The sequence below is a fragment of the Arachis hypogaea genome, chromosome 9, assembly GCF_003086295.3.
Source record: "Arachis hypogaea cultivar Tifrunner chromosome 9, arahy.Tifrunner.gnm2.J5K5, whole genome shotgun sequence".
In the NCBI taxonomy this organism is placed as follows: domain Eukaryota; kingdom Viridiplantae; phylum Streptophyta; class Magnoliopsida; order Fabales; family Fabaceae; genus Arachis; species Arachis hypogaea.
This window is the reverse complement of record NC_092044.1, coordinates 14,256,533-14,328,621: the sequence shown is the minus strand read 5'-3', so window position 1 is coordinate 14,328,621 and position 72,089 is coordinate 14,256,533. Positions and strand designations below refer to the sequence as shown.

At 34.9% G+C, this 72,089-nt stretch overlaps 1 protein-coding gene across 4 annotated transcripts; it reads left to right on the top strand.

Moving 5' to 3' along the window:
• The first annotated feature begins 39,549 nt into the window (after nucleotides 1-39,549).
• On the top strand, nucleotides 39,550-50,099 carry LOC112710480 (protein PHYTOCHROME-DEPENDENT LATE-FLOWERING). Of its 4 annotated transcripts, XR_011865416.1 has the most exons (14): nucleotides 39,550-39,990; nucleotides 40,662-40,740; nucleotides 40,817-40,881; nucleotides 40,995-41,072; nucleotides 41,868-41,948; nucleotides 42,422-42,583; nucleotides 42,669-42,767; nucleotides 42,849-43,144; nucleotides 43,265-44,203; nucleotides 44,500-44,720; nucleotides 44,815-44,963; nucleotides 47,910-47,948; nucleotides 48,032-49,714; nucleotides 49,800-50,099. XR_011865416.1 is itself a non-coding variant. In XM_025762714.2 (13 exons), exons 1-13 carry the CDS (start codon nucleotides 39,865-39,867, stop codon nucleotides 49,484-49,486), a joined length of 3,789 nt encoding a protein of 1,262 aa, XP_025618499.1. In that variant the 5' UTR covers nucleotides 39,550-39,864; the 3' UTR covers nucleotides 49,487-50,099. The 4 variants fall into 4 exon arrangements, 2 of the variants coding, with proteins under 2 accessions (XP_025618499.1, XP_025618498.1); XR_003156851.2 differs by having other exon boundaries at nucleotides 42,849-44,203; XM_025762714.2 differs by having other exon boundaries at nucleotides 48,032-50,099.
• The last annotated feature ends 21,990 nt before the right edge of the window (nucleotides 50,100-72,089 follow it).

The window sequence follows — 72,089 nt, the reverse complement described above, 5'->3', positions numbered from 1 at the left end:
AAATTTTCTTAAAATTTTCGTTGATTTTGATTTCGTACGGAGATAGGGGTTCGTTTTTAAAATTATAAGTTTTTAATTCATGAATGCTCAAAAGCTTAATGAGTAACTGCAAATAATTTATGACTGTCTAGATTGGTTGAATGACAAATTTGTATTGGATTTGTGATTGTGAAAATAATTGATTTTGATGAATATGTGTTTAGTTTTCTGAATGTTTGAGAATTGTCGAAACGGTGGCTGGGAATAAATTATGTGCATACTTTGGTAAAATTATGTATGAATTGAGTACTAGTTTGAATTGAGTTAAGTTAAGGAATGATGGAAGTAATGTAGCCGTGAGGGTGGTGAAGTCTATTTTTAAGCAGAAATTTTGTCTAAATTCTTGTAAAAATATATGAAAAAGTAATTTTATTTTGAAAACCTAATTTACAAGCTTATTTTGAAAAATAACTCTATGTTAGAAAAAGATTTGGTTTACATATTTACTCATAATTGAGAAAATGATTTTTGTATTAAAAATTTGATTTATTGAAAATAATCTTTGAGAATTGAAAATGGCGTTATAATATTGAATTTGATTTGTTTGAATTATTAAGAATGGTTTTTGAGAATTGAAGATGGTTTGGTAAGGATCCTTGAAAGGTGGCAAAATCCGAATTTTAGAGAAAGTGCTGTAGAAATTTTTATAAAATTTTGAGGCTTGTTTAAAGCATTATTTAAAAGAAATTTTGATTTGAGAATCGTATGAATTGATTTTGATTTATTAAAAAAAGGCTCTTGTTTTCAGTACGATTTATTAAGAAAAGTATAATATTTTAAGTTCAATCTATTGAGAAAAGATTTTGTTTTAAGTTAGGAATTGAGTTCGATTTATTAAGAAGATGATTATTATCTTGATTAAAAGTTAAAGAAGTTTGGGTATTTGAAAATTAAAGGTTTTAATGTTAAGACAGAAGGTATACATATGAGGTGATGTGGAGATAAGAGTGATTGATTATTTGGTGATGCAGAGGTATGTGTAAATAAGCGGTGATGCGGAGGTACGTTTAATAATGTAGGTGATGCGGAGGTGTGTGTGTATGTAATTGGTGATGTGGAGGCATAATAACGAGAAAGAGAATGAAAAGTGCTAATGTGAAAGTGCCCACCTGACTGATAGCCTAAGATTGCTAATGCGGGAATGTCCGCCTAACTTATAGCATATTGCTTGATTGAATGGGTCTTTGTGCCAAATTTCGAATACGAAAGTGCCCGCCTAACTAATAGCCTGAAATTGCTAATGCGGGAATGTTCGCCTAACTGATAGCCTATTTCTTACTTTGATGCCAATATATCCTGACTGACATGGGTTCGCCCATGATGATAATTATGCCTAACTGACACGGTAAAGAAATCATGTTTGGGGTTTGTCTCGAGTAACGTCGGGTTGCGGATAGACAACCGACGCATGAGTTCATGGCCTGCTTAGGATAGACATGCATCATATTGTTTGCACATTTATGTTATGGTTAAGTTTTGCTTGTTGTATTTTCTTTGTGATTGTGCCGGTTGTCTTATCCTACTGTGCTTATGTGTTCAATTGAATCTTTGATACTATTAGTTTATGTATTGAAGAGATTAAGAATTGATGTTGTAAATGAGTTTTATTTTAAGTGCTGAAATTTTAAAAGAAAGCAATTAATTGTCTAAAGTAAAATTTAAAAGTATTTTCAAATACTTGATAAAAGAATAGTTTTATTGAATAAAGTCAATTATCCTCATTTCGTTCATTACTTTTATGGCATTCACTTCCCCTACTAAGAACATACGAGGACGACGTTCTCACCCCCTACAGATCTTCTGTTGTAACGACAGGTTCAGAAAGCTCTTGACGAGGAGCCGCGACTAATCCACAGAGTTATATATATAATCATATTTTCAGTTTTTGGTTTAATCTTATATTTTATTTTCGCCTCGCCTTTGATGTTTTAAAGTGTTATACTTTTACAAAGGGTAGGCTTATATTTGAGTCTTGTATGAATAATTATTAAGTATTAATAGTAACTGTGTGAGTATATGTTTATCTAACATAGTTGAGCTTGAAGTATATGTCAAAATAAAAGGAATTTCGTTTTTTCTTAAAAAACTATCGACAAGTTAACGTGTAGAGGCTCAATATTAAATAAATATAGTAGGAAACTAAAGAAACAGAGGTAAGTAGCGCTTGAACTTTTAGTACAATCATGAGGTGCTAAAAGTTAGGGTGTTACATCCCTCTCTCATGCATTCCCTCTTTCACTCACCCTCTCCCTTTCATCCCTGGCTCTCTCCCCCTCACATTCGCAGCCCCGCGATGGCAAAGCGCGCTCGTCTCTCCTCTCTTAGGTTTGTTGCCCTGTTCCGGCATGTCCAAGCTTCTACTTTAGCTTCAACGATCAAACACCAGCATCAGTCCTTCAACAAGCAGATCCTCCATCAGCATCAACGTTAGCCATCAGCATCTTCCTCCAGCATCGACGCTTTTTTTTAGATCCCCTACATCAGCTCCAACATCCTTCAGCAGCTTCAATTTTATTCAGATCTAGCATTCTTCAACTCTAGTGTCCCTTAAAATTTGTTAAATTTTTGTTTGAATTTCTATTGGTCTTTTAAACTATGCTGTCAAAGATTCCAAGCATGTATAAAACATGGTCTGGTATAAACTTGTGATTGTGAATTATGATCTTTCTTTCGTTGCAATATGCTGTGATTTTGTAAAAAAATATTCTGATACTGGAAAATATTTGAAGGTGAATATGTTCTCTCATGCTGTGATTTGGCAATTATGATATTTTATATTTGTAATTTAAAAAAAGAAGGCAGAGCGGCCTACCGATCTGCCAGTGTGCCCTTTGGTTGGATAGGGTAGCAAGTTCAACCCATATAACTTTGGCGAGGTGGGCTAGGCCAGGATGACTCGCTTTGCCATCCTAGTTTTCCCTATTAGAACCAAAAACCAAACCGACATTTTTTTTATTTTTTCGATTTTCGGTTTGTTTGGTTCGATTGGTCGGTTTTTTTCAGTTCTGATCGATTTTGAACACCCCTACCCCTAATATTCACCCTTCTCCATCCATCATCATTATCATCACCACTTCCCAACCTATGTCTACCGCCATTACCACCACAATATTCGCCCGAGCCACCTCCCTCACTCATTGTCTCTCTCGATCTCTCTATCTCTTAATTTCTGTTTTTCCTCTATCACTTGATCTGTCTCTCCAATCTCATCAAAAATGGTAATAGCAACAACAACTCTCCAAGCGATGGCATCACAAGATGGAGCAATGGTAGGAACATGGCAAAACAGGAGCAAAAATGACAAGTAGAAATAGTGGCAGAGGCAAGGCAGAACGATAGATCCTCTTTGTGCTTCTCCACTTCGTGACAATGGAAGACGACAGTGAGTCCCCTTGCTTTGTCATTTCTTTTTCTTGCTCCTTCACGCTATTTGACTTTTGCCTCTCTCTCTCTCTCTCTCCTCTCAATAGCGGTGACAGCAGTGGTTCTCCTCACCGTCATCTCCCTCACACTCTCCATCTTGTCTTCTTGTCGTTCTTCTCTCTCTCCCTCTCTCTTTCTCTCTATTTGTTCTCTCTCTCGCATGTCTTTCAATGGCGGTGGCAACAGTGGTTCTCCTCACCGTCATCGCCTTTATACTCTCTCCCTTGTCTTCTTATAGTTCTTATCCTTATGTTCTGTCTTCCACCTTTACTCTTTTCTTTTCTTCTGTCTCATGTGCGTGGACGAGTAAGGGTGTGTGTGAGGTGATTATATATGATGATTAGAAAAAAGAAAAAGATGGTGGTGCTAGTTGTTATCTAAATAGGGAGTAAAATTGGTAAATAATTTTGAACTAACATCAATAGTTATAGAATGAGAAAAGTGATGTAATGATGATTAGAAGGATGACAATGATGGTGGTGGTGATGGTTGTTATTAATTGTTATATAAATAAGGATAAATTTGGTAAAATAATTTTGACCTAACAGTTGACTGTTAATCTATTATAAAAAAATTGACATTAAAGATAAAATTAAAATTTACTCTAAAAGTTAAAAATAAAATTGAGTTAAATTAAAAGTTAAGAATACTTTTAAAACATTTAAAAAATGTTAAAAAAGACACTTTATTCAAAATAAAACTATATTTACCAAATAATTTTTATATTTTTAAATTATTATTTTTAAGATAATCTTAGTATGATCAAAGTCAAGACATAAAAAGAGATGAAAAAAAGGAACAAGAGAGTTTTGCAATCTTAAAAGGCAAAATACTAACAAGAAGGATCACAAAAAAGTAATAGAAAAAGTTATAACATCAATAAATGACCAAAGAAAAGTCTTTTCAAAACCACTTTTAATAACGTTGAGATGAAAATATATTTTTCTAATAAATAACTAATTATTGAAATAAATATTCTCCATGTAGAAGTTATTTTTGGATACAAGTTCATACAAGTTTCTTTAACTTAATTCACATCACATGTCACTATCTAACCAACTTTTCAATCAACGCGTGGATATATAACTATTTTTTTAAAAAGGATTTCGTTTCCGTTTTTAAATTTTCTCAACGTTTTTGATCTACATTCTTTTTTATCTCTACATTCTCTACGTTTCTCTTCGTTTGTTCTCTGCATTCTCTTTTTTCGTTTTTTGCAATTTTCTTCTACGTTTTTGAAATCAAGTTATGAAATCAGTTTTGAACAGTTATCTCGTTGTTGAAGATAATGAACGATTCAAGTTCAAATTGTCAATTGAACCAGAGTGAAGTGGATTATTGTTTTGAATCCAATCAAGTGGCTGAGGTGTGGTTCGATTCTAGTTTAATCTTTTTGTTAGCAGTTTATAATTCTGTAGGTGAATAATGTTATTTTTGTTGTGAAAATTATTGTTCATCGTTGATGGTTTGAATTGAATGTAATGTAGGAGTTCTGCATTAAAGAAAATATTTTTGTGTATTTGCAGTAAATTTCAGTATAAAACTAAGATATTTATGTGTATTGTTTAAGAATTTTTGGTGTATGTATACTGATAAGTTCTGCAAAATTCAAAAGTCTTCTTCTCCCTCATTCTCATCTACTGCTGCTTCTTTTTCTTCTTTTTCATTATCATCGTCATGTTCTTCTTTTTTTTCTTATTCATTTTTTCATTCTCAAATTTTTTCTTGTTTTACTCTCTTAACAAGAATAAAAAAAATCAAACAAAGAAGAAGAAGAAACACATAATGCTACAAAATTATTTGGAAGAGGATGAACTTACATTCATTCAACTAAAAAAAGAAAGAAAGAAGGAAAAAAAAGAAGGAATAAAATGCAGTATTAAAGGAAATATTTTTGTGTATTTTCAGCTAATTTCGGTGTAAAACTAAGATATTTATGTGTATTGTTTAAGAATTTTCAGTGTTTTTGTACTGATAAGTTTTGCATAATTCAAAACTTTTCCTCTTCCTCCTCCTCATCTTCTGCGGCTTCTTTTTCTTCCCTTTTTTAATCATCATCATCACCATCTTCTTCTTCTTCTTTTCTTCATCTTTTCCTTCTTGTTTTACCTTCTCAAGTTCTGCTTGTTTTACTTTCTTAACAAGAATAAAAATAAAAAAATTAAACAAAGAAGAAGAAGAAACACATAATACTTCAAAATTACTTGGAAGATGATGAACTTATATTCATTAAACTAAAAGAAAGAAAGAAATAAGGAAAGAAGAAGAAGAAGAAGAAAAATGCAGTATTAAAGGAAACATTTTTGTGTATTTGCAGCCAATTTCGGTGTAAAACTAAGATATTTATGTGTATTGTTTAAGAATTTTTGGTGTTTTTGTACTGATAAGTTTTGCATAAGTTAAAACTTTTTCATCATCATCACCATCTTCTTCTTTTTTTTCTTATTCGTCTTTTCCTTCTTGTTTTATCTTCTCAAATTTCTTCTTATTTTACTCTCTTAGACTGTTGTAGTGGCGATTGTGCGCTTCTACTACGTAGAGTTCCATCAAGCCAACCGCGTGATGCAATAGTTAGGGGACAACAACATTTTCTAGAGCCACCAGTAAACATTTACTGTTTGTTACGTTTAAAGATCAAACTAGATGACAAATGGTGGCCAACAGAACTTTAACTTTGGTACAATGCATGGAGAGCCCACTTTGAGCATTCTCGTCAGGCATATGACATGATATGTTCTGCATTGATCAAGGTTCGCTTTCCATCTTTGTACTTGAAGTTAGTCATAAAGTTGGATGCCATATGACGAATACAATAGGCATGATATGTGGTAGTAGAAAGCCTCCTACTCCCCTCTATCTCTATTACCTCGTGGATTGCTCTAACTCTGTCAGAGATTGCAAGAATGCTTTGCTTTGGGGTAGCATGCTGTTGATTCCTTAAAAAGAATGACTAAGATTCGGTTGTCTTGGACTCAACCAACACAAATGCAACTGAAAGGATGTTTGAGTTCTTATTCTATACAATTGCAATTAGTAGAACCCTTCTATATTTTTTATACAGATATGTGCCATCGATATATAAGATGCTTGTAATGCCTGAATGGATCAATGCAAGGAGGAAATGTCTAGAGAATTTTATCAAATTGTATCAGATCAAAGTCTTGGAAATGACCTTTCGATAATATGAAACAGATTAGAGACCAGGCATTGTACCCGGCATTGTACTAGGCATAGTTGATTTTCATCTATAAGTTCTATGTCAACACTAAGGGTCACATAGAGTCAATGGAGACCAAATCAACTAACTACTGTAATATATCAAACAAGAATGGACATCAATGACTCATGGATCACCAAAGTCATCAATTTCAAGCCAAGAGTGGAGAAAAACTAAGTAAAAACTAAGCTAAGCATTTTATTAGACATTTGGCGTGCATGAAAATAAAATAACATTAAATTGCATTAAAAATAAATTCTAACTACCAAATGCAAGAAAATGATAATAACAACTAAAGAAATCAATAATCAACATGAAAATATAAATTGCATTAATTGAAATTAAAATTAACAAAAGTATCTATAAACATAAAAATGACAAAATAAAAGAAATAACAAAAGAGATGAAGATAAAGACAAGAGAGAGCAAGAAACATAAATAAAACTACATTAAAACAAGAATTAAATGCTGAAATTAAAGAGAAAGTAAACTAAAAACCCTAATTCTAGAGAGAAGGGGAAGCTTCTCTCTCTAGAAAACTAACTAAAACATGTAAAAATCTAAACCTAAGTGCTTTCCCTTTCATTCTTCTTCACTTTGGCTTGAAATAGCTTCAGAAATGAGCTGGATTGGGCTTTGAAAACCCAAAAATCGCCCCCAGCGATTTGTCATTAATGACCTCACGTGCATGCAGTCATGCGTACGCACGACATTTGGTGCGTACTCATCCTTGCACGAAGTCATCGTTGTGCGTATGCCCGCATCACTGTGCGTACGCATTTTTGCAACAGCTTCCAAACTCCATTGTCTTCACGATTTCTCCCCTTTTGGATGCTCTTTCTTCACTTCTTCAACCCAAACTTGCCATGAAAACCTGAAATCACTTGACAAATACATCAAGGCACCAAATGGGATCAAAGTGAATAAAATTTTGTAATAAAAAGGCTTAAAGAGCATGTTTTCACTTTCAAGCACAAATTAGGAAGACATCATGAAACTATGCTATTTCAATGGATAAATGCAAGAAAAGTCAATAAAATCTACCTAATTAAAGCAAATAAATACCATGGAATGTGGATTCATCACGGCTTCTTCACAAAAAAACTCATAATTTAAGTTAATATTCATGATAAAAAAACAAATTTAAATACCCCCAATTTGTATTTTACAACATAATTAAAGCACAATTCATAATTTTTTATTTTGTGATTAATAACCAACATTTTTAAATTTTTCGGTTAAATCTTATGTATTTTATGATTGACAAATTTTCTCTACAAAACACAAATTTGTGATGAATTATTACAATCATAATTAATTAAGAAAATCAAGAAAAAATTATAAAAAAATAAAATAAAAGATAAAAAATAGAGTAAAAATTTATTTTAAAACAAAAAATTTGTCAATTGTGCTAAAAATTCTAAAAATTTGTATCTTATTATATAATCAATTTTGTTACTCACTTCAACTTCATTATCCCTTTTGTATCCAAAAAAGTATTTAATGTCACACTTATTTAAAAAAAATAAATTTTTTAAATACATGGTATAATGTATAATATTAAAAATATAAGATAAAAAATATCTAGAATTTTATGCAGGCCTGCTACACATCCATGTAATCATGTAACCAAGTTGGGCCAAACCCAAAACAACTAACGCGCTTCCCAATCTCATTAAATAAACGTGACTTCCACGTGTCCCGTACAAACGAAATGACTACTTCATTCGCACTTCATTATGAAAAAATGTTTCTTCTTCTTCAACAGACACGAAAACGATCCGTCTCTTCGAATCTCTCTCAAAATCACTCAAACTTCAATCACATTCTTTGTGAAAACCACTACTGGAAAAGAATCGGAAAAAGATTTTGCAAGCAACAACCAGAAATAAACAAAAACATCAACAAAGACTACCAAAGGTATGAGAAAACTACTGTTCATCTGAAATCTTATAATGTAGCGTTTCGCTTAGTTGCATTTTAGTTTTACTGGTTTGATTTGGTTCTTTTAGTAGATTGAACTATTGTGAATGATTTTTACAGTATAACTAGGCCTTGGAATGAAATTTGTTGTTATTTTCATTCAATTCAGTGTAACTAGGGCTTTAAGATATACATGTTTGTTCTTATTGGTGTGGATATTTAACTAGAACTTTGTTACTATCTTCAGTACTTCTTTTGCATGGAAGAATGCTATTCTTGTTCATTAGAAGGTGATCATCATTTATTAACTACATGAACGTTTTTCAGTTTGGTGGCTTTTGTGATTTTGGTTCTATGCATGAATGAGTTTCGGTTCGGTAGGTTGTGACATTTTAAATTAACTTGATTAAGATATACATGCTTATGCTTGTTGATGTATTGAATAAGTTTTGTTTAGGACAATTGAAATTAGAGACAACTCTTTCACTTTGATAAGCCATACTACTGTAAAATTGTCTCATTATATTGGATAGATTTCAGCACGAATGGTAGTTGACCTTGATACTTAAAGAAAGATATCAAGTTTTAGTAAGAGTTTTTAAAGAATCCAATCTGCAAATGTCATTTTAAAAGAACACCTAATTGATGAAATGTGAAAAACTTTTCTTTTGGAAGATGTTGATTTGATTAAGATATATGTGCTTCTTCTTATTTGTGTGGATAGTTTAACTAGAGCTTTGAAAATTATTGTTACTATCTTCAGTACTTCTTTTGCATGGAGGAATACTATTCTTGTTGATTGAAAGTTGATCATCATTTATTAACCACATGAATGTTTTTCGGCTCGGTGGCCTTTGTGATTTTGGTTCTATGCATGAATGATTTTTGGTTTGGTGAGTTGTGGCATTTTAATTGACTTGATTAAGATATACATGGTTGTACTTGTTGATGTATTCAATGAAGTATTGACAAAAATTTTTCATTACAGCAAAACACAACAATGAAGGAGAAGGCACATTATAACATAAGCAGATTAAATATATTTATTCGCTTTCATTCGAATAATATCTATTTTGTATTATAAATATATCCTCACATTCTGTTTCAAAACTTTCAGAAAACTTACTATTGCAAATGCCAAACAAAGGCAATATCAACAGTGTATAGGGAAATGAGTCAAGAAAAGAAAGATATTGTGGAAGAAATAGGATTTGGTGCCTTGGCAAATGTCCCAGAAATGAATGTCTCTAATACACTGTTGAAAGAATTGCTTGATCGGTTTTGATGAAGAGAAAGAATGCCTGAAAACTCTCAAGGGAAAAATATACATAACTCTTTGGAAAGTAGCAGCTGCCCTCTGCATAACCAACAGAGGTAATACATTTTCCACTTACTGCTTATTTTCAGTTCATTGGTGTCCAGAAAATTAAACTGACCATTTTTTACTGATTTTTGCTATTAAAATATTGTAGAAAATTATTTTCCTGAAAAGGTTAATTACAACAACCTGAATCCAACAGACAAGGAATGTGCTGGATGTGAGTGTAGAAGGGGAGGAGAACTAGAAAAAATTCAAGAGGACTTTTGTTGTCTTCATACAAAAGTGCTTCTTGCTCCCCACAATGGTAAGTGTGGCCTCCCCAATCCATAAGCCACCAATCTTTCATGTGGACAACATTCGAAAATGGGATTGGGCAAAGCATGAGCTCAACTTCTTGATGAGAGGAGTTGAAAACAAGAAAAAGGAGAAGAAACAGTCTATTGATGGCTGTGTTTTTTATTAATATTGATATATTTCCATGAAACAAAGTTCCCCCGTCCATTTGCACATGATACTCTCCCTGCACCGTGGGTGGCCCATTGGACAAGACAAATGATGCTTGAACAAATTTCATCCGAAGCAACAGAATTAATTGGTAAATACTCTACTAAAATTCTCGCAAAAATTTGCTTTCAAATGCTTTTAAAATACTCTACTAACTAAATAAAATTATGTTCTAGGTTATAATTAATTTATTTGTCCTACTTGCAATTGTTAGTTTGTTCATTTGAATGTTTCTGCATTAAGAAACATTTTTATTGATGATTAACTAGTTGTCATGTACTATTCACCATATGAACATTTTTCGGTTCGGTGGGATTGTTTCATTTGGTTCATTGGATTGTTAATGTATTTTCTTGATGATTAAATAATTGAGTCCTTGTTTCTGTTTTAGGGACTTCTGTATAGAAAGGAAAAAAAGAAAGAAAAAATAAAAACAAGTAACTTGGATAAGAAAGAAAAAGGAAAAAAATAAAAAAATTGTTGAGACGGATTCTTCTTCGGAAGAGGAAAGACTTTCCGAATCAAAATCGGAAAGTCAGTAAGTTTAATTTTCATATTGATTTAATTTAACTTGTATTTGCTTAAATATGTTCTTATGCGCTTGTTCTTATGTATTGCAGAGAAGAAGAAATAAAAAAAATCCAGAACAAAAAAAAAAAGAAAACAACCACTGAAGGTGGTTAAAAAACAAACCAAAAAAACAATGCCTGTGTCGATAGATTCAGAGAGCACAAGCGAATCTGAAAGCGAGTAAGTATTGCATAACTTCATTGTTAGTGTCTTGTCTCTGGTATAAATTTGATGTGTTTATCTGTTTTCCAGAGAAAATAAAATCGAGAAAACACCTCTAATAAAAAGAAAATAACCGAAAAGGGTGGCAAAAACACCAGCCCAACCTGACAAGGAGTAAGTTTCTCGAATCATATTTTCTTTTATTGATACTTACGTTCTAGATTTCTTGATACTTATTTTGTGAACTTTCAGAACTGAACAAGCAAACGACAATGCTGCGGAAAGAAGAAAACGAGCATTGAAAATGATAAGAGAAAAAAGATCAAAGAAAAGAAATGATGGAGCTCAGTCAACAAACATTGTTCTGAATCAGTTTGATTCTTCAAAGGCACACAATGAATTCTCTCAGATGTAAGATTCAGTTTATTATTCCCGAGTTCTTTTTCTTTCTTTGCTTACTTTTGCTACAACCTTTTCTAATTCTTCTAGATTCAATTACTAATATTTATTTAAACTTTCTTAGAGTGCCGACTGTAAATCTGGATAGCGAGCAACTCTTATAGACTCAAGGAAGCTCTACACCTTCTGTAAATGCCGCAAGCAATAGCAGGTAAATTGGTTCACTAGATATTCTAATCTCGATTCAGTGGTTGCTCAAAAATAAATTTAATGTGTTTCTAGACCTCTGCTTTTAATCTTGGTTTCTAATTTTAATTTGTTATCTTTTTTTAGGAAAACAACCCTAGAATGCTGGTGCACGAAGTTTTTGATTCGCACAACTAACCAGCAAGTGCACTGGGTCGTCCAAGTAATACCTTACGTGAGTAAGGGTCGATCCCACGGAGATTATTGGTTTGAAGCAATCAATATTTATTTTATTAATCTTAGTTAGGATGTCAACAAGGTTATTTGGATTTAATTGTAAGAAGTCAAAGTATTTAAAATTATAAGTTGGAATTATTAGATTTGATTGGAAAGATAAACAAGAATAATAGCGTTACTTGTTGTGCAGTAATGGGGAATATGTCGGAGTTTTGGAGATGCTTTGTCCTTTGACTTCAACTCTTCCTTGAAATCCTTCAACACACGCAAGGCTCCTTCCATGGCAAGCTCTATGTAGGGTGTCACCGTTGTCAGTGGCTACTTCCCATCCTCTCAGTGAAAACGTTCCTATGCTCTGTCACAGCACGGCTAATCATCTGTCGGTTCTCAATCAGGTTGGAATAGAATCCATTGATTCTTTTGCGTCTGTCACTAACGCCCAGCCCTCAGGAGTTTGAAGCACGTCACAGTCATTCAATCCCAGAATCCTACTCGGAATACCACAGACAAGGTTTAGACTTTCTGGATTCTCATGAATGCCGCCATCAATCCGGCTTATACCACGAAGATTCTGATTAAGGAATCTAAGAGATATTCATTCAATCTGATATAGAACGGAGGTGGTTGTCAGGCACACGTTCATGGATTGAGGAAGGTGATGAGTGTCACGGATCATCACCTTCTTCACAATTAAGCACGAATAAACATCTTAGATAAGAACAAGCGTGTTTGAATGGAAAACAAAGGAATTGTATTGAATCATCGAGACGCTGCAGAGCTCCTCACCCCCAACAATGGAGTTTAGAGACTCATGCCGTCAAAAGTATGTAATTCAGATCTGAAAATGTCATGAGGTACAAGATAAGTCTCTAAAAGTTGTTTAAATAGTAAACTAGTAACCTAGGTTTACAGAATATGAGTAAACTAAGATAATTGGTGCAGAAATCCACTTCTGGGGCCCACTTGGTGTGTGCTGGGACTGAGACTAAAGCTATCCACGAGTTGAGGCCTTTCTTGGAGTTGAACTCCAAGTTATAACGTGTTTTGGGCGTTCAACTCCGGATCATGACGTTTTTCTGGCGTTTAACTCCAGACAACAGTATGTACTTGGCGTTCAACGCCAAGTTACGTCGTCTATCTTCGCGCAAAGTATGAACTATTATATATTGCTGGAAAGCCCTGGATGTCTACTTTCCAAAGCCATTGAGAGCGCGCCAATTGGACTCCTGTAGCTTCAAAAAATCCATTTCGAGTGCAGGGAGGTCAGAATCCAACAGCATCAGCAGTCCTTTTTCAGCCTAACTCAGATTTTTGCTCAGCTCCCTCAATTTCAGCCAGAAAATACCTGAAATCACAGAAAAACATACAAACTCATAGTAAAGTCCAGAAATATGATTTTTGCCTAAAAACTAATAATATTCTACTAAAAATTAATTAAAACATACTAAAATCTACATGAAATTACCCCTAAAAAGCGTATAACATATCCGCTCATCACAACACCAAACTTAAACTGTTGCTTGTCCTCAAGCAACTAGATAAATAAAATAGGATGAAAAGAAATTAAGAAGTAATAATATCTCAGAGTTTTAAGTGAAGCTCAGATTCTTATTAGATGAGCGGGGCTTGTAGCTTTTTGCCTCTGAACAGTTTTGGCATCTCACTTTATCCTTTGAAATTCAGAATGGTTGGCATCCATAGGAACTCAGAATTCAGATAGTGTTATTGACTCTCCTATTTTAGTATGTTGATTCTTGAACACAGCTACTTATTGAGTCTTGGCCGTGGCCCTAAGCATTTTGTTTTCCAGTATTACCATCGGATACATAAATGCCACAGACACATAACTGGGTGAACCTTTTCAGATTGTGACTCAGCTTTGCTAAAGTCCCCAATTAGAGGTGTCCAGAGTTCTTAAGCACACTCTGTTTGCTTTGGATCACGACTTTAACCACTCAGTCTCAAGCTTTTCACTTGGACCTGCATGCCACAAGCACATGGTTAGGGACAGCTTGATTTAGCCGCTTAGGCCTGGATTTATTTCCTTAGGCCCTCCTATCCATTGATGCTCAAAGCCTTGGATCCTTTTTACCCCTGCCTTTTGGTTTTAAGGGCTACTGGCTTTTTCTGCTTGCTTTTTCTTTTTCTTTCTATTTTATTCCTTTTTTTTTTCACACAAGCTTTTGCTTTTTCACTGCTTTTTCTTGCTTCAAGAATCACTTTCATGATTTTTCAGATCATCAATAACATTTCTCTTGTTCATCATTCTTTCAGGAGCCAACAATTTTAACATTCATAAAATTCAATATCAAAAATATGCACTGTTCAAGCATTCATTCAGAAGACAAAGAGTATTGCCACCACATATAATTAATTAGAATTTTTCTTATTAAGAACTCGAAAAAATATTGCCTCTTTATTCTAAAAATCTACTATTTTATTCATGTTTAATGATGATGAGAAAAATAAATTATAACTTAATTGGAATTAAAATCAAAGTAGAGATACTAATTACTACTACTAATATATAACTTCTAAGGTAAATTTCTAATAAGAACAGTTATCACAGAGTTAAGGCAAAGATTAGAACTCAACGACCTGTGTTTTGACAAGTGGATGTTCCTCTAGTTTGTGGGGTGCCTTCAAGAATTAATTTCTGACGCTTCAGCTCCTTTAAGTTCACATCCTTGCTCTTCTTGTTCCCTTAGGTGCCATGATCTTGATGAGTTTTAGCTCAGTGATCATGGCAACTCACACCAAACCTAGAGGGTTGCTTGTCCTCAAGCAAAAGAAAGGACAAGAGAGGAATAGAGGGAGAGGCAATTTCAAAATCCAAAAGATATGATGAGTTGAAAAAGATTTGAAAAAGATTTGGATTGGAAAAGAGTTGGGTTTATGAATTAAGATATATTTGATATTTTTGAAAAAGGGATTTTAGAAATTAATGTTTTTAGAAATTAGGATTAAAAAATTTTGGAATTGAAGGATGACATTTTGAAACATGTTTATGCAAGAAATCATGAATTGAAACATAAAAATTTAGAAAAATTATAAAGAAAAACGAATTTTACCTCCTCCCCACCATCCTGGCGTTAAACGCCCAAACGATGCATGTTTTGGGCGTTTAACGCCCAAATGCTGCTTCTCCTGGGCGTTCAACGCCCAGCTGATGCTTCTTTCTGGCGTTGAACGCCCAGATGGCTACCCTTACTGGCGTTGAACGCCCAGTGGGTGCTTCTTTTGGGCGTTCAACGCCCAAAATGTTTCTTACTGGCTTTTTCACGCCAGTGAGCTTCCAAATTTCCCTGTAACTCTGTGACTTCAATCAATTGCTATTTCACCTTTTGAAGATACTCCGGCATCTACCTGTAAAACTTGATCAATTAAAAAAAAAGAACAAATAAAATTAAATTTTGTGAATGGCTGGGTTGCCTCCCAGCAAGCGCTTCTTTAATGTCATTAGCTGGACTATTACTGAGCTTTTAATCAAGTCTCAGTTTTGAGCATTCTTGCTCAAAATTGCCTTCAAGATAATGTTTAACTCTCTGTCCATTAACAATGAACTTTTTGTTAGATTCATTATCCTGAAGCTCTACGTATCCATATGGTGATACACTTGTAATTACATATGGACCTCTCCACCGGGATTTTAATTTCCCGGGGAATAATTTGAGCCTAGAATTAAATAGCAGAACTTTCTGCCCTGGCTCAAAGACTCTGGATGACAATTTCTTATCATGCCATCTTTTTGCTTTCTCCTTGTATATTTTTGCATTCTCGAAAGTATTGAGTCTAAATTCCTCTAGCTCATTTAGCTGGAGTAAACGTTTTTCTCCAGCTAACTTGGCATCAAGGTTCAGGAATCTGGTTGCCCAGTAGGCCTTGTGTTCCAGTTCCACGGGCAAGTGACACGCCTTTCCATACACAAGCTGGTATGGAGAGGTCCCTATAGGGGTCTTGAATGCTGTTCTGTATGCCCACAGAGCATCATCCAAGCTTCTTGCCCAATCCCTTCTACGGTTAATTACAGTCCGTTCCAGGATTCTTTTAAGTTCTCTATTTGAGACTTCAGCTTGACCATTAGTTTGTGGGTGATATGGAGTAGCTACCCTGTGGTTGACTCCATAACGTACCAGAGCAGAGTAAAGCTGTTTATTACAGAAATGAGTGCCCCCATCACTGATTAACACTCTAGAGATACCAAATCTGCTGAAGATATGTTTCTGGAGGAATTTTAACACTGTTTTAGTGTCATTAGTGGGTGTTGCAATAGCCTCCACCCATTTGGATACATAATCCACTGCCACCAGAATATAAGTGTTTGAGTATGATGGTGGGAAGGGTCCCATGAAGTCAATGCCCCATACATCAAACAACTCAATCTCCAAGATTCCTTGTTGAGGCATGGCATAACTGTGAGGTAGGTTGCCTGATCTTTGGCAACTATCACAATTAAGCACAAACGCTCGGGAATCTTTATAGAGAGTAGGCCAGTAGAAGCCACTTTGGAGGACTCTTGTGGCTGTTCGTTCACTTCCAAAATGTCCTCCATACTGTGATCCATGGCAATGCCAAAGGATCTTCTGTGCTTCTTCTTTAGGCACACATCTACGGATTACTCCATCTGCACATCTCTTAAAGAGATATGGTTCATCCCAAAGATAGTACTTTGCATCTGTGATTAATTTCTTTGATTGCACCCTACTGTACTCTTTGGGTATGAATCTCACTGCCTTGTAGTTTGCAATGTCTGCAAACCATGGCACTTCCTGGATGGCAAACAGTTGCTCATCCGGAAAGGTTTCAGAGATCTCAATGAGAGGGAGGGACGCCCCTTCCACTGGTTCTATTCGAGACAGGTGATCTGCCACTTGATTCTCTGTCCCTTTTCTGTCTCTTATTTCTATATCAAACTCTTGCAGAAGCAACACCCATCTGATGAGTCTGGGTTTTGAATCCTGCTTTGTGAGTAGATATTTAAGAGCTGCATGATCAGTGTACACAATCACTTTTGATCCTACTAAATAGGATCTGAATTTGTCAATGGCGTAAACCACTGCTAGTAGCTCTTTTTTTGTGGTTGTGTAATTCTTCTGTGCATCATTTAGAACACGGCTGGCATAGTAAATGACGTGCAGAAGCTTGTCATGCCTTTGTCCCAACACTGCACCAATGGCATGGTCACTGGCATCACACATCAATTCAAATGGTAATGTCCAGTCTGGTGCAGAGATGATTGGTGCAGTAACCAATTTAGCTTTCAGAGTCTCAAATGCCTGCAGACACTCTTTATCAAAGATAAATGGCGTGTCAGCAGCTAGCAGGTTGCTCAGAGGTTTGGCGATTTTTGAAAAATCCTTTATGAACCTCCTATAGAATCCTGCATGCCCCAGAAAGCTTCTGATTGCCTTAACATTAGCAGGTGGTGGTAATTTTTCAATTACTTCTACCTTAGCTTGATCCACTGATGAGCGGATAATTTATACGCTTTTTGGCATTGTTTTTATATAGTTTTTAGTAAGTTTAAGCTACTTTTAGGGATGTTTTCATTAGTTTTTATGTTAAATTCACATTTCTGGACTTTACTATGAGTTTGTGTGTTTTTCTGTGATTTCAGGTAAATTCTGACTGAAATTGAGGGATTTGAGCAAAACTCTGAAGAAGGCTGACAAAAGGACTGCTGATGCTGTTGGAATTTGACCTCCCTGCACTCGAAATGGATTTTCTGGAGCTACAGAACTCCAATTGGCGCGCTCTCAACGGCGTTGGAAAGTAGACATCTAGGGCTTTCCAGCAATATATAATAGTCCATACTTTATTCGAGGAATGACGACGTAACTTGGCGTTGAACGCCAAGTACACGCTGCTGTCTGAAGTTAAACGCCAGAAAAACGTCATGATCCGGAGTTGAACGCCCAAAACACGTCATAACCTGGAGTTTGACGCTAAGAAATGCCTTAGCTCGTGAATTCATCAAGCTCAGCCCAAGCATACACCAAGTGGGCCCCGGAAGTGAATTTATGCATCAATTACTTATTCATGTAAACCCTAGTAGCTAGTTTATTATAAATAGAACATTTATCTATTGTATTAGATATCTTTTGACCACTTTAAGTCTTTCATTATTCGGTCACTTGATCATGGAGAGGGCTGGCCATTCGGCCATGCCTGAACCTCTTGCTTATGTATTTTCAACGGTGGAGTTTCTGCACACCATAGATTAAGGGTGTGGGGCTCTGCTGTACCTCAAGTATTAATGAAATTCTATCTTCTTTTATTCAAATCTCTTTTATTCTTATTCCAAGATATTCATTCGTACCCAAGAACATGATGAATGCTATGAGTCAAAATTACCCTCATTATCATTCTCACTTATGAACGCGCGTGATTGACAACCACTCCTGTTCTACATGCAACAGAGCTTGAATGCGTATCTCTTAGATTCCCCAACAGAATCTTCGTGGTATAAGCTAGATAGATGGCGGCATTTATGAGGATCCGGAAAGTCTCACCTTGTCTGTGGTATTCCGAGTAGGATCCTGGGAATTCGGAAGGTCTCACCTTGTCTGTGGTATTCCGAGTAGGATTCCGGTAATGAATGACTGTGACGTGCTTCAAACTTTAACCTGCTGGGCGTTAGTGACAGACGCAAAAGAAGGATTCTATTCCAGTAGGAGCGGGAACCAACCGGTGATTAGCCGTACTGTGACAGAGTGCGTAAGCATAGTTTTCACTACGAGGATGGGATGTAGCCATCAGCCATGGGTGATGCCTCCAGACTGGTTAGCTGTGCGAGTGACAGCCGCACAGGATATTTCCCCGTGAGGAATGAAAGTAGCCACAGTTGATGGTGAACCCCTATACAAAGCTTGCCATGGAAAGGAGTAAGAAGGATTGAGTAGAAGCAGTAGGAGAGCAGGCGTCCTTGAGCCATACAGCATCTGCATATACTTAACTGATACCTCTACTAATGAATCTGCATAAGTGTTCTATCCCTATTATTTCTTCTTTTTATTATTAATTATTCGAAACCCATAAACCATTTTTAATCTGCCTGACTGAGATTTGCAAGGTGACCATAGCTTGCTTCATACCAACAATCTCTGTGGATTCGACCCTTACTCACGTAAGGTTTATTACTTGGACGACCCAGTACACTTGCTGGTTAGTTGAACGAGATTGTGAAGGAAATAAACAATGTCATCAGAGTATACAAAAAGAATAGTGATCACAATTTCGTCCACCAAGTTTTTGGCGCCGTTGCCGGGGATTGTTCGAGTATGGACAACTGACGGTTCATCTTGTTGCTCAGATTAGGTAATTTTTCTTTTCAAAAATTTTTCAAAAATATTTTTCAAAAATTTTCTTTTATTTTTCGTGTTTATAAACTTTGTTTTCGAAAAAAATAAATAAAAATACAAAAAAAATTAGAAAATCATAAAAATCAAAAATATTTTATGTTTCTTATTTGAGTCTTGTGTTAATTTTTAAGTTTGGTGTCAATTGCATGCTTTTAAAATTTTTCTTGCATTTTTTCGAAAATCCCATGCATTCATAGTGTTCTTCATGATCTTCAAGTTGTTCTTGACAAGTCTTCTTATTTGATCTTGATGTTTTCTTGTTTTGTGTCTTTTGTTGTTTTTCATGTGCATTTTTGCATTCATATTTTTCATGCATTAAAAATTTCTAAGTTTGGTGTCTTGCATGTTTTCTTTGCATCAAAAATTTTTCAAAATTATGTTCTTGATGTTCATCATGATCTTCAAAGTGTTCTTGGTGTTCATCTTGACATTCATAGCATTCTTGCATGCATCTTGTGTCTTGATCCAAAATTTTCATGTTTCGGGTCATTTTTGTGTTTTTCATTCAAAATTTGATTTCAAAAATATCTTTTCCTTATTTTCCCCCAAATTTTCGAAATTTTGGGTTGACTTGGTCAAAAATTTTTAAAAATTAGTTATTTCTTACAAGTCAAATCAAAATTTCAAATTTTAAAAATCTTATCTTTTTAAAATCTTTTTCAAAAATCATATCTTTTTCATTTTTTTATAATTTTCGAAAATTTCAAAAATTATTTTTCAAAATATTTTCAAAAATCTTTTTCTTATCTTTATATCTAATTTTCGAAAATATGCTAACAATTAATGTGATTGGTTCAAAAATTTGAAGTTTGTTACTTTCTTGTTAAGAAAGGTTCAATCTTTAAATTCTAGAATCTTATCTTGTAGTTTCTTGTTAGTTAAGTAATTTTAAAAATTAAATCTTTTTCAAATATCTTTTTTTAAAATATATCTTTTTATCTTTTATCTTGTCTTTTTCAAAAAAAAAAATTTTTATCTTTTTCAAAATTTGATTTTAAAATATCTTATCTAACCTCCTATCTTCTTATCTTTTTCAAAATTTGATTTCAAATCTTTTTCAATCAACTAACTAACCTTTTGTTTGTTTCTTATCTTTTTCAAAACCACCTAACTACTTTTCTCTCTTCTATTTTCGAAAATACCTCATCCCTTTTTCAAAATTTCTTTTTAATTAATTAATTATTTTAAATTTTAATTCTAACTCATCTTTAATTTTCGAAAATCACTAACTCTTTTCTTAAAATTATTTTCGAAAATTCCTTTCTCTTTTCTTCTTCTATTTAATTATTTAATTACTAACACTTCTCTTCACCTCTCTTCATCCAAATCCGAAACCATCCTTCTTCTTTCTTCTACCGCTTTCTTCTCCTACTAACATAAAGGAATCTCTATACTGTGACATAGAGGATTCCTCTTTCTTTTCTTGTTTTCTTCTCTTTCTTATGAGCAGGAACAGGGAAAAAGGCACTCTTGTTGAAGTTGATCCAGAACCTGAAAGGACTCTGAAGAGAAAATTAAGAGAAGCTAAATTACAACAATCCAGAAATAACCTTTCAGAAATTTTCGAACAGGAGAAGGACATGGCAGCCGCAAATAATAATGATAATAATGCAAGGAGAATGCTTGGTGACTTCACAAAGCCAACGTCCAAGTTTGATGGAAGAAGCATCTCCATTCCTGCCATTGGAGCCAATAACTTTGAGCTTAAGCCTCAACTAGTTGCATTGATGCAACAAAACTGCAAGTTTTATGGACTTCCATCTGAAGATCCTTATCAGTTTTTAACTGAATTCTTGCAAGTCTGTGATACTGTAAAGACGAATGGAGTTAATCCTGAAGTCTACAGACTCATGCTTTTCCCTTTTGCTGTAAGAGACAGAGCTAGAATATGGTTGGATTCACAACCTAAGGATAGCCTGGACTCCTGGGATAAGCTGGTCACTGCCTTCTTGGATAAATTCTTTCCTCCTCAAAAGCTGAGCAAGCTGAGAGTGGATGTTCAAACCTTCAAACAAAAAGATGGTGAATCCCTCTATGAAGCTTGGGAAAGATACAAGCAGCTGACCAAAAGATGTCCATCTGACATGTTTTCAGAATGGACCCTATTAGATATATTCTATTATGGTCTCTCTGAATTTTCGAAAATGTCATTGGACCATTCTGCAGGTGGATCTATTCACCTGAAGAAAACGCCTGAAGAGGCTCAAGAACTCATTGACATGGTTGCAAACAACCAGTTCATGTATACCTCTGAGAGGAATTCCGTGAATAATGGGGTACCTCAGAAGAAAGGAGTTCTTGAAATTGATGCTCTGAATGCCATATTGGCTCAGAACAAAGTGTTGACTCAACAGGTCAACATGATCTCTCAAAATCTGAATGGATTGCAACATGCATCCAACAGTACTAGAGAGGCAGCTTCTGAAGAAGCTTATGATCCTGAGAACCCTGCCATGGCAGAGGTTAATTATCTGGGTGAACCATATGGAAATACCTATAACCCATCATGGAGAAATCATCCAAATTTCTCCTGGAAGGATCAACAAAAGCCTCAACAAGGCTTTAACAATGGTGGACGCAATAGGCTGAACAATAGTAAGCCATATCCATCATCTTCTCAGCAACAGACAGAGAATTCTGAACAAAACACTTCTAATTTAGCCAATATAGTCTCTGATCTGTCAAAGGCCACTTTCAGTTTCATGAATGAAACAAGATCCTCCATTAGAAATTTGGAGGCACAAGTAGGCCAGCTGAGTAAGAAAGTTATTGAAACTCCTCCCAGTACTCTCCCAAGCAATACAGAAGAGAATCCAAAGGGAGAGTGCAAAGCCATTGACTTAGTCAACATGGCCGAATGCACTAGGGAGGAGAAGGACGAAAATCCTAGTGAGGAAGACCTCCTGGGACGTCCTTCAAGCAAGAAGGAGCTTCCTATTAAGGATCCTGAGGAATCTGAGGCTCATACAGAGACCATAGAGATTCCATTAAATCTCCTTCTGCCATTCATGAGCTCTGACTATTATTCATCCTCTGAAGAGGATGAAGATGTGACTGGTGAGCAAGTTGCTCAATATCTAGGGGCTATCATGAAACTGAATGCCAAGCTATTTGGTAATGAGACTTGGGAAAGTGAACCTCCCTTGTTCATTAGTGATTTGGATACTTGGATTCAGGAAACTCTACCTCAAAAGAGACAAGATCCTGGCAAGTTCTTAATACCTTGCACCATTGGCACCATGAGCTTTGAAAAAGCTCTATGTGATCTTGGGTCAGGAATAAACCTTATGCCACTCTCTGCAATGGAGAAGCTGGGGATCATTGAGGTACAACCTGCCTTGTTCTCAATACAATTGGCAGATAAATCCATAAGACAAGCTTATGGAATAGTAGAGGACGTTCTAGTAAAAGTTGAAGGCTTTTACATCCCTACTGATTTCATAATCCTAGACACTAGGAAGGAAGATGATGAATGCATCATCCTAGGAAGACCTTTCCTAGCCACAACAGGAGCTGTGATAGATGTCAACAGAGGAGAGTTAGTCCTTCAATTGAATGGAGAATACCTTGTGTTTCAAGCACATGGCAATCCCTCTGTGACAAAAGAGAGTAAGCATGAAGAGCTTCTCTCAGTTCAAGGTCAAGAAGAGCCCACACAGTCAAACTCTAAGTTTGGTGTTGTGAGGCCACAACCAAACTCTAAGTTTGGTGTTCAGACTCCATATCCAAACTCTAAGTTTGGTGTGGAGACAACACACTAAATTGACTTGATTATCTTGTGGCTCCATGAGAGCCACTGTCAAGCTATTGACATTAAAGAAGCGCTTGTTGGGAGGCAACCCAATTTTATTTATCTAATTTTATTTTATTTTGTTTCTTTGTTATTTTTGTGTTTAATTAGGTACATGATCATGAGGAGTCACGAAAAAATCAAAAAAATTAAAAACAGAGTCAAAAACAGAAGAAAAAAATTTTTCACCCTGGAGGACGCACGGGCCGGCGTTCAACGCCCAGAAGATGCATCTGGCCGGCGTTCAACGCCAGAACAGAGCATCTTTCTGGCGCTGAACGCCCAAAACAAGCAACATCCTGGCGTTTAACGCGAGGATGCGCACACAGAGGACAATCTGGCGCTGAACGCCAGAAACAAGCTTGAAACTGGCGTTCAACGCCAGAAACAAGCATCACATGGGCGTTTAACGCCCAGAACATGCACCAATGGGCGTTTAAACGCCAGAATGGTGCATGAAGGCAATTTACACGCCTATAGGGTGAAGGAATGGTATTTCTTTTCACCTCAGGATCTGTGGACCCCACAGGATTCCCATCTCAGGATCTGTGGACCCCACAGGATCCCCACCTACCCTTTCTTTTAATCCTAATCACACTTTCCTAATTCAAATCTCATTTTCAATGTCACCACTCCCAATATTCTTCACCAATCACATCAATTCCTCTTCCCAATTACCCCATTCACCATTCACATCAATCCCCTCTTCCCCATAAACCCCACCTACCTCCATTACATTTAAATTCAATTTCCCACCCTTTCCCACCCAAAATGGCCGAAACCCAACCCCTCTTCTCCCTCTCTACTCAAATTCTCTTCTTCTTCTTCTACTCTTCTTTTCTTTTTTTTTGCTCGGGACGAGCAAATTTTAAGTTTGGTATGGTAAAAAGCCTAAGCTTTTTATTTTTCATTCACCATCAATGGCACCCAAGACCGGAGTTTCCTCAAGAAAAGGAAAAGGGAAGGCAAAAGCTTCCACTTCCGAATCATGGGAGAAGGAGAGATTCATCTCCAAGAGCCACCAAGACCACTTCTATGATGTTGTGGCAAGAAAGAAGGTGATCCCCGAGGTCCCTTTCAAACTCAAAAAGAATGAGTATCCGGAAATCCGACATGAGATCCAAAGAAGAGGGTGGGAAGCCATAACCAACCCCATGCAACAAGTTGGAATATTGATGGTTCAAGAGTTCTATGCTAATGCATGGATCACTAGGAACCATGATCAAAGTATGAACCCGAATCCAAAGAACTATCTCACAATGGTTCGGGGGAAATACTTAGATTTCAGTCCGGAAAATGTGAGGTTGGCGTTTCATCTACCCATGATGCAAGGTGATGAACGCCCATACACAAGAAGGGTCAACTTCAATCAAAGGTTGGACCAAGTCCTAATGGACATTTGTGTGGAAGGCGCCCAATGGAAAGTAGACTCCAAAGGCAAACCAGTCCAACTAAGAAGACTGGACCTCAAGCCTGTAGCTAGAGGATGGTTGGAGTTCATCCAAAGATCCATCATCCCTACAAGCAACCGATCTGAAGTTACTGTGGATCGGGCCATCATGATTCATAGCATCATGATTGGAGAGGAAGTAGAGGTTCATGAAGTCATCTCTAATGAACTCTACAAAATAGCTGACAAGCCTTCATACATGGCACGGCTAGCCTTCCCCCACCTCATATGCCATTTATGCTACTCAGCTGGAGTTATCATAGATGGAGATGTCTCCATTGAAGAAGACAAGCCCATCACCAAGAAGAGGATGGAGCAAACAAGGGAAGTTCCTCACGGCCCCCAAGGAGAACATGAGGAAGTTCATCAACAAATGCCTCATGGAATGCACTTTCCTCCCAACAACTATTGGGAGCAACTTAGTACCTCTTTGGAAGACTTGAGCCATAATGTTGAACAACTAAGGGTGGAACATCATGAACACGCCCTCACTCTCCAAGAAATAAGAGAAGATCAAAGAGCTATGAGGGAGGAGCAGCAAAGGCAAGGAAGGGACATAGAAGAGTTGAAGAACATCATTGGTCCTTCAAGAAGAAGATGCCACTAGAGGTGGATTCATTCCTTGTTCTTTATTTTCTTTCTGTTTTCGGTTTTTAAGTGTTATGTTTATCTATGTTTTTGTGTCTCTACTTCATGATCATTAGTATGTAAACCATGCCTTAAAGCTATGAATAAAATCCATTAGTCTTTCACCTCTCTTAAAAGAAAAATGTTTTAATTCAAAAGAACAAGAAGTACATAATTTTCGAAATTATTAGTGAATTTAATTTAATTATATTGATGTGGTGGCAATAATTTTTGTTTTCTGAATGAATGAATGAACAGTGCATATTTTTGATCTTGTTGTTTATGAGTGTTAAAATTATTGATTCTTGAAAGAATCATGAACAAAGAGAAATGTTATTGATGATCTGAAAAACATCATGAAATTGATTCTTGAAGCAAGAAAAAGCAGTAAAAAAAAAAAAAGTGGCGAAAATTTTAGCAAAGATACAAGGCTTTGAGCATTAATGGATAGGAGGGCCCAAGGAAATAAAATCCAGGCCTAAGCGGCTAAATCAAGCTGTCCCTAACCATGTGCTTGTGTCATGAAGGTCCAAGTGAAGAGCTTGAGACTGAATGGTTAAAGTCGTGATCCAAAGCTAAAGAGTGTGCTTAAGAGCTCTGGACACCACTAACTGGGGACTTTAGCAAAGCTGAGTCACAATCTGAAAAGGTTCACCCAGTTATGTGTCTGTGGCATTTGTGTATCCGGTGGTAATACTGGAAGACAAGGTGCTTAGGGCCACAGCCAAGACTCATAAAGTAGCTGTGTTCAAGAATCAACATGCCTAACTAGGAAAGTCAATAACACTATCTGAAATTCTAAGTTCCTAGAGAAGCCAATCACTCTAAACTTCAAAGGAAAAAGTGAGATGCCAAAACTGTTCAGAAGCAAGAAGCTACAAGCCCCGCTCATCTAATTAAATCAATATTCATTGATATTTTGGACTTTATAGTATATTCTCTTCTTTTTATCCTACTTGATTTTCAGTTGCTTGGGGACAAGCAACAATTTAAGTTTGGTGTTGTGATGAGCGGATAATTTATACGCTTTTTGGCATTGTTTTTATATAGTTTTTAGTAAGTTTAAGCTACTTTTAGGGATGTTTTCATTAGTTTTTATGTTAAATTCACATTTCTGACTTTACTATGAGTTTGTGTGTTTTTCTGTGATTTCAGGTAAATTCTGACTGAAATTGAGGGATTTGAGCAAAACTCTGAAGAAGGCTGACAAAAGGACTGCTGATGCTGTTGGAATCTAACCTCCCTGCACTCGAAATGGATTTTCTGGAGCTACAGAACTTCAATTGGCGCAATCTCAACGGCGTTGGAAAGTAGACATCCAGGGCTTTCCAGCAATATATAATAGTCCATACTTTATTCGAAGAATGACGACGTAACTTGGCGTTGAACGCCAAGTACACGCTGCTGTCTGAAGTTAAACGCCAGAAAAACGTCATGATCCGGAGTTGAACGCCCAAAACACGTCATAACCTGGAGTTTGACGCCAAGAAATGCCTTAGCTCGTGAATTCATCAAGCTCAGCCCAAGCATACACCAAGTGGGCCCCGGAAGTGAATTTATGCATCAATTACTTATTCATGTAAACCCTAGTAGCTAGTTTATTATAAATAGAACATTTATCTATTGTATTAGATATCTTTTGACCACTTTAAGTCTTTCATTATTCGGTCACTTGATCATGGAGAGGGCTGGCCATTCGGCCATGCCTGAACCTCTTGCTTATGTATTTTCAACGGTGGAGTTTCTGCACACCATAGATTAAGGGTGTGGGGCTCTGCTGTACCTCAAGTATTAATGAAATTCTATCTTCTTTTATTCAAATCTCTTTTATTCTTATTCCAAGATATTCATTCGTACCCAAGAACATGATGAATGCTATGAGTCAAAATTACCCTCATTATCATTCTCACTTATGAACGCGCATGATTGACAACCACTCCTGTTCTACATGCAACAGAGCTTGAATGCGTATCTCTTAGATTCCCCAACAGAATCTTCGTGGTATAAGCTAGATAGATGGCGGCATTTATGAGGATCCGCAAAGTCTCACCTTGTCTGTGGTATTCCGAGTAGGATCCTGGGAATCCGGAAGGTCTCACCTTGTCTGTGGTATTCCGAGTAGGATTCCGGTAATGAATGACTGTGACGTGCTTTAAACTTTAACCTGCTGGGCGTTAGTGACAGACGCAAAAGAGGGATTCTATTCCAGTAGGAGCGGGAACCAACCGGTGATTAGCCGTACTGTGACAGAGTGCGTAAGCATAGTTTTCACTGCGAGGATGGGATGTAGCCATCAGCCATGGGTGACGCCTCCAGACTGGTTTGCTGTGCGAGTGACAGCCGCACAGGATATTTCCCCGTGAGGAATGAAAGTAGCCACAGTTGATGGTGAACCCCTATACAAAGCTTGCCATGGAAAGGAGTAAGAAGGATTGAGTAGAAGCAGTAGGAGAGCAGGCGTCCTTGAGCCATACAGCATCTGCATATACTTAACTGATACCTCTACTAATGAATCTGCATAAGTGTTCTATCCCTATTATTTCTTCTTTTTATTATTAATTATTCGAAAACCCATAAACCATTTTTAATCTGCCTGACTGAGATTTGCAAGGTGACCATAGCTTGCTTCATACCAACAATCTCTGTGGATTCGACCCTTACTCACGTAAGGTTTATTACTTGGACGACCCAGTACACTTGCTGGTTAGTTGAACGAGATTGTGAAGGAAATAAACAATGTCATCAGAGTATACAAAAAGAATAGTGATCACAATTTCGTCCACCATCCACCTCTATTCCCTTGTTCGAAATTTTGTGCCCAAGGACAATTCCTTCAGTCACCATAAAGTGACATTTTTCCCAGTTTAAAACCAGGTTAGTCTCTTGGCATCTTTTCAGAACAAGTGCTAAATGGTTAAGGCAGGAGCTGAATGAGTCTCCAAATACTGAGAAGTCATCCATGAAGACTTCCAGGAATTTTTCCACCATATCAGAGAAAATTGAGAGCATGCACCTCTGAAAGGTTGCAGGTGCATTGCACAGGCCAAATGGCATCCTTCTGTAAGCAAATACTCCAGATGGACATGTGAATGCCATTTTCTCCTGATCCTGGGGATCTACTGCAATTTGATTATAACCTGAATATCCATCTAGGAAGCAGTAGTATTCATGACCTGCTAGTCTTTCTAGCATCTGGTCTATGAATGGTAAAGGAAAATGATCCTTTCTGGTGGCTGTATTGAGTCTTCTATAATCAATGCACATACGCCATCCTGTAACTGTCCTTGTAGGAACCAGTTCATTTTTTTCATTATGAACCACTGTCATGCCTCCTTTCTTAGGGACAACTTGGACAGGGCTCACCCAGGGGCTGTCAGAAATAGGATAAATAATTCCAGCCTCTAGTAATTTAGTGACCTCTTTCTGCACCACTTCTTTCATAGCTGGATTCAGCCGCCTTTGTGGTTGAACCACTGGCTTGGCGTCATCCTCCAGCAAGATTTTGTGCATGCATCTGGCTGGGCTAATGCCCTTAAGATCACTAATGGACCACCCAAGAGCTGTCTTGTGCGTCCTTAGCACTTGAATTAGTGCTTCCTCTTCCTGTGGCTCTAAGGTAGAGCTTATAATTACAGGAAATGTATCACCTTCTCCCAGAAATGCATATTTCAGGGATGGTGGTAATGGCTTGAGTTCGGGTTTTGGAGGTTTCTCCTCTTCTGGAGGGATTTTCAGAGGTTCTATTATCTTCTCTGATTCCTCCAAATCAGGCTGAACATCTTTAAAGATGTCCTCTAGCTCTGATTCGAGACTCTCAGCCATATTGACCTCTCTTACCAGAGAGTCAATAATATCAACACTCATGCAGTCATTTGGGGTGTCTGGATGTTGCATGGCTTTGACAACATTCAACTTAAACTCCTCCTCATTGACTCTCAAGGTTACTTCCCCTTTTTGGACATCAATGAGGGTTCGGCCAGTGGCTAGGAAAGGTCTTCCTAGAATGAGAGTTGCACTCTTGTGCTCCTCCATTTCCAGCACCACAAAGTCAGTAGGAAAGGCGAATGGCCCGACCTTGACAATCATGTCTTCAATCACTCCTGATGGGTATTTAATGGAGCCATCAGCAAGTTGAAGACATATCCTGGTTGGCTTGATTTCTTCAGTCAAACCAAGCTTTCTGATAGTAGATGCAGGTATTAGATTGATACTTGCCCCAAGATCACATAAAGCTTGCTTGGTACAAGTACCTTCTAATGTGCATGGTATCATAAAGCTCCCAGGATCTTTAAGCTTCTCAGGTAAGCTTTTCAGAATGACTGCACTGCATTCTTCGGTGAGGTAAACTTTTTCAGTTTCCCTCCAATCCTTCTTATGACTTAAGATCTCTTTTATGAACTTAGCATAAGAGGGTATTTGCTCAAGTGCTTCTGCAAACGGAATCTTTATTTCAAGAGTCCTAAGATAGTCTGCAAAGCGGGCAAATTGCTTATCCTGTTTCGCTTGGCGGAGTTTTTGAGGATAAGGCATTTTGGCTTTGTATTCCTCAACCTTAGTTGCTGCAGGTTTATTACCTACAGAAATGGGTTGGGACGCCTTTTTAGAAGGGTTGTCATCAGTACTTGTATGTGACTGATCTCCCACTGGTATTTGAATGCCAGGGGTGGAAGCTGGAGTGGCGTTAGACGCCACTTCCTTATTTGTTACTGGCGTTTGAACGCCAGAACCATGTTCCCTTTGGGCGTTCAACGCCGGATTCATGCTTGTTTCTGGCGTTGAACGCCAGGAATGAGCATGGTCTGGGCGTTCAGCGCCAGCATTATTCCTCTCTGGGCTCTGATTGTCCTCAGAGGGATTTTGATTGGCCATCTGTTCATTTCTTAGCTTCCTGCTGCTTTGAAGTGAGGTATTTAATGTTTTTCCACTTCTTAATTGAACTGCTTGACATTCTTCTGTTATTTGTTTTGACAGTTGCTTTTCTGTCTGCTTTAATTGCACTTCCATATTCCTGTTAGCCATTCTTGTTTCCTGTAATATTTCCTTGAATTCGGCTAGCTGCTGCGTTAGAAAGTCTAATTGCTGATTAAATTCATTAGCTTGATCCACCGGACTGAGTTCTGCAGTTACTGTTTCAGCTTCTTCTTTCATGGAAGATTCACTGCTTAGGTACAGATGCTGATTTCTGGCAACTGTATCAATAAGCTCTTGAGCTTCTTCAATTGTTTTTCTCATGTGTATAGATCCACCAGCTGAGTGGTCTAGAGAAATCTGAGCTTTTTCTATAAGCCCATAGTAGAAGATGTCTAATTGCACCCATTCTGAAAACATTTCAGAGGGGCATTTTCTTAGCATCTCTCTGTATCTCTCCCAGGCATCATAAAGGGATTCATTATCTCCTTGTTTGAAGCCTTGGATGTTTAGCCTTAGCTGTGTCATCCGTTTGGGAGGGAAATAGTGATTCAGGAATTTTTCTGACAGCTGTTTCCATGTTTTTATGCTGTTCTTAGGCTGGTTATTTAACCACCTCTTAGCTTGATCTTTTACAGCAAATGGAAACAGTAATAATCTGTAGACATCCTGATCTACTTCCTTATCATGTACTGTATCAGCAATTTGCAGAAATTATGCCAAAAACTCTGTAGGTTCTTCATGTGGAAGACCAGAATACTGACAGTTTTGCTGCACCATGATAATGAGCTGAGGATTCAGCTCAAAGCTACTAACTCCAATGGAGGGTATACAAATACTACTCCCATATGAAGCAGTAGTGGGGTTAGCATATGACCCCAGAGTCCTCTTGGACTGTTCATTCCTACTTGCTTCCATGATGGAATACAAGAGATAATTTATATGTTGATTTTTTTATTTTATAAAAATTAAATTTTTTTTTTAAAATAAAATAAAAACGAAACAAATAAAAGAAATTGAAAATATTTTGAAATTGAAATCTGAATTTTTATATAAAATTTTCGAAAATATAGTTTAAAATTAGTTAGAAAAGATAATTTTTTTGAATTTTGAATTTTATGATGAAAGAGAAAAACACATAAAAGACACAAGACTTAAAATTTTTTTTAGATCTAATGCTCCTTATTTTCGAAAATTTTGGAGGGAAAACACCAGGGAACACCAAACTTAAAAATTTTAAGATCAAAACACAAGAAAGACTCAAGAACACCTTGAAGATTCACAAGAACACCAAGAATAAAAGAAAGAACACCAAACTTAAAATTTTTAGAAAACCAAGACAAATTTTCGAAAATTAAAGAAAAATTAACAAGAAAACACCAAACTTAGAGTTTGGCACAAGATTCAATCAAAGAAAAATTATTTTTGAAAAAGATTTTTAAAAGAAGATGCCCAATTGCCAAGAACATAAGCCAACGCTATAACCAACTGAGCTAAAAATGTAATGTATTTTAAAGATGTATTATTTTTGTGGATAAAAGTATAATTTTTGAAAGTTAATGTTTTGAAAAAGCACAAGAAAAACAAGAAAAGACACAAAACAAGAAAAACTCAAGATCAAACAAGAAAAATAAACAAGAACAACTTGAAGATCAATGAAGAACCAAGAACACAAGTTCGAAAATTTAAAGAAAAATATAAAATATGCAATTAACACCAAACTTAGAACAAGACACTAAACTCACGAAAAATTAACAATTAATTAAGAAAAATAATATTTTTGAAAAGAAATTTTTGAAAAGAAACTATCCTATCAAAATTTGATGACTCTATAACAACAAAAATAAATTATTCCTAATCTAAGAAATAAAATAAGCCTTCAATTGTTCAAACTCAATAATCCCCGGCAACGGCGCCAAAAACTTGGTGCACGAAGTTTTTGATTCGCACAACTAACCAGCAAGTGCACTGGGTCGTTCAAGTAATACCTTACGTGAGTAAGGGTCGATCCCACGGAGATTATTGGTTTGAAGCAATCAATATTTATTTTATTAATCTTAGTTAGGATGTCAACAAGGTTATTTGGATTTAATTGTAAGAAGTCAAAGTATTTAAAATTATAAGTTGGAATTATTAGATTTGATTGGAAAGATAAACAAGAATAATAGCGTTACTTGTTGTGCAGTAATGGGGAATATGTCGGAGTTTTGGAGATGCTTTGTCCTTTGACTTCAACTCTTCCTTGAAATCCTTCAACACACGCAAGGCTCCTTCCATGGCAAGCTCTATGTAGGGTGTCACCGTTGTCAGTGGCTACTTCCCATCCTCTCAGTGAAAACGTTCCTATGCTCTATCACAGCACGGCTAATCATCTGTCGGTTCTCAATCAGGTTGGAATAGAATCCATTGATTCTTTTGCGTCTGTCACTAACGCCCAGCCCTCAGGAGTTTGAAGCACGTCACAGTCATTCAATCCCAGAATCCTACTCGGAATACCACAGACAAGGTTTAGACTTTCCGGATTCTCATGAATGCCGCCATCAATCCGGCTTATACCACGAAGATTCTGATTAAGGAATCTAAGAGATATTCATTCAATCTGATATAGAACGGAGGTGGTTGTCAGGCACACGTTCATGGATTGAGGAAGGTGATGAGTGTCACGGATCATCACCTTCTTCACAATTAAGCACGAATAAACATCTTAGATAAGAACAAGCGTGTTTGAATGGAAAACAAAGGAATTGTATTGAATCATCGAGACGCTGCAGAGCTCCTCACCCCCAACAATGGAGTTTAGAGACTCATGCCGTCAAAAGTATGTAATTCAGATCTGAAAATGTCATGAGGTACAAGATAAGTCTCTAAAAGTTGTTTAAATAGTAAACTAGTAACCTAGGTTTACAGAATATGAGTAAACTAAGATAATTGGTGCAGAAATCCACTTCTGGGGCCCACTTGGTGTGTGCTGGGGCTGAGACTAAAGCTATCCACGAGTTGAGGCCTTTCTTGGAGTTGAACTCCAAGTTATAACGTGTTTTGGGCGTTCAACTCCGGATCATGACGTTTTTCTGGCGTTTAACTCCAGACAGCAGTATGTACTTGGCGTTCAACGCCAAGTTACGTCGTCTATCTTCGCGCAAAGTATGGACTATTATATATTGCTGGAAAGCCCTGGATGTCTACTTTCCAAAGCCGTTGAGAGCGCGCCAATTGGACTTCTGTAGCTCCAAAAAATCTATTTCGAGTGCAGAGAGGTCAGAATCCAACAGTATTAGCAGTCCTTTTTCAGCCTAACTCAGATTTTTGCTCAGCTCCCTCAATTTCAGCCAGAAAATACCTGAAATCACAGAAAAACACACAAACTCATAGTAAAGTCCAGAAATATGATTTTTGCCTAAAAACTAATAATTTTCTACTAAAAATTAATTAAAACATACTAAAATCTACATGAAATTACCCCCAAAAAGCGTATAAAATATCCGCTCATCAAATGCACAGTTAAATATTTTAGAAAAAGGAAAATCTTCCCAAGAAAGACTTTTAAAACTCCAACAGTGTAAGTTAAAAATATTTATGTTACTCTTTTAGATTTAGGTAATAATTTTTGTTTAATTAATCACAAGGTAAATTTGTTTAAATGTCACTAGAGCTACACCTGATTCTGAGCTACAAATTGTTGAGTTTCAACAAGAAACTTGTTCTCAACCTTTGGAAGTGTGAGTTTTTCAATGTGCAAATTCCTATTTTTCAAAACAAATTCTAGTTATTCAACATTAACTTTATCCTTGTTTATATTCTTTAGACATCCCCTTGCATTGTCTCTTCCACGTTCTGTCCAGGAAGAGTTGATCAGAGATGACTTCATCTATGTCCCTCCACAAAATGAAACACAACAAACTTCTAATAATGAGTAAGTTAATAAATATTTATTCACCACATGAATCTTGTTCAATGTTTACTGCTTATACATGGTTTAATTATGGTTTATTTGAAACCAGAAATGACTTCAATGTGTTCTTATCTTTAGACTCTGATCTCTTCTATTTATTACAGCTACCCTCCAGAACCGAAAAGCAGGGTGTTACGGTGTCTTTTACAAGTTCTGTAATTGAAGAATTAATCAAAGATGACTATGTCTATGAAGTATCTAATAAAGAGTAAGTTTCACATAAAAATTCTTTTTATTAATTTTAATAGTATATGATAATAATTCTAGGTTGTTATTGAACTGTTTTCTATTTAATGCAACAGCCTTGCCAAAGAACAACAGTAACAATCCAAAGAACTTCCGGTGGCACAGCAATCAGAACAAGAAGCACCTGTTAATGTGTAAGCTTAAAATTCTTTAATATCACTTTTATTTAATATAATTCAGGTTCACTATAAGTTTACATTTAGGTTCACTATAATGATTAATGTCATTTCTCTTAAATATCATTGTTAAATATGATAACAATTTGCGATAATTATAGAAATATTTACTGTATATGCAGCAGACCTCTGGAACAGCAAGAATAGCCCTGCGAAGAACCAACAGCACAGCAATCCAAACAAGAAGCACCTATTGATGTGTAAGTTTTACTGCTTATATAAATATCAATAATGTTTACTGCTTATACATGGTTTAATTATGGTTCAGTTGAAACCAGAAATTAATTCAATGTGTTGTTGTCTTTGGACTCTCTTCTGTTTCTTATAGCTGCCCTCTAGAACCCAAAAAGCAGGATGTTACGGTGTCACTTACAAGTTCTATTGTTGAAGAGTTCTTCAAAGATGACGATGTCTATGAAATTTCTGATGAAGAAGAACATGAACAATCCCAAGAACCTTTAGTGGCATGAAAATCAGAACAAGAAACTCTAATCTTGTCATCATTTGATAGGTATGTTACTTGCTTTTCTTTAATATCATTTTTCTTTAATATCATTTCGGTTCACTATAAGTTTGGATTTAGGTTCATTATTTGTTTAAATTTTGGTTCACTACAATGATTAAATATCATTTTTGTTTGATATCTTTGTTAAATATCTATTATCTTGCAGTGCTGCTCAACCTAGGGAAAGGGAAGATGAAAGGCCTTCCTTTAACCTTGGGATAAGTCCACCATCATCTCAACCAAGTCAGCCCTCTCAACTGAGTGTTTCACAGCTTGAAATCCTGGAAGAAGCGATGGTAGATGCTAGAGTGACAGTAGCATTAAACTTTGCTGAAGCAACAACTTCAGAACCAACCTTACCAGCTTCTGAAGTTTACAAAACCCCGGAGAAAAAGAAAAAAAAATCACAAATGAGTTGATTGAAAAGTGTTATCATTGGATGACACATGTGAAACAGACAAAAGATGGTAGCAATGAATATGATACAATATGTGTCTTGAAACACGAGGCACTTTACGAGGGATTTAAAGAATATTTCATGTCTCTAATGCCCAAAGAACAAGTGCATGCCACAGTAAATCCTTTGCCAATTGTGTTAACGTTAATGATTTTTTTAAACAATCTTATATAGTATATTTCATAAATTTTCATCCTGTAGGTGGTTTGTATATACAGTATGATTCTCAACGAAATAAAAGTTTGGCAGTATCAAGAACTAATATACATTGTGCCACTGGATATTGTGGTAAGTTAAATTTCTTATTCACCTGATTTTGGTAGAGTGGGAATGTTAATATTGATTCACCTGATTGTTATGTGTTTTGTTGAGTTCTTTTGCATAAAGAAAACTTTTCTCATGATAATTGAATGTTTTTCAAGTATTATTCAGCACATGAATTGTTTTCAGTTCGGTGTATGAATTGTGTTGGGTTCAATGCAAATGTGATTTAACTGATATTCTTTTTGCAAAATTTTTTGTTGGGAACACATGGCGAGTCCTACATTGATAAAAGTACAAACAAAGCCTACCGGTTTGATATTGAACAGTATGCCCACCACCGCCAGTTTCTTGACAAAAGAAAACTTGCATCACATCCATTTGTAAGTTGTAATTTCTAAAAATTCTTCAATAATTCTCTTGTTTGCTATTGTTTTGACTGAAATATTTTGTTATTTTCCCAAACTTTTGCTATTTGTGCCAATTTGTAATGGAGCACATTGGTGGTTGTGGATTGCCGATGTGAACAAAAAAAAATTCTATGTGCTTGACCCTATCAATAAGCTGCCAGAAAATATACTTGATTTGAGGAAGAAACTGAACAAATTTGTTTTCAGTTATTTTCTTGTAAATTATTTAGTAAATGAAATGAGTTCGGTTAATTGTTGTTGATTTATTTTTTTTTCAATTTTTGCATACCTTTCAGGGATTAATAATTTCTCAGATGAGGGTTTATGCTGGGGGGAACCATTAATGGAGGATGGACTGGGAGTAGAAGCAGAGTATATCCTACTAAATGGTCAATGTACAGAGTAAGAATCGCTCTCTTCTATAGTGCTATTTTTAATATGTTTTATTTTGTACACTATTAATCATATTATACTCAATTCTTGCTTAGCTATGATTGTGAGATATACGTCATTAAATGGCTTGAAAAAATTCATCCACAAAAGATCAAAAGCAGAAAGAGACACAAGTTAGTACTTTCTAAATTTATAAACTTCTTTCTTTTCTGATTTCAATTGGGTTCATTTCTTATGTAACTAATTCCTTTCAATTGAAATGTAAGGAGAGATTGATAGCTTCAGGTACCAATATGGTCCGCACATTCTGTTGCATGAGATGAACAAAATTAGAGACTAAGTGATTTGGGAATCTGAAGCAATAAGACTGTCGAAGTCCTCTGCTGCCCTCTCTAGCCCTTATTGTAAATTCACATCTGGGGATTTAGATAGTAAATAGCATATATTAGGATTGGCTGTTTGTAATTAACAATATTTTGTTTAATTTGTTTAAAAAGCAAAAAATGCTTACTTCAAATGTATATATTTGAATATTAATCTAAATATTAATGTTAATATTTATATTTGATTCAACATGGATTACTCATCTGAGATGTTAATTTATATATCTGTTGGAACTGTCTAGCTGCTGTTTTATTCTAGGTTCTCAGTGATTGCAATCACTATATATACCAACACATTATGAACTCCAAAAGAACACAGTGAACCGAAATTAGTACACTTCGCGAACCGAAAGGTAGAAACACACTGAACCCCCAAACCCTGAACTCCAAACCCTAAACACTAAAACCAGAATCCTAAACACTGAACCTTGAACCAATAAACCTTAAACCCCTAAAACCCTAAAACCTTAAACCCTAAACCCTAAACCCTAAACCTTAAACCCCTAAAATCCTAAACCCTGAACCCTGAACCCTAAACCCTAAACCCTGAACCCTAAACCCCTAAACCCCTAAAACCCTAACCCCTAAAACCCTAAACCCTGAACCCTGAACCCTTAAAACTTAAACCCCTAACCCTAAACCCTAAACCCTAAACCCTGAACCCTGAACACGGTGAACTGAAATTGATACACTTGGCAAACCAAAAGTTGGAAACACACTGAACCCCTAAACCCTGAACCCTAAACCCTAAACTCTAAACCCTGAACCCTGAACCCTGAACCACTAAACCCTAAACACTAAACACTAAACCTAGAACCATAAACCCTAAACCCTAAACACTAAATCCAGAACCCTGAACACTGAACCCTGAAACCATAAACCATAAACCATAAACCCTAAACCCCTAAAACCCTAAACTCTAAACCCTAAACCCTGAACCCTAAACCCTGAACCCTAAACTCTAAATCGTATATTTGTCTAATTATTTTTAGACTCCTTTCTGCATACCGAACCGAACACATGCACATGGTGAATCAACTCTTTCGTAATTACCGAACTGAAAAATTACTCACATTTACTCACAGTTACTCACACTCACACTCACAATTACTCACAGTTACATATTATCAATTCAATTCAATTCAATTCAGATATACATCACCCGAGTCCATTCAATTCACTTCAAATAAAATTAGCAATTTCATTCCATTGAATTCGATTCAAAATTCAATAATCCAAACCTCATCAAATTGATGCGTTTCGGAAAAATTATCCAAATCGCACTCATTCAACTGATTTGAAGTTGATTCATTCATTGCTTGAATTCAAAAGTGCAGATCGAAGAAAAAACGAAGAAGAAGATGAACGACGAAGCTAATTACATTGAAGTCAATCCGGATCAATAATGCAGAGAAGAAAAACGCGAATAGAAGAGAACAACGAATTTAATTAGGTTGAAGAAGAAGAAGGAAAACAGCAAGAAGAAGAAGAAGAAGAACAAGAAGAAGAACGCAAAAAAGGTTTACGTTATATGGAAAGGTTTACGTTGAGAAAGGTTTACGTTGAAAAAGGTTGATCACGCAAAATAAGAATTACATTCATACGTTATATGAGGCGCGTGTAAAACAAACGAGTGTGTGGGTGGGAGAAAACGCATGGAGTGGAAGGCACTTGGATACCATCCATGTAATTTTTACATGGATGTTGAGCTTTTCCGAATTTTATAATAGTATTTGAAAATTTCAATGACGATAATATAAAGAATTTAAATCTACCAAATGAATTCTAGATCTCAATTCAATAGTTATCCTTTATACATCTTATTTAAATTTAAATTTTAAAATTTAATTTGTATCCTCTTTTTTTTCTAATAGATATTATTTTTGACAAAAAATAGGAAAAAAATTTAATAAACCAAAAAACTATTCTATCAAAGAATTATTACAAGAAGATTTATAATTAGAGAATAAAATAATAAAAGTATTAATAATAATAAAGATTAAGAAATAAAGATCATATTAAAGAATGTTAGAAAAGAAATAATAAAATTTATATTAATAATAATAATAATGCTGAAGAATGATGTTGCTACTTTAGAATTTTAGCCGGCGTCTTTGGCAATCATTTTTTTTGTTTTTTTTTGTTTTAAATTATCAAATCATAAAAGAAAATAAAGAATAATTTAAGAAAATAAAAAATATAAGATTAATAGTAACTATACAAATCAAAATATATATAAAAAAATTGATAGAATTAACATAAATATATTTCATCATTAAATAAACAAAGTTAACGCAAAACAAAATTATACATAAAAAAAACAAAAAAAAAGTTAAAATATCTAAAATAATAAAAAAATTATTTTTATAATTTTGTTCTGTTATGTTTATATATATATATAAAACACTATAAAACAATAAATTTCTAATTAAATTAATTTATATTTATTATATTCAATTAATTAATATATATAATATTAAATAATATGATACTTAGTCACAAAAAATAGTATAATACTTAAATATCTAATTAAATTAATTAATTGATATAATTAATTTATCATAATAAATTATATTTAATAAATTAAAAAATACTCATCAGTTTTATGTAAAAATTTGATATTTATATATTATAATAGATATAATACATAGATAGAATAGATAATTGATTTGCTAAACCAAACAAACCTTGACCCAGACCACTGCGCCATGCCGGCATCCGATGTAGGAGAAAACCGGAACCCAAGCAAAATGGCGCAAAACCCACGAACATGAACTCGTTTAGGACGCTCGCGTCCTTCGCAGTTCGCAAAAGTAAATAATATGCTATGAGTCGATAACTTAAGTCAATTTCTCTCCCGAATTTCTTCGGATACAAGTTTTTCTCCCTCCCTCTTTTAGATTTTAGGGTTTCATTATCTTCTCGATCCGCAAGCAAAATTCGGTTCTCCCAAGCAGGACGATCATGGGGGTTTCCTTCAAAGTTTCAAAGACTGGCACTAGGTTTCGCTCCAAGCCCCTTCCCGCTCATTCCGAACCTTCCAGCGATGGCACCTCCCAGAATTCAATGTCAATTTCCCGCGAGCCACAGGTACGCCAATGCCGTTTCACTTCATTCTCCAATTTCACTTTCGATTCGAGATATTTTCTTGGTGGAGCTTACCGTTGAAGCTTGCTGAAGCTTGAACCAGTTTTACTTTATAACTGAAATCTCTCTTCACTTCAATTGTATTCCAAACAATAGAGCGAAAATTTCCGTCAAATTTTATTTCATTCTACTAGACATAAAAACCGAAGGTGTCTCTTCCCCCTATCGAAAACGTTTCACTGATTTTTATTTTCTACCTTGCTTTGTATCTTGAGAGAGCTAAACTGGTAGACGTGGAAATCATGTTGGTTCCGTTGATATTTGTGGTAGTATTCAGGTTTTAAAATATGTGGAAGTTAGAAAAGAAATTGTATTGGTGTAGGAGGCTTTTCGAAGTGTTAAAAATAAACGAAAGTGTTAAAAATAAAGGAACTTTAATACACTGAGCTGTTTGTATGTAATTTCAATTTTGGGGACGGGTTATAAGATGAAAATTGATGTAGGTTTTCTGCATTAGAATTATCATATTGGATGGGTTGGTTCTAATTTTTCTTCAGCAAGAACATGACATCCTCGAGGTTTTTCTTATTTTGCAATTGGCCAGCATGTTATCTGAATTTCATATAGATATTTGTTGAATCTCTTTCTTATTGCAATGTATCATTTTTATACAGAGTGATCTCTCCGTGGCTGGCAAAAACTTGGGTCAGATGTCCACGTTGTCCATTCCATCTGAACCTCTTTCATTAGCAGGTAAGTCTTGAAATCGAATTGGCCGCCTAACTTGTGTATGAATACTGAATGCTGTGGGGCTTTCATGTTTTCACAGATGCGGAAGCTTCTTTCACGTTGAACCTGTTCCCAGATGGTTATTCTATTGGAAAACCCTTCGAGGTTTGTGTAAGCAACAGTCAATATTTTGTGAATGTTGAAGGAATATCCTGAAATAAAGAAAGTATTATAGCATGACTTGTATGTTTCTGAAGTAGTGATTAGTGAATTTTCAGAATGAGATAGCAAACCATGCTAAGTATCAAGATTTTCCCAAGCATCCATATGATAGGTCATCTGAAAGCCTTTTCTTGGTAAGTCTCGCAAATCTATGATATTCTAGTTCATTCAGTTTTGGCAGTACCGTTTAAAGAATTGCAATTGAGCATGGCATTAAACAATGTATAATACGCAATGCTATCTGTACATCTGAAAGTTTCATACTAAGCTTTTGAATTACTTAAATCCAAAAGCATTGCATTTTTGGGATTTCAACCTTAGATCAATTTCATTTGACTAGGTTTGTTGGGTTTGGTAGTAGAGAAGGGGAGAGATTTTAGTGGCACTATGCAGTTTTCACCACTATTTGGACTATGCATAATGCACACACCTTCAATGACATTTTTTTTTGACAAGCATGATTTCTGGTATGTGATTAGACACCCAACATCTATTTGGTGTAAATCTCATGATTTCTATAGGGGACTTTTCCTTGCAAATATGTTGAGCTTGGAAAGCTATGCTTTATTGATAAATCCTTTTGTTTTTGTATAGCGCAACCCTTATCTGCAATTTGTATTATTGTTCTCCTCGTATTAATGAAATTTCACTGTTTCATGAAAAAAACTAAGAAAAGTTGTTGACTGCTGGGGACTTGGTTTCTTGTTTCTACCTCCTGTGCATTTGGTTTCTGGAATTTTGAAATAAAAATAGAGCCAGAGTCCAGAGACTATGCTACTTGTCTGGGCACTTTTGTTAAGTTATTAGCCTAAGATTCATTGTCTTATTCATCATTATAATTTCTTAATTCTGTTAGTTTTGGCTTGTCTACTTGCTTCAACCATTTATGCACTTAAACATTTTCTTTCTCATTAATGGTATATTTGCAGGCTATAGAGTCAGGCCACTTACCTGCAGACATTCTGGATGATATACCTGTCAAATATGTTGATGGAGCACTTATATGTGAGGTGTGTTGTTTCATTGTTTGTATACTTTCCTTTGCTGGCAATATTTAAATTCCTATCATTTTCTTATAAAAAATCTTTTAAGGGGACACACGTTTCTTCTTGGCAATAGAACATTTTATGAAGAATTGAGACCTCAAGTTCACAGATTCAAGCCGTGGAATCAGCTGCTGATGCATTTATCAGGATATGCTGCCTGCGTTACACTTTTTGGGTGCGGTCCTTCCCTAGACCCTATGTAACGTGGGTTGCTTGTGCATCGGGCTGTGTTTTTTTATAGAACAGTTTACAGTGATTACGGTTAAAAGATGAGGTGGTTATTAATACCTTGAGGAGCTCTTTCATAACGATACCACCTCTTCTTGGCATTCCTTCCTTCAATTAAGGACAATTTGTTACGCTCTTTTTGCTTTCTTTCCTTTCTCTTATTTGATCAATTTGAAATTCAGCTTTGTATTATTTCTGTAACTTCTCAGGTGCGTGATTTTCGAAGATGTGCTTCAGAAAACGGGGCTGGTGTTGTGTCCACTGACATGTCTCCTGTTGTTAATAAAGTATGCCTCAAGATGTCATTAGAGAATATTGTGAAGGACATCCCATCTATCACTGATAAGTCTTGGACATATGGTGATCTAATGGTGAGTATTGTTAACCATTCAATGAACAATTCCATTAGTTTTTCATTTCGTGTGTGTTGATATTACCTCATCTTTTCCACAATAGGAAGTTGAATCAAAGATACTGAAAGCTGTACAACCGAAACTTCATCTAGATCCTACTCCAAAGCTAGATCGGCTGTGTGAAAGTAGAGCTCCCACAAAGGTATAAATAAGATATGTTCTCCATCGACTAACTTATTATGTACTGATATGCATTATAGTGATGGTGAGCTTGATGTTGCAGCTTAATTTGAATCTGGGCACTTTGCGGAGAAAACGATTAAGGCATATGCCAGAGTTTGCTGTTACTTCTAATAATGAAATCCATGGTAGGAAAGTATGCACGGAAATAATGCCTGAAAGCTCAAATAGCAGGTTGGGTGATTCAGGTATCGTTGCGTCTAATGCCATTTTGCAGCAGACCCTTGAAAATCCAGCAACGCAAAATTTTAATCCACAAATTGCTATGGCCTTGAGACCCAAGACTTTCATACCAGATTCCTCTGTCCCAGGATTTTCTATGTTGTCTAATCAATCAAGGTATCAAATGGCATCTGCTGCTATTAATCAATCTGGGGCATCTCCTGCTTCACAGGATCCCATGATTTCATATGCTGATAATACAAACGCAAATGCCTCTATTCATGCAAAACGGGATAGTCAACATGGACAAACATCACCTTTATCCAATCTTGCAAAAAGAATGAGGCATTCTTCCGCAGGTGTTGACACAATGCAACAGCAGCCAGTTAGCACACATTCTGAAGCTCTTCAAGGATCGGATATGACCTGGCAGAATCCATTATTGCCACAACAAGCAATGACCAGAGGTATTCAGTATGTGAGCAGTGGTAATCAGAAATTTTCCCAGAAGGTATTTGAAGGGGTGCTGAATCAAGATCAGGGGGCTGTTCATTTGGCTTCTGGTCAGCATGGTATCAGATTAGTTGCAAAGGAAGAACAGTTTGAAATGGATAAATTAGATGGCACAGAAATGAACCGCAGTATGCAAATGGAGACAAGCAATCTAGATTCCCAACAGTTGCTGCTTCAGCAACGGTTGCCACAGGCATTCATGAGACCGAATTTCCCTCAGACAACCTGGAATACTATGGGTCAGCATATGGAGAAAGAAGCGAAAAAAGAGGACCAGGTTGTTCAGAAAAGGAAGTCAATACAGAGTCCTCGTTTATCTAGTGGGGCATTACCTCATTCGCCATTATCTTCAAAATCAGGAGAACTTTCGAATGGTTCAGTTGGACCAAGTTTTGGACAATCTGCAATGACAGCTGTAGCTGGTGCATCACAAAAGGAGAAGATATCAATGGCTTCAGTTCCTGCTGCTGTTGGAACACCACCTTTGACTTCTAATGCTAACGATTCTGCACAAAGACAACACCAGGCACAACTGGCTGCCAAACGGAGATCTAATTCCCTTCCCAAGACCCCAGCAATGAATGGAGTTGGTTCTCCGGCTAGTGTTGGTAATGGGGTTCCATTGAATGCAAATAGTCCTGCAGTTGGTACCCCTGCTATGGTTGATCAAGGTCTTCAAAATATGCTTGAAAGGTTCTCAAAAATTGAACTGGTCACAACGAGGTATAACGAGTGAAATTTTAAAACTGCATCTCCATATTATTTCCATAATCCCACAGTTGTGATTTTCCATATACCATTTGTTTCTGTACTAGGTATTTTGTGTTGGTTATGAAATTTAATTTTTACCATTTTAATCAAGCACTATTTTCCCACATCCTTAGAAGTTATCATATTACTTCTTTAATCAGATATAGTTTATCTTAGTCTGTGCTAGAGTGCCACTACTTTTCAGAGTGAAATTTTCAGATTATTATTTCTTTCGTTTCTCTTATGTATAGCATATGGACTTATGGCAGGCTTCAACTGAACTTAAAGAAGAACAAGTCTGATGATTATCCCATAAGAAAGCAGAATACATATTCACCTCAGCATTTGTCAGCTTTTCTTGCCAATCCAAACAATAATGAAGGATTGATAGAGGAAACAAGTTCTTTGTCAAAGTCGCTTATAGGTGGAAGTATGAATGTGTGCAAAATGAGAGCTTTAAGTTTCTGCTTGCCGGAGCGTGTACTCCAAGGTTTGTTTTGTTGAAGTTTTGGAAGTTATATAGTCGTGTGTGTGTGCATATATAAATTTCGTTCTTTTGTCTGAAATTCCACTCTCTTCTTCAGGAAATGTTGTCTCTTTAGTTCCCAGGTTACGAATTAGGATGATAATGGCTGAGAAGCCATCTGATGGTACCGTGGCTATGCATTATGGGGACATTGATGAGGGGGATTTCCTAGCCTCAGAGGAACATCTCCCCACATTACCCAACACTGTAAGTTTAATGTTGTATGTAATATGTGTTATCAGAAACCTAGTAATTTCACTGAAAAAGCAGAGTTATGTAACTAAAAAAGAAGGAAACTGTAAACTGTCAGCTGAATCAGATAGTACAGTAGCAGTAGAAGATAGAAGATATAGCAGGGAAATAAGATAACACTGAAGATAGAAGGAAAGGGGTTGAATGGTATCAGTGTGATATAATTCTTTCCTAGGGTAAATCGCCAAAAATACACCCGAATAATTTTGTCGCTGGCAAAAATGTACTCGAATTTTGTTATCGACAAAAATACCCTCAAATAATTTAAAAACACGACAAAAATACCCAACATTAAATATGTATTTTCAAAAAATGTTTTAGAGGTTGAATTTTGATGCGGTTTTTTGCAAGTATGAGAAGAAAAATGAGATATTTTTATCCTTAAAATTTGGTATATATATATATATATATATATATATATATATATTGTGATTTTTTCCATTTTCTTTTGGTTAATTCGAGAAAAATGGAACAATTGACTGCTGAGCTGTATGAGGCAGGAAACTCTCAAGTACCGGTTCTAAGGGAAGGAATTTACTCACCTATTCCGACCGCAGAGAACAGGCCATTCGATAGGGAGATTCCGAAATTGATGAGGCTTGGTTTGATCAAGCCGCCAAAAAAATCACAATATATATATATATATATATATATATATATATATATATATATATATATACTTAGCGAAAAATCACCAAATTTTAAGGATAAAAATATTTCATTTTTCTACTCATTCTTGCAAAGAACCGCATCAAAATTCAATCTCTAAAGCATTTTTTGAGAAATACATATTTAATGTTGGGTATTTTTGTCGCGTTTTAAAATTATTTGAGGGCTTTTTTGTCGATAGTAAAATTCGGGTGCATTTTTGTCAGCGCCAAAATTATTCGAGTGCATTTTTGGTAGTTTACCCTTCTTTCCTGATATGTTGTTGTTGAATGTAGAAATTGCAGAAAAAGAAAGAGGTAGGTAGGATTTAAGAGGCTACCACGCTATGGGGTCTTGTTCTATATAAATTCCTGAATGAGTCCTCTCTAATTCTTCTACTCTCTTAAATAGACACTCAATTTTCTCTTTTCTAACAGAATTGTTCACGACACATGGATTCTCTCCACTCTCCTACCAGCTGTCTTATTGTTACACAGCTGGTTCCACTTGATTCTCTCCCTTGTTACTCTTTCTTATGCTTCCTGCTGTAAATAAAAGGCAGTGGAGGTATTTTATCATTTTTGGCATTCAACCTTCTCTTTCTCTTCATTTGGGTACTTAACAAAAGCAAAGAAACCTTGATAATACTGCCGTCTGCTGATCCTCCCTGCTCAAATAGACCCAAAGCATTGACTAAATTCTGGAAGCCTTCCTTCTTTCCCCTTGTCTGCTCGGTACCTTTCTGAGTTTGCAACATCATTTAACTGAACGAGCTAGGGTCTCTTGTGCAATTGCTGCTGTTATCAACATCTCGTTTAATGCATAAGATCAACATTTTTATCTTGTCTATTTTTGTGGATTACTTCAGTTATTATGTTTATGATCTTTGTTTAGTATCCTTTGTTAGGGTTGCAATGCCCCCTGCAACCAGCGATAAGTTCTTCTTGACTTGTGTTGCTGGTTTTACAAGAAAGGATGCCAAATCATTGGGTTGTGTTGGGTGATCTTGGGATAGTGTGCTTTCTTTTGACATAAAATTCATGATACTTTTAGGGGGAATTTTCCTTGTAGACATAGGAGAGATTAGAAAACTACAATTCATTGAGAGGTTTCTCTTTTGCTTATGCTCTTTCAGAGAGTGTCTCTTTCATTTCATCTTGTAGTTGTTCCTGGGGTTCTTACTACCCCCATGGCCCCATTTGGATTTTTATTTTCCATTTATATTATACACCGTTCTCATCTGTATCATCTTTCCTCTTGCATAATTCCCCCATTTGCTTGGAATTTCAACTTCTGTAATTTGAATGATAGGAGTCCTCTGATCCAATACTTGTTTTGTGCATTCTTGATGATGTTTCTTTTACTCCGAACCCAGACAAAAGGGTCTCTTGAGGCATTTCGTATTTTTACATTTAAATTTGATTTGGGAATGGAAAGCTCCCCTTAAGGTCAAACCCTTTTTTGAGCTACTGTGCTCAACAGAATTAATATGTTGCAGGTTCAAAGGCCACACAAGGCCATCTCCCCTGATGTGTGTGTGTAATGTGTGTGAGGCAAATTCAGAATCAATGCACATCTATTTCTGTCCTATGGCTGTTTATGTTTGGAATACTTTGTTTAATATTTTTGGTGCATGCTGGATCTCTAGATCAGTTATGTTGAATGGTTTGTTGGGTTTGGGAATAGCAGAGGCAAAATCTGTGGCAATGCACAATTTATGCAACAGTCTGCAGTATTTGGTTGGAGTGCAATTCGCATACACTCAATGACAGATTTTCTAAGAAACAAGTTTTATGGTATAGGATTAGACGATTAACATCTAATTGATGTGAAGCTCATGTTTTTTATTTTAGAGGAATTTTCATCTTAGACACGATGAGAGATTTTAGAATGATGCTTTATAGATGAACTCGTCTTGTTTGGCTGCTGTATGAGAACCACTTATCCTCTTATTTTTTTTACCATCCATGTTAATGAATTATACTTTTACAAAAAAAAAAAAGAAGAAAGAAATATAGGCCCCTCTCCTTTCTCATCATTGGCTGCAGAACATGTTTTATTCATCATCTAAAGCCTATATTTTGTCTGTAGTTATGGATGAACTTGGTCATGGTCCACAATGTCCCTACCTTTATGAGACTTAATGAACTATTAGCCATTTCTTCTATTCGAATTTGAATTCTCTCCTATTTAATATAATGAATGTATCTCTCAAATTTATCACACTTAACTTTTCATTACCTTTTGGATCAGCATTGTGCGGATTTGCTTGCAAAACAGTTCTGCTCCCAGGTACTTTTCACTGACTGAGCTGGAACCATATGAAAGAATGTCTGTCATTTTCTGATATTTTAATTTTAATATGCACACTGCAGATGGCACGTGAAGGATATATGAAGGAAGATGACCGAATCCAAATCATGCCAAACCGGGTAAACTTTCAAGCAGGAAGTCAATCTAGTGTACCTCCGAATAACTCTGTAGTTGAAATGCAGCAATATGGAGACCCAACTATTGGTCAATCATCCAATGAATTTGCAAAACCGGCTAGTAACAGTAATGCCTCTTTAAACTTACCTCAGAATCTTGTGGCAAACCCAAGGATGCTACCACCTGGAAACCCTCAGGCCTTACAGATGTCACAAGGACTTCTCTCTGGTGTTTCAATGGCACCAAGACCACAGCAGCTGGAGGCACAAGCACTACAGCAGCAGCAACAGCAGCTACAACAGCACACCCTCATTCAACAGCAGAATCCTCAATTCCAGAGGTCTATGATTCTAGGAACAAATCAATTTCCACACTTAAATGCAATTGGCCAGAACTCCAACATATCATTGGGTAATCACATGCTTAGCAAGTCTTCACCTCTACAAATTCAGATGTTACAGCAGCAACAGCAACAGAACCAACAGCCGCAAATGCAAAGAAAAATGGTGGGATTGGGAACAACTGTGGGTTTGGGTAACATGAGAAATAACATAGTTGGGCTTGGACCCATGGGTAATCCTATGGGAATGGGAGTGGGGCGAGGTATAGGAGGAACTGGAATCTCTGCACCAATGACATCCATTTCTAGCATGGGAAATATGGGTCAGAGCCCAATGAATCTAAATCCAGCCTCAAATATTTCGAATGCAATAAGCCAACGGCTAAGGTCTGGAAGTATTACTCCGTCACAGGCTGAAATGTTGGCATCGAAGCTTCGAATGACACATAATGGAAGCATGTTAGGGTCTCCTCAGTCTAGCATAGCTGGCATGTCAGGCTCCAGACAAATTCACCCTGGTTCTGCTGGTCTTATGTTGGGTCAATCTCTGAGTAGGAGTATGAATACACTTCCACGAGCTGTCGGACCTATGGGTCCACCTAAGCTGATGGCAGCAGGGATGAATCTTTATATGAATCAGCAGCAGCAGCAACTTCAACCCCAACAGCAGCAGCAACAGCAACAGCAGTTGCAAGCACAACAGCAAACGCAGCAACTACAACAGCAACTTCAGCAACAATTACAGCAGCAACAAGAAACAAGTTCGCAATTGCAGGCAGTTGTTTCACCTCCACAGGTGAGCTCACCATCTACGATGGGAGTTCCATCACTGAATCAACAAACTCAGCAGCAAGCAAGCCCACAGCAAATGAGTCAACGAACTCCAATGAGCCCACAGCAGATGAGCTCAGGGGCAATTCATGCTTTGAGTGCTGGTAATCCAGAAGCTTGTCCAGCTAGTCCACAGTTGAGCTCACAGACGCTAGGGTCTGTCAGCAGTATAGCAAACTCACCTATGGACATGCAAGGTGTTAACAAGAGCAATTCTGTCCACAGTTGAAGCTCCCTAAACCTTGGGTTGGGTCTTGATCAATGCTGCTGCTGCAACTGAGTTATGCGGAAAGTGTATTAAAGCAAGAGAAGGGAGTAAATTATTTGGGCAACGAAATGTATTTTGACCGAGTCACAAGATTGAAACAGAGTATATAAACTCATAAACTCATGAAGCTTACGGTGTGCTAATTGGAAGTTACTTCAGAAGGATTGACATATTAACATATTGTCAACTGTAAGTAGTTTCTTATTTTCCACTGCACGTATGAAATTGATAGCCCTTTAAAATACTCTCATGAACAGAAATTTTCCATATTTAGGCCAATGTTTGTTCAGACGTCTGCCCACGTTTCGGAGTGCATTATCAGCTTACAGTTTCTGGTACAGGAATGTGCCTCTTGCACAGTTGCTGGGCTCCCTGTGCATGCATTTTAGTGTTAAGAAAAAATATTTCACCAGTCTTTGGGCTGGTGGATTGCCCAGCCTCATGTAGTTTAAATTTGATGTAAACTAGCCGATTCATGGAAACGTCTTGCAGTTTATGCTTACTGTTATCGGCTTGATTGTTTGATTATTATTTTTTGGTTAGAATAAAGTTTAATACCATGGTTCATATTCAAGATATTATAAATATAAAATAAGAAAGTGTAAATAGAAAACACTAATATTAATATTCACTATAATTAATATTTTAATATAATGAATAAATAAAAAAGTGTAAATAGGAAACACTAATATTAATATTCACTACAATTATATATAGGCAATATAAAGAGAAAGAGAATTGTTATTGATGGTTTCTATTCTTGTCTCAGAACTTGTCTTTTACTTATACGCGTACATGGTCATTATTTTCAAATTTTATTAAATATAACTTCTCTTAAAAACTTGAGCTTTATGGAAAATGGGCATTCACCTCAGGTTATTTTATCACAATACTTCTTTTTGGATAACCATTTAAGATTATATTTTATTAAAATTTATTAAAGGAAAAAAAATTTAGTGAAAAGAAAAAAAGTATAATATCTTTTGTGATGGGAACTGTCTCGTTAAAAATTTTAACAAAAACTAATGAAAAAAAATTTCACCAAGAGAAAAAGAGTACATTCTCCATCTATTGTCGTCATTATTTAATATCTCGAAATCGGCACATCTCAATTTGATGTACCAATCTTTCAAAAGAAGATTTTGGGAGTAATTTTGTAAATAAATCTGTCAGATTATTACTTGAGTGGATTTGTTGGACATCAATTGTCTTTTGATTTTGAAGATCACGAGTGAAGAAGAATTTAGGAGAAATATGTTTTGTTTTATCACCTTTGATGTATTTACCTTTAAGTTGAGCAATGTATGCTATATTATCTTCAAACAGGACAGTTGGAGCTATCTTATGATCAATCAGTTCACATGATGATAGAATATATTGGATCAAACTTCTGAGACAAAAATATTCGCGACTTGCTTCATGTATTGCTAGTATTTCAGCATGATTAGAGAAAGTTGCTGCTATCGTCTGTTTCTGGACATCCATGATATAGCTGTACCACCATATATGAATAGGTATCCTGTTTGAGATCTCCCTTTGTGTGGATAAGACAAGTATTCTACATCTGCATAGCTAACTAGTTGTGACTTGGATCCATATGGATAAAACAATCCTATATCAACCGTTCCATGAAGATATCAAAAAATTTGTTTGATTCCATTCCAATGTCTTCTCGTTGGAGAGGAACTATACCTTGCTAGTAAATTCACCGCAAATGACAGGTCATGTGTTATTAGCAAGATACATTAGATTTCCAATGGCGCTAAGATATGGTACTTCAAGAATAAAGATATCTTCATTTTCTTTTTTAGAACGAAATTGATCCTTTTCCACATCCAAGGACCTTACGATTATTGGAGTACTTAATAGATGTGACTTATCCATATAAAATCACTTCAAGATCTTTTCTGTGTATGTTGATGAATAAAAATCTCATTTTTTGTATGTTCGATTTGCAGGGCGAGACAAAATTATTCTTTCCAAAATCTTTCATCTCAAACTCTTCTTTTAGAGTTTGGAATCTCTTCAAGAGTTTCAATGATATTTAAATCATCATTGTACACAACAATTATAATAAATCTAGATGCATATTTCTTTATGAAAATACATGGGTAGATATCATCATTCTTGAATCCGTTTTTGGTCAGATACTCAATAAGACGATTATACCACATTCGTCCAGATTGCTTTAGACCATATAAACATCTTTGCAATTTAATTTAGTATTAACCCCTGCGAATATTCATTGGATGGTTTAAACATCTTTAGTCCTTCAGGGACTTTCATATATATATATCATGATCTAACGATTCGTATAAATAGATTGTTACCACATCCATTAAATGCATATATAATTTATGATATGCGAATAAGCTAACCAAATAACACAATGTTATTGCATCTACTATAAGGAATATATTTTTTCATAATCTCTATTGGGCCTTTGTGAAAAATCTTGTGCCATAAGTCGAGTTTTATAGCGTATAACTTTATTTTGTTTTTTCACAAATACCCATCTGTATCCAACAGATTTTACATCTTCTGGTGTACGGATTACAGGTTCAAAGACTCACGTTTTGCAAGTGAGTCTAACTCAGCCTTTATGACTTCTTCCCATTTTAGCCAATCATTCATTTGTCGACATTCTTCGACTGTTCTTTGCTCAAGATCCTTACTTGCATGCATGATATTTAATGCCACATTATATACAAATATTTCGTTGACAATTTTCTTATTTTGGTCCCATTTTTCTCCTGTAAAGACATAATTTATTGAGATCTCGTCATTTTCACAATTTCCAGGTACTTGAACGTCTTCTGGCGTTAAAATTACATTAGAATTTTGGACAACTGCAGATGTCTTTACTATGTCTTTTTCAATAGGAATAGTATTTACCTCTTTTCTTTTCCGAAGACTTTTGTCTTTGGAACCGACAGGTCTACCACGCTTCTGGCGCATGAATTTGTTTCAGTGGCCACTTGTCCAATAGGGACATCAATTCGAATTGGGACATTTTTCGTTGGTATATAAGATTTGGTTATCCTCTTTGTATCAAAAAATGCATCAGGCAATACATTTGCTATTCTTTGTAAATGTATAATCTTTTAAACTTCTAGTTCACATTGCCTTAATCGAGGATCTAAATGCATCAAGGATGATGTATTCCAATTAAGTTCCTTTTTAGAAAGCTTATTCTCTCCCCCTAATGTTAGAAATTTTGATTAATCAAAATGACAATTTACAAATCTGACTTTAAATACATCTTCAGTTTGTATCTCAATATACCTCACTATAGAGGGAGAATCATATCCAACATATATTCCCAATTTTCTTTGGGGTCCCATTTTAGTGCGAGAAGATGGTACAACGGAAACATATATCGCACACCCGAATATTCTTAAATGAAAAATATTTGGTTGCTGGCCAAAAGCTAATTGCATAGGAGAGAACTGATGGTAACTTGTTGGCCTCAAACGAATAAGTGCTGCGGCATGTAAAATAGCATGCCCCCAAGTCGAGGTTGGGAGATTTGTTCTCATAAGGGTCTAGCAATTAATTGGAGGCATTTAATAAGTGATTCTGCTAACCAATTTTGTGTGTGAATATGAGCTACTTGATGCTCAATGCTTATTCTGTTAGCCATACAATAAGTATAAAAAACTTGGAAAGTAAATTCACCAGCATTATCAAGATAAATTGATGTGATTGAATTTTCTGGAAAATGTGCTTTTAATCGAATAATTTGAGTAAGCAATCTCGCAAATGTCAGGTTGTGAAAAGACAATAAGTACATATGTGACCATCTTGAAGATGCGTCTATTAAGATCATAAAATATCTAAAAGATCTATATGGTAGATGAATAGGTCCACATATATCAACTTGAATCCTTTCTAGGAATTTAGGGAACTCAAATCCAATCTTTACTGGTGATGGCTTTAAAATTAACTTTCCTTGAGAACATGCATCACAACAAAATTCACTAGATTTAAGAATCTTCTGGTTCTTTAGTGAATGTCCATGGAAGTTTTCAATAATTCTCCGTATCATGGTTGTTTCCGGATGACCCAATCGATCATGCCAAGTTATGAATTTATTTGGGCTAGTAAACTTCTGGTTTACAATGGCATGTGATTCAATTGCACTAATTCTAGTATAATACAACCAAGATGAAAGTGATGGTAACTTTTCTAATATAACCTTTTTAATTTAATCATGAGTTGTGATACATAAGTACTCATGATTTTTCTCATTCAGTGTTTCAATATAATATCCATTTTGGCGAATATCTTTGAAGCTCAATAAGTTCCTTAGAGACTTAGTAGACAATAGTGTATTATTTATTATGAATTTTGTTCCTCCAAGAAACAAAATTATAGCTCTTCCGAAGCCTTCTATCACATTGCCTGAGTCAATAATAGTATTAACATATTCTTCTTTTGCTCTTCTGGAGCCTTCTATCACATTGGCTGAGTCAATAATAGTATTAACATATTCTTCTTTTGGCACAAGATGAATAAAATATATATTACTTTTGGGAATATTATGTGAACTTGCACTATCCGCAAGGCAAACATCTTCACTATATGTCTTTGCCATTTTCTTCAAAGACAAATAATAAAATGAGTAGAAGTATATGCGCATAAAATTATTTTCTTGATTATTTTTCTAAGAAATAATGTACATAGTATCATATACTAAAAATTTTATTATTGTTATTTTAGAACTTGACACATTTAGTAATTTTGAAGTTCATAAATATTTTATTATACATCATACATAAAATTCAGATGAATAGAAAATAAAACTTAACAATAAGTTTCTTACATTATTTATTTACAAAAATACTTAACAATCCTACATATTAAACTATTTCATCATTGATCAAATGACCAATAATTTTTTTAGGATCCTCAAAGAAATCAAATACATGATAATGAATGGTGGAATTTTCAGCATAATTTGAAACAAAATTCGTCTCCTTTCCTTTGTTATCTTTTTTCAAAGATGCTTGATAAAGATCAACTAGGTGCCTTGGGGGTACGACAGGTACTCGACCAATGGCCCTTTTCACCACAACGAAAACATTTTTCATCTGTTGATTTATTTTGCCCAATATTTCTTTCTTTATGTCACTTCTGGTGAGATCTTTTCTTGTGAACACAATTATTCTTCCTTCTATAATTTTTGTTGTTGCCGAAACCTTACCATTTACCTTTTCTAGGGTTATGATTTACCGCATTTGCTTCAGAAAATGGGGCGGCACCAACTGAGAGCGCTTCATGATTTTTTAAGAGCAACTCATTGTTGTGTTCAGCAACAAGAAGGCAAGAAATTAGCTCAAAATATTTTTTAAATCATTTTTCTCGATACTACTACTGCAGGAGCACATTCGAGGCATGGAAGATCGAAAAAATTTTCTCTAACAAGTCATTATCAATTATCTTTTCCCCACATAATTTCATTCGTGAGGTAATTCGAAACATTGCTGAATTATATTTATTTATGGATTTAAAATCCTGTCGACGCAAGTGCGTCCATTCATATCGGGCTTGAGGAAGTTCACCGTATTTTGATGATTATACCTTTGTTCAAGATCTTTTCACAGATCTGCTGGATCTTTAATGTGAGATATTTATTTTTCAATCCTTCGTCAAGATGACGACGAAGGAAGATCATGGCTTTGGTTTTATCCTTTTGGGATGTGTTATTTTCAGCCCTAATGGTATCTCCAAGATCTATTGAATCAAGATGGATTTCAGCATCTAGTATCTATGATAAATAGTTATTTTTAGATATATCAAGAGCATTAAATTCAAGATGAGAAAGTTTTGACATAATAAAAATTTGTTACCTGAGTTTTCCTAAAATTTGATCAGAGTCTCGTGCTGATAACGTGTTGTGAAATAAATAACTAAGGAAAATATAATAAATATAAAATAAGAAAGTGTAAGTAGGAAACACTAGTATTAATATTCACTACAATTAATATTTTAATATAACACAAATAATTCATATATATATATATGTTAGTAATGTATGAGAGAGAGAGAGAGAGAGAGAGAGAGAGAGAGAGAGAGAGAGAGAGAGAGAGAGAGAGAGAGAGAGAGAGAGAGAGAGAGAGAGAGAGTTGTTATTGATGGTTTCTATTCTTGTCTCAGAATTTGTCCTATATTTATACACGTACATGGCCATTACTTTCAAACTTCATTAAATATAATTTCTCTTGAAAACCTGAGCCTAATAGAAAATGGGCATCTACCTCAAGCTATCTTATCACAATAGTGATAAAGATTTTTACCTATAGAAATTCCATATGAACCATTTACTGCACATAACTACTGAAGGAAAGAAGTTTTCGTATTTGCAGAATTATCCAAAAATACATTTATTTACAAAATTTTCCCAACTAAATTGAAAAAGTCCAAAAATTCAAAAGTAAATTCATAAATCGCCTTCACCACAAATCCGCAACTCCCTTTTCTCTCCCTTGATCCTCTTCTTTGGCACTCTTCCCTCTTCACCCTTCCTTTTTTTTCTATATAAGAATGTGTCATGTTAGGTCCAAGAATTTGTTGAAATTCATTATAATGACTGTCTAATTTATTATGTATTAAATAATTTATTGTTATTTTTTTGTATGTATTATAACAAATTATTTATAATTTAATTTAAATTGATTTATTTGTAAAATTATTAAAAAAGACATTAATAATCTAAATAGATCAATATATATTATGAAAAATCTTAATAGGTATCATATTGTATATTTGTCAATAGATGAGGAACATAGTATTAGTATTTTTTCTTTAATTTGTGATTATCATGATAATTAAAGTATTTATTAAACTTTGATTTTGAACACTTAATACTTTAAAGTGCTAATTAAATGAATATCGGGATATAATTTAAATATTTATAAAAATAATAATTAGCTAATAAGAAATTTGTCAAATCTTGGTAACGAGTTCGAGCTTCACGATTATAATGACTAAAATAAAATTTTGGCCAAAGAAATTGAATAAATGAATAAATAAATTTTTTAGGTAATTGATTAGTTCATTATAATAAATATATGATGTTAGAGTTTAATAGTTATACCATACTTTGTAGATTAAGGTGAAGAGATGGAAGAAATTTGTTCTTCTTTGAAATTGATTAATAAAAATATATTACTTTATATTATCGAATCTTTGAGGAATGTTGCTAGACATTAACATTAATTAATAAATTTAGTATATCTAGTTTACCATTTGTTTAATATTGAAACTATGAGATCACAAGCTAAGAAGTGCTGTAATATTTGTTAAAAAATTGTTTATTTGTTATTTTGATTTAATCAAATAAATAATTATATTAATCCAACATTGGAATATTATTATTTTTTGCTAAAGAATTATATTGGACTTATATGATCTAAATAATATTTCATTGACTTTATTAAAATTTCACGTGAATATTATCCATACATCTTGTTTAATTTACTTACGATATAAGTATCTACATTCTACAATCTACATATCTATTTTGACATTGGCATCAAATTTTATACAAAAAAGCTCTACAACCAAGTGCTTTAAGTAATCAAGTCTAACCAAGTCATTTTAATCTATGTTTCATTCACGCGCCAAAGAAGGAATCATAACTAGCTGATTTTTAACGTTTTCTTCGTGATTTCATTTCGAATTTTTTGCTATTCTTCTCTATGTTCTCAGCTTCATGATTTCATTCCGGATTTTTTGTTGTTCTTCTCTGCGTTCTCAGATTTTTTGTTCTTCTTCTCTATGTTTTCATAGTTTTTGCTTTTCTTCTATGCGTTCTCATTTTCGATCGTTGTTTCATTATGTTTCTGAAATCAAACATTGAGAGCAAACAATGTATGATGCAAGTTCGAGATCGTTGAACAAGGGCAAGTTGGATGATGCAAGTTCGAATATGTTGAACCAGGGCGAGTTGGATTATTTTTTTCAATCGAATGTAGTTGACGAGGTTTGATTGAGAGAATAAATCAGTGTTGATGATTAAGAATTTGAATTTGATTGAAATCTATGAGTTTTGAATTGTTTTGAATTTGATTGTGAAAACATGTTTATGTTACGTTTAATTAAAGTTTTGGTGTTTTCCAGAGATAAAGAATGACGTTACTGATTTGGTGTTTTCTACATTAAATTTCTGTGCTAAATAGAATTATGATTGTGTGTTTAGTTTTATGTGATTTCCATTTGTCAATGAGTTGATGAAATTATTTGATTTTAAATATGAATAATCTCGCTGTTGTAATGGTGTTGTATTGACCATTTTTCTATGTTATTAGAGTTCGAAGTTGATGAGCAGTTTGTGCTAAAGGTTGGGATGACTTTCAATACATTTGAAGAAGCTGAAAGATTTTACAAAGATTATGATAAAATTGCAAGTTTTGCTACCAAAATAAGAAACATAAATAGGAAGGAAAATGAAATCAAAATTAATTAATTACATGCAATAGAGAAAAGAAATGAAAATCCAACATATCTTCTACTGAGAAGACAAATCCATTAGCTAGATTAAATTGTCTTGCAAGAATTTATATACATAAATTGAAGGAGACTGGTGTTTGGGTTATTTTCAAGGTTATTTTAATAATACACATGCTTGCTGTCTAAATCAAGCAAAGATGCTTAAACAACATAGGCAGCTAAATATGTTTGACCGTTGCACAATTGAGAATAACGATGAAGCTGGTATTAGACCAAGTAAGACATATCAATCATTTGTTACAGCAGCAAGAGGTCATCGTGAACTAAGGTTTATTGAAAAAGATGTTAGAAATTACATTACAAGAGAAGTTCATAATATATCTGAACAAGATGATGCCAAAAAATTTGGAACATTCTTATTTGGAATGAAAGAGAAGATTCAATTTTTTTATGAGCTTGAACTTGAGGTTGGTGAATAAATTAAAAATATTTTTTGGATTGATGCACGAAACCGGGCTACCTTTGAGTATTTTAGTGATGTTTCATTTGATACCACTTATAATACAAATAAATTCTTTGATGTGCTTTGTGAAACATTTTATGTGTCAATTATAAACAGTTATTGTGTTTCTAGAAATATATATTTGATATTTGTTATTGTGTTGTTGAGTTTAGGTATAATTTACTTTGGTCTTTTGTTGGTGTGAATCACCATGGTTATTATACATTTCTTGGATGTGCTTTAATGAAAAATGAGGATTTTCAATCATTCAAATGGTTATTTGAATGTTGGCTTTGTTGCATGAGAGAAAAGGCTTCAAAGACATTCTTACTAATCAATGTGCATTAGTGAAAATAGCTATTGAGATTTGTATGCCAACTACAATCCATAAGTGGTGTATTTGGCATATTTTAAATAAGATTTTATAAAAATTAAATGGTTACAAGAGACATGAAGAAATTAAACAAGAGATGGGTCATATTATTTAAAACTCTCTTACAAAAGATGCATTTGATAGAAATTAGAATAATTTTGTCATAAAGTATGGTGTTGTAGACAATAAGTAGCTGTTAGGTAACAATGGCTTTATTAGATATTTTGGTGTTTTTGAATTGTAATAACATTAATAAATTATATACATTTTCGGTGTTGTGCTTTTTGATTTACTATTTTGATGTTTTTCAGAACTTTTTGAAGATCGGCATTTATGGATACCAATATATCTAGATCACTATTTTTGGGTTGGGATGAGAAGCACACAAAAGAGTTAGAGCATGCATGCTTTTTTTAACAAGTTTATTACGCGCAATAGTTTATTGATTTAATTTGTGAAACAATATAATAATTGACTAGGAAGCAAAGAGCAAAAAGAGAGAGAGAGAATCTGATGCTGCAAATTTTCATACTACCAAACCTTGTACAACAAACCAATAGAAACCCAATTTCAACACATGTATACTCATGTGAAGTTCAAGAAAGGTCAAGCACAATTTAGAAGAAAGATGAATTATATCACAAGATCAACAGAATCCACTCTAGGTTTCACGTCATATGAAGTTTTAGAACATGTTTCAAACTTCAAATTCAACAAGTTTGTGGTTACATACGACGCAATATCATGGGAAGTAAAATGCCAATGCTTATTATTCGAGTCAATAGGCATTTTGTGCTGTCATTGTTTGAGTGCATTAAGTTTTAAATACGTAGATAAAGTGACACCAAGATACATATTGGAACGTTGGAATAAGAATGTAGAGAGGATACACACACATATCAAGAGCAATCATGATGAGCCTTTATTGGAGCCAAGAAGTAGGAGATTTGATGATTTGGTGTTTTGGTCACACAATATATGTGAATTTGCATTAGAATCAGTGGAGTTGACTGCAATTTTGTAGTGCGCTTATGATAATGTAATGATTGAGATGCAAGAACATACATCCAAAAAGTAAAGGAAAATGCTTTTTTATTACATGAAGATGTTTCCTTGGATCAGATTAACGACGTTCAAAGCCCATCACGTGTGAGAACTAGAGGACATCCCAAAAATAGATTAGGACCAAATACTGAAAAACAAATTGCAAATGCATCAAAGAAAAAGAAAAAAGAAAGCCGTTAATGAGGTAAAATTGATGTGCTTTTATTAGATAAAATTGAGGTTTTGCATGTAAATACTTGTGCTACTATATGCTTTAACTTTTGCAGTTGAACCTTTTAGATAGTGGATTATTAACGCAGCCAAATTCAAGCCTTTATCACAGACAAATTATGAATTATCAATTCAGAGATTCAATGCAATAAGATAGAATTTTAGGTTTTAATTTAAATGAAATTCAGTGTTTTTTGTTTAATATAATAAAATTGATGTTTGCTTTCTGAGTTGTGTTGTGTTAATGAATACTGAAATACTAAATTTTAGTTTTCTACAATTCTTTTGTGGTTAAATAGTTTTGGGTTTTAATATCAGCAATTTTTGATAAATACTTTCTGCAATGGTGTTGAGGTAAAGAGTTTTATGTGTTAATATTAACTAATTTTGGTGTTACACAATATTAAACAAAACTATCTATCATTTTTCATCAAAATACATTCAAGAAGTGCAGAATTTTCTAATATCCATGGACCTGCTATTTTTCAACATATTTACAAAGAAACAGTATTGATAAAATTCAAAATGAGAAGTATAATATTCATCCTATTTACTTTCTATATTCCCTGATGAAAATTTACAAAAAGGGCTTGTAATTGTAGCAGATGGCTTTGAGAGTCTTATAACTTCATATTCTTCAATGGTTATATGCTTCAATTTATTTGTTTCATCAAAGAGAACCCGCAAAGCATATTCCTATCTGAAATTATCAACTTCATCCTACAATTGAAAGAAACTTATTAATCCAAATTTTCCAATTTAGAATTAGAAAATCAACTATGTTTAAATATATATACTTTTTTCCCAATTTTTTCATGTGTATTTCCCTTTTTTTATTTTTGCAGGATTAATGACCTCCAGCCATTTTATGACATATAATCCGCATTCGTAGCTAATAAGAAAATATTAAATAACTTAGTAAAATATGTTGAATAGCACCATAAGAGATAAAAGTAGCGAAATATATTAAACAACACAATTTAGAGATTAAACATGCATAGTCTGTTTGCTGGCTAGCGATTGAGATATATGGTGCTTCAATGCCTTCTTCATTGTCCACCAAAGGTGATGCTCCAACAAACACCCTTATTTGTGTTATGATCAAGCTCTGAAAAGCACATAAAGCAAAATATAAGAAAGTCTAAGACTAAAGGCTTGACTATAGAGAATTGATAAAGTAAAAAACTTACAACAAATTTATTTAAGTTTAATCTATCTTTAGCGGGACATGATTTATGAATTAGGTCAAGGACATGAAATATTTTTTTTGAACATCAGCAATCCACAGCTACCAGTGGCCTCTGTAACAAACTGTGACAAATAGTTGCAGATGGGGCACATAAAATAATATTTTATTCAACATGACATCAAAATTCTTTTAGAAGTTTTAGAAAAGAAAACTTACAAATGGTTAGGATGCTATCTTTTTCTTGTCCAGAAAAGCTCTGACTCTAAAAATTGATTGATGCTAAAGGCCTTTTTGGCTTTTTTTAATCAATGTATTGACAATTATGATTCATCAACATTCTATTCTAAAAAATGTGAATAGCACCAAAATTAGTGCCAAATAACAGAAAAATAATATCCAAAAAGCACCTATGAAATGGTAGTAAACCTTGCCACCATAACTGGTGGAGGCAGTATATGAGCTCCTAAAATCTTTTAGATTTCTCTCTGTTTAGAATGTGACACATTACAGAGACTACCTATGAAAATAAATGACACAAATTTTTTAAATGCATGGCACAATAACTCATAAGAGAAACCATTAATGTTATAGCACAAGAACGTACCACATTTTATACATGTCCTCTTGGTTTTAGAGACATAAACTGCATTCTATATTCCTCGTAAAGATATTCGTGATTCAGCATATATATGATTTCGTACTTATTGCTCTCTCTCTACTTTTGTTATTTTTGTATTTTTTGCCCAATGATAGCATTTCTCCTTGAGCTCCTCTGTTATTTTGTCTCTTTCACTGGAGTCTTGAATTTGTCAAGAAAGCTCAGAGTTGACTGCACATTCTCCAAATTTTATTTTGGATCATTCTTCTTAGCATAGTCCAATGATACTTCAACCCCAACATCCATTGCTTTAAGCAAATTTTCCATCTTTTCATTTAGTGATGGATTGGGTTCTATATAGTAGCTTGTCAAGGAAGGAAGATCATAAAAGGCTATATTAGAACTCCATCAGAACACACATACACAATTACATCAGAACCCCATTAAATTTCATCAGAACTGAACACAATTGTTAATTAACAAAGTAACCAACAATTACATTAGAACTCTATCAAAAATTCAGAACACAATTACATTAGAATAAATTCAATCACATCAGAACAAATTAATGAACTATATCAAATTGAATGAATTAATGAACTATATCAAATTAATAACAATGCAGCAAATGAGAATAAAAACTGAATGAAGCAACTAAGTAAACTAACTATATGAATTATGACTAAGAGACTAAGAAAACCAACACAAATACCATCTAAGAGGCTAAGACCTAACCAAATCATAAGCAGCAGAAAAGGAATGCAGGTACAAATCCAGAAGACTAAGAAGAGGAACGCAGGTACGCAGTGGCAGAACCACACAAATCATAAGCAGTACCCAATGGCAGAACCAGCGGCACCCAGGAGTCCAGGACCAAGGCACCCAGTGACAGAACCAGCGGCAGAACCAGCGACACCCCGCACACCCTGAACTGCTAAAGACAGAACCAGATCCAGACGCCGAAGGAATGGGAAGACAGAACCAGACGAGGATTGAAGGCTTGAAGCTGTGAAGACCACAGAGGAAGAAGAAGAAGAAGGCGACCTCACCAGACACCAGACGCTGAACTGCTGAAGGAACGCAGCGGCAGAACCAGACGCGGGCATGCGGCGATGCAACGAGAAACCGACGCGGGAGAAAGGCTGAATGGGACAGCGACAGAGAAACTGACGGAGTGGGCGAGTGACGGCAGATGACAGTAACTGAGGGAAGTGGAGGTTGGAGGGTGGGGCAGAAGAATAAAATTGAAAAAAAGGGAGAAGGAGAAGGGTTAGCTAGTTAGGGATTTGGAGGGTGGGGAGTGGGGTCAAAGTGAATTAGATGGTGGGAAAAAATTAGACAATTCACTGAGAACTACTAATTAATTTTTTCAAATTCACTGGGGGCAACTGCCCTCACTAGGCGCTGAGTAAATCCGTCCCTGGTAGCTTCATTGCTTGAAGGACTCATAACAAGGTCAAATGATGATCCATACATGTCACTATCTTGAGAACTGCAGAATGACACAGAAAATTATTTAAAATAACTCAATACTTTGAAGAAATACAATACATAATAACTAATGAAATAGCATATAAACTATAAAAAAATATATAGTTAACTAGAACTTACAGATAAAGAGATTCTTGGGCTTGTTGTTCATGTTGTGGAGCATTAGAGGTGGATGTGTGTGCTTTTTGTTTTTGGGCTACTTGTTCAGGTGGTGGAGGATTGGAGGTGGTTGTGTCTGCTTGTTGTTGAGATGATATAGGATGAATTGATTGAATTGGCACTCTAATAAAGGCAAACAAAAGGTTCATATTATTAAAATAGTGCTGAATAACACCAAACTCAGCACAGAATAATCGATGGAATAGCACCAAAATTTTAAAAAATTATACTTAACTAAATAAAAAATATTAGATTCATTAAAAATAGGAAACTCCCATATTCAGAAGTTGAGTTAGTGATGGAATGGATTCCATAATAGTAGCTTCAGTGCTTGCAGAAGTTATACCAATGTCAAATGACGGTCCATAGATGTCACAATCATGAGAGCTGCAAGATGACATAGAAAATTGTTTAGAATAATTCAATACAGAATAATTAATGGAATAACACAGAAATTATAAAAAAATATATTTAACTAGAACTTACGCATAAAGAGATTTTTGGGCTTATTGTTCAGGTTGTGGAGCATTAGAGGTGGATGTGTGTGCTTGTTGTTGAGGTGGTGTTGGATGAATTGGCACTCTAATGAAGGCAAACAAAAACTGCATGTTATTAAAAAAATTATATTTAACTAAGTGAAAAATATCATATTCATTAAAATAGGAAACTCACATATCCATACATAGTTATTAGAATCGAACTAACAATTAACCCGGTCAGATTACTGGATCACTAGTTTAACCGGTGGGTCACAGGTTGAACCGATAAATCCGGTCATAACTAAATAATTATATAAAAATTAATTTTTCTATAATAATATATTAAATTATCTTATTTTCTAATTCATTAATTAAATAGTATCTATTACATTGTTCAAATATATGTTGAAAAATATTAATATTAATGGATGATATATAATTATCAATAACAAAAAATGTTATGATTAAGAAAAATTTTTTGCTTATCTTTTTTAAGTTATAGATATTTAACAAAGTTTAATGTTTATTTAATAATTATATATAATTAAAAAATAATTAATTTAAGAAAGAGTAAATATAAAATAAAAAATTAAATTAATATGAACACTACTCATTAGAATAACAAGACAAAAGAATAAAAGATATCTTCAATTAACATGACTAAAAGAGTTAATACATAAAGTTATTAATTAAAATATGTCTAATAGTTTGTAATATATTTATGAAAAAGCACAATATAATACAAAGACTAAACTTGGTCTAGTGGGTGAAGGCTCCTTTACGTTTCGAAGGTGCCATGTTTGAACTCAGCGGCCAGCATTTCATCCAAATTTTTGAAATTTGTGTGATGCGCATCTGACGTCAGCGAGCCAACCAGTCTGGTTCAATTCTCGATTTAGGCCAGATTTGACCGAATTTTTTGAATTTGACCGGTTCGTTTGCTTGTCCGGTTAAAATGTTAATCCAGACCGGTATATGTTTCGGTTCACTGGTTTTTCAGTCGAACCGACCCGTCCGAGTTTGATAACTATGTATCCATATGCATTTGTTGTTAAACACCAGTCTCACTTCCAAGATCAACAGTTGGATTACTGATTTAAAGCACAAGAATTTATTTTGTGACACATATGAATATGGTCTTAATAAAATAGAAATTGTGCAGTATCAACTCAAAGATAAGATACATTACTTGTCTGACTTTGGTGCATCTTCCAGTTTTGGTTCTCCTTAGATTTCTTTTTCAGCAGGAGGAGCATTTTCTTCCTCCATTGGTGCTGTTTCAACTTGGACATCTTCCTTCATTTTCTCCTTCGGCACTTCCAAGCTGAATAGCACCGAAATTATATCAAGATAACATAGAAATAATTGAATAGGAATAAAAAAATTGTTATATAGGAGAACTTACAAGGTTGCAAGCAGTAAACTCTTTTTTTCATGCCTTTTTTTCTTGAAAAAAATCTTATAGGGAATTCTTGTATTTTTTTTCTAAAAAGAGACATGAAATTATAGTTATGAACCAAGCTATTCATATTAAAAGCACATAAGCTACACAATGGTAACATAGTAAATTTATATTTAAGAAATAAAAAAATAGTAAGAAAAATTACATGGGTCACTTAGTGCATTTAAAGACCCCTGAATGCTTGACTGTATTTGAAACACAAAATCATTCTCACTCGACAAAATGACAGTCAGTCTTCTAAGAAAAAAGAAAAGCTTTTAAGAAATTATATAAAGAAACAAAAAGAAAACAATATAAGATCTTGATTTACTATTCTGAAGGAGCACACTAAGCGTCTGTTGAGTCTTCTTTACTTTTTTGTTGTTTAGGTTGAACAATCTTTCTCTTTTTTATTTTTTTCTGTAGAACATCCTTTTTTTTCCTTCACTTCTACAGGTTTATCATTCTTCTTTGTTCTTCTTTCTGGTTGTTTTCGTTTTTTAATTTTCTCATTCCTTTCTTCTCTTCTAAAATAGAAAAATTTTGGATCAATAAATAGAATATATTTTTAAATAAATATATAGCTTCTATATCTTATTCATAGTCAGAATCAGCCCTTGTTTCTGAATCTTTTAGTAAATCCCGCTAAAATGGGTAAAAAATTAGTCAATAAATCGAACTTTAACTAGGAAAATAAAAAATGCGAAACTAATATCAAAATATGATAGAGCTCCTCAAAACAAGAATTTTGATACCAATTTCAAAAAATTTGGCCCAAAATTGGACTGGAAGGGCCGAATCGGTTGAACATGGGCTAGGGAGGAAGAAGAACTCGCAAACCCTCATCAATATTTGATCCACCATAACTTTTCTGTCCGAGCTTCGATCGCCGCACCATTCGCGACCACGCATCCGACGCGTTGAGCTCTACATTTATGTCGAATCAATTTCACCGGTAAGCTCCATTTTTGTTTCAGAATCTCTACCCCTTTTTCATGGTGAAATTGAACCCTTGCGATGAAATCTTGCCCAATTTGGTGTTTTAGGTTCGATTTAGCTTTCGGAGCATATTGGGCTTGAGTCAGTATACGTGTGGGTACGGTAAGAGTAACCTAAACCCTAATCAATTTTGATTTTATTATGAAGAAGCTGAATTTGGAGTATATTTGTGAATTAGGTGTGAATTGAGTTCATATATATGCATTGGAATTAAAAAAGTGAGTATTTGGAGGCTTATTGGTGATTGAAGCTTGATTTATGGCTGGTTTCTTTGAGCTTGGGGGCTGTGTTCTAGCTTGTGAGGCTGCCTTGGATTGAATAGAGGGATCGGCCAAGGTATAATTTAGGTTTCACGTGTTTAACATTTAAGGTGTTGTGATAACTTAGGCTAGAGAACCATATGTTAAGTTGGAGTGGTTAAATGCATTAAATAATTTGTTTAGTGAAGATGTTGAATAAACTTATGGTTGAACTTGTATTGGAAATTATGAGTATGAGTTGTTGGTTGGAGTTGAATAAGTGCTTTTTTTCTTGTAATTATTAATGAAGGATTGATATATGTGTTTAAGGATTATATGTGTTGAAGAATTGATATATGTGATACATGTTGATTTTATGGAATGGTATGGACATTGATGTGCTAGTGGTTGGTGATGATGGAATAAGGCTTGTTGTGTTGTAAATCTGCAGGTTTTGTGGGTAGAGAATGAGAAATTGGTGAAAAATGGGGTTTGGGGTATTTTGGTAAAATGTGAATTTTGATGAACTTTGGTAGTCCATATCTTGTTCTGCAAATTTTGAATAAAGATGAGGTTTGTTTTAAATTAAAGAGGGTTTAACAAGCTTGATATCGATAAAAAGTTTACGAAAAACCGAATTTTGTAGAGGAAGTTATGGATGCCGGAAATTTAGTGCGAAAAACTGAATTTTTGTAAGTTACAGTAGAACTAGGTTTTTTGATGTGTGCCCACGCACAAAGCCGTGTGCACGCACCCAATAGAAGCAAAAATCTACCTGTGCGTATGCACACTTTTGTGCGCATGCACACCTGGTATTTTTCATGAAAGTGTGCGTACGGACGCCCTTGTGCGCACGCACATGCCAGGATGGGCCTTCTGTTGGTGGCGCTAGCACAGGTGAGGCACTTGCACACCAAGTGATGTGTGCGCACGCACGCACTCGTGCACACGCACACGTGCGGCTTTCTTGTTGAGCTGTGCGCACGCACAGGTGTGTGCGTACGCGCACGCACAGGTGTGTGCTTACGCACACGCCCTGTTTTCCAACACCTTTATTTTTCTATTTTAAACAGGATTTTGAACCCTAAACCCCCTATTTTTGCCCTGTTAATCTTAGATTCCACTAGTAATTTTAGTAAATAACAGCAGTTAAGAATTTAAGGTAGCTTAATGAAGAAAGAGGTAAATATGGTGAGAAATGTGAAAGGGAAGTGGTTAATGAATGAAGTTAATATGCCATGGCTTTGATGAATGATTAAATAATGATTATAACTATGAAATAGCTTATGAATGATGATATCTGAGATATGAGTTTCCCTGGGTAAGAACCGTGGCTTGCCACCACGTGTTCCAAGTCGAATCTCGATACTCTGTTGATCCTACGTCGTAAGGGTGACCGGGCATGTATAAATTTCCGGGTATGGATAGCCCCTAGTGAGTAATTTGAATGATAAATGAATGTGAATCTATGCATAGACTCATGGGGATGCGCGAGGGGGGACAGTCTAAGGTTTTCGGATTTGTTGGGTTGGCTGGATAACGGACGGATGAGTCTCATCAGCCATAGGACAGGCATGCATCATGTGCATTTGTTTGTTTTGGTTGTTGTGCACTACCTGGGATTGCCTAACTGAATATTTGTATCCTGCTACTTGTATACTTGTCACTTGCGCTATCTATTTCTTACTTGTATGTGAATCTGTTTAGTTGTTTGTCTTTGTTGAATTATGGATGGCGGAGGGACGGAGGAATGTTGGATTGGTTAAGTGTTAGGTGTTAGGTTCAAGGCAAGTGAGTATAGTATACTTAGATTACCTACCCCTATTTATGGCTTTTACTTAGAGATTAAGTTTTACAATTGTATGACGGAGTTCTAGGATTGCCTCTGACATTTCCAGGACCTTATTTATTATACGTGTGGCACCTTTACCATACTGAGAACCTCCGGTTCTCATTCCATACTGTGTTGTTGTTTTTCAGATGCAGATCGAGAGGCTCCTCACTAGGCGTCTGGATCTTTGAAGCGAAGTAATTCCTAGGTGTATTTTGGGTCTCTGCTTGTATATATGTATATATGTATTTAGTTTGCTCTCCAAGAAACTTGTTTATTTTGTTCCTCTTAGAGGCTACAGGAGAGTTAGGGGCTTGTTTTTGTATTTTGAGTATTTTGAGATACCTGCCTATGTATATATATATTTTTCGGCCAGCTTTGGCTTCGCGGGCTGAGTAAGGAGCTAGTTATGATTTATTTTTGGCTTTCTTTACTCTTTCGCTTATTCTTATCCTTATCCACTAGGTTTCTTAGCACGCAAGTAATACTATTCCTCGAGCGTTGCGCTTTTCATTTTGTGATTTTTGTTTACCCGTTTTTCAAGACTCCTCATATATTATCTCTTTTCACTATTAAATGTACCTATGTTATTGATTAGAGGTCCGTAACATCACACTACTTCTGTTCTACGGCTTAAGCATAAAACTTTGTGTAGTAGGGTGTTACACTTTTCACTCTTCTTCTTTTTATCCTATTTTTCTTGCTTGAGCTCTGCTCTTTCTATAATCCCCTAAAATAGAAATTTAATTAATTAGCCTATTTAGTGCTATAAGATAGAACTTTGGATGTTAATTTGAATGACATCTGGTGTTATTTTGCAAAGAAATAATGATACTAAAATTTGAAAGAAATGAGTTCTTTTATTTTACCATTTCTTCCTTTCCCTCACATTTAATCCTCTTAAGAAACATCTCCTTTGTCCAATGGGAAACATACAGTAGTCTGGGTGTCGTATTGGCTATGGAATCACCAAATTTAGACTTATAAAAGTATATAATCATGAGTGCAAAAAGACACCCATCGATTGAGTATTTTCTTTAATTTTTGTGACTCTTTATTCCTTTAATTAATAAGTTCAGCACATGAGTAGCCCAATTCTATCCTCGTATGTTTTCAGTATCAAGGATTGCTGGCATGTGAACTAGGGAGACTTTGCTTATGGTTGTTGGCAATAAGAAGCATAGTTGTCAGAACCGAACCGGTAATCAAACCGGTTAGGTCACTGAGTTACTGGTCATTGGTTCAACCGGTGGGTCACTGGTTGAACCGATTAACCCGGTCCTATGTAAATAAAAATAAAAAATAGTAAAAAATTTAAAATATATTTTTTCACTAATATTTGAAGAATATCTAGCTATTTTAAAACAATATGAAACAGAAACGATAAGTATTTTGTTAATTTTACTCTATCAAAATATTTTATTTTATTTTTATATTAAAATAACTATTATTTTTAAATTTTAATAATTCATTAATTAATTTATATTTATTATACTATTATGTACTACAAATATTTATTAAAAAATAATATTAATAAATATTATATAATTATAAAAATAAAAAATAAGTGAGTTTAAAATATTTTATACTGTCAATACATTAAAATAAAATTTTATGTAAATATTTAAAATATTTTATATTTATTTTAATAATTGTATAAATTTTGAAAAAATTGTAAATTAAAAAAATTATAAAACTAAAGTTAAATTATATAAATATAAATATAAAATAATTTAATTGTGTACATATGTTTAATATATATAATAATTAGAATAATAACTAACTAAAGAACCGACAGCCTGGTGGCATATAATGCTCTTCTCTTGCTGGATGGCATGAGTTCGAGCTACCTTCCATGCATTTCTTCATATTATCCAATATTCAATCAACGTTGGAGCACCGAGGACGAGGATCTCTGCGACACAAGAGGCGCTGGAGCACTGTAGGACCCGGCCGGTTCACCAATTTCCATTGAACCGGCCAGTTTTGGCTGGTTTGTGACGAACCGGCCAGTTTTTAACGGTTTAATTACGTATACTGTCTAGACGTCTAATCGAACCGTTCAGACCACCGGTTCACCAACCAGCCAGTCGGGTCCAGTTCTGACAACATTGATAAGAAGCATTTTTAGGTGAAAAGAATCAATGTCCTCTTGAATTTCAACCTATTTTCCTCTCCATCCACGCTCATTTCCAACAAAAGTTTTGTCAAAGAAGACAATGAAGAGCCTTTGATACTTTCAATAACTTTCTTTTGCTCCTCAGTGATGTCTTTATTTATAATCTTTTCTAAAAAAATATCCCCTACAACAACACTGAAATAGGTAAACAAAAACAACGTTATCAAATAATAAAAACACCGAAAGTTAATCATGAGAATAGATTATAAAAGCAAATTTTAGCTGTTGTATTCAAGCTCAAGGCATCCTTTATCTTTACAGGGGTTATGGCGATTTTCCCATATCGTGTGATGAGTGTGTTTTCATACAAATCGAAGGAATTAGCCAGTTTCTTCAGAAGCTTGTGTGTCACATTTAAGAATAGAAATGGCTCAGAGCACCAAATCCCATTTCATCCATAATAACTTTTTTCTCTTTACTCTTTTTTTCTAAAAACATCAGCTATAGTTCTTGTAGAGCATTACAAATCATGAGTTTTCTGCAAAGTAATTAAAAATTGTTATAAAATTTATTTATGCAACAAAAACAAAGTTGTTTTCTTTAAAATATGCTTACATAATATTTTGATGCCTTTTCAGGTATGATGTTCTTCTCAGTAACTTTTTACTTTGTCATTTTACCTGTAAGGAATAAAAAAGATGAATCACACTGAATCTAACTCCTAATAAAACCCAAAATTGCAAAAGATCACACTAGAAAACTCATCAATATGGCTTAAATCACATAAGAAACAATACAACTATATAGAGATTCTAAATCCAAACTTATGATATGAATCACATTAAATGTAACTCATAATAGAAAATTGTAAATGATCGCACTGGTGCGGAATTCATAACCCACAAACTAACCGGCAAGTGTACCGGGTCGTACCAAGTAATACCTCAGGTGAGTGAGGATCGATCCCACGAGGATTGATGGAGTAAACAACAATGGTTGATTAATTTACTTAGTTAGACAAGTAGAAAACAGTATTTGAGAGTTCCAAAAGCATTAAACAGGAACTTCAGAATATCATAAGACAGGCAAATAAATAAGTTGGGAATAAAATATAGAGAAAGCAGTTAAGACTTTAGATTTATCTATTTTTCGGATTAACTTTTTTTGCTAACTATTTTAATCATGCAAGATTTAATTCATGGCAAACTATATGTGACTAGACCCTAATTTCTTAGACCTTTCTAGTCTCCTCTAACTCTCATCAACCGCCAATTCCTTGGTCAATTGATTCCAATTAGGGGATGAAGTTTAATTCTAGTTATTATGCCACAAAAATCTTAATTATCCAATATAAGAGGATTATATGTCACGTATCCCGTTAAATCCAGATAATTAGAATTTATGAAAAATTGTTT

What these genes read in the sequence shown, in the direction of transcription:
- LOC112710480 (XM_025762713.2), top strand. Translation starts at nt 39,865, where the DNA reads ATGGGGGTTTCCTTCAAAGTTTCAAAGACTGGCACTAGGTTTCGCTCC. An exon ending in TGAACCTCTTTCATTAGCAG is followed by an intron (nt 40,741 to 40,816) that starts GTAAGTCTTGAA and finishes ATGTTTTCACAG; the next exon opens with ATGCGGAAGCTTCTTTCACG. An exon ending in GGACATATGGTGATCTAATG is followed by an intron (nt 42,584 to 42,668) that starts GTGAGTATTGTT and finishes TTTCCACAATAG; the next exon opens with GAAGTTGAATCAAAGATACT.